The sequence below is a fragment of the Bos indicus x Bos taurus genome, chromosome 7 (genome assembly GCF_003369695.1).
Source record: "Bos indicus x Bos taurus breed Angus x Brahman F1 hybrid chromosome 7, Bos_hybrid_MaternalHap_v2.0, whole genome shotgun sequence".
NCBI lineage: Eukaryota > Metazoa > Chordata > Mammalia > Artiodactyla > Bovidae > Bos > Bos indicus x Bos taurus.
In genome coordinates, this window is record NC_040082.1 from 64,974,889 (window position 1) to 65,044,926 (window position 70,038).

General features: G+C 49.5%; 2 protein-coding genes across 7 annotated transcripts; one reads left to right on the forward strand and one right to left on the reverse strand.

Moving 5' to 3' along the window:
- Positions 1-10,373: 10,373 nt before the first annotated feature.
- Positions 10,374-23,054, forward strand: SKP1 (S-phase kinase associated protein 1). The gene is made up of 6 exons (XM_027546500.1): positions 10,374-10,626; positions 13,501-13,597; positions 17,507-17,580; positions 20,320-20,463; positions 21,410-21,550; positions 22,182-23,054. Exons 2-6 carry the CDS (start codon positions 13,501-13,503, stop codon positions 22,215-22,217), a joined length of 492 nt encoding a protein of 163 aa, XP_027402301.1. The 5' UTR covers positions 10,374-10,626; the 3' UTR covers positions 22,218-23,054.
- A 3,975-nt stretch (positions 23,055-27,029) lies between these two features.
- On the reverse strand, positions 27,030-59,076 carry TCF7 (transcription factor 7). 6 transcript variants are annotated; one of them, XM_027546493.1, is made up of 12 exons: positions 58,637-59,076; positions 58,376-58,442; positions 57,727-57,851; positions 36,580-36,691; positions 35,697-35,787; positions 34,159-34,251; positions 32,938-33,057; positions 32,315-32,477; positions 32,093-32,200; positions 31,545-31,593; positions 29,963-30,035; positions 27,030-28,683 (listed from the first exon to the last, which is right to left on the reverse strand). In XM_027546493.1, exons 1-12 carry the CDS (start codon positions 58,886-58,888, stop codon positions 28,251-28,253), a joined length of 1,686 nt encoding a protein of 561 aa, XP_027402294.1. In that variant the 5' UTR covers positions 58,889-59,076; the 3' UTR covers positions 27,030-28,250. The 6 variants fall into 6 exon arrangements, with proteins under 6 accessions (XP_027402294.1, XP_027402295.1, XP_027402297.1 ...); XM_027546497.1 differs by having other exon boundaries at positions 28,591-28,706; XM_027546494.1 differs by lacking the exon at positions 34,159-34,251.
- Between the last annotated feature and the right edge of the window lie 10,962 nt (positions 59,077-70,038).

Below are 70,038 nucleotides of genomic sequence, written 5' to 3' on the forward strand. Positions count from 1 at the left end.
AGAGGGCAGGGCAAAGAGGACAAAACTTGGAGGGGAAAGGCTCAGTAAAGATGCTCCCCTTGGACAGCCATCTGGGCCCTCAGGCACTATCTGCTGCCTAAATCTAGTCAGTGTTGGCAGTTCTTGGGGATTCAAGACCAGCCTGTTGTTGTTGTTCAGTTGCTCAGTTGTGTCCAACTCTTTGTGACACCATGGACTGCAGCACGCCAGGCTTCCCTGTCCTTCACCATCTCCCAGAACTCATGTCCACTGAGTCGCTAATGACATCCAACCATTTGGTCCTCTGGCGTCCACTTCTTCTCCTGCCTTCAATCTTTCCCGGCATCAGGTTCTTTTCTACTGTATCAGCTCTTTGCATCAGATGGTCAAAGTATCAGAGCTTCAGCTTCAGCATCTGTCCTTCCAATGAGTTTTCAGGATTGATTTCCTTTAGGATTGATTGGTTTGATCTCCTTACTGTCCAAGGAACTCTCAAGAGTCTTCTCCAGCACTACAGTTCAAATACATCAATTCTTCGGTGCTCAGCCTTCTTTACGGTCCAACTCTCACATCCATACATAACTACTGGTAAAATCATAGCTTTAACTATATAGACTTTTGTTGGCAAAGTAATGTCTCTGCTTTTGAACATGCTATCTAGGTTGGTCATAACTTTCCTTCCAAGGAGTAAGCGTCTTTTAATTTCATGGCTGCAGTCACCATCTGCAGTGATTTTGGAGCCCAGAAAAATAAAGTCTGACACTGTTTCCACTGTTTCCCCATCTATTTCCCATGAAGTGGTGGGACCGGATGCCATGATCTTCATTTTCTGAATGTTGAGCTTTAAGCCAACTTTTTCACTCTCCACTTTCACTTTCATCAAGAGGCTTTTGAGTTCCTCTTCACTTTCTGCCAGGGAAAACCACTAGACCATTCAGGTATGACCTAAATCAAATCCCTTATGATTATACAGTGGAAGTGAGAAATAGATTTAAGGGCCTAGATCTGATAGAGTGCCTGATGAACTATGGAATGAGGTTCGTGACACTGTACAGGAGACAGGGATCAAGACCATTCCCATGGAAAAGAAATGCAAAAAAGCAAAATGGCTGTCTGGGGAGGCCTTACAAATAGCTGTGAAAAGAAGAGAAGCAAAAAGCAAAGGAGAAAAGGAAAGATATAAACATCTGAATGCAGAGTTCCAAAGAATAGCAAGAAGAAATAAGAAAGCCTTCTTCAGCGATCACTGCAAAGAAATAGAGGAAAACAACAGAATGGGAAAGACTAGGGATCTCTTCAAGAAAATCAGAGATACCAAAGGAACATTTCATGCAAAGATGAGCTCGATAAAGGACAGAAATGGTATGGACCTAACAAAAGCAGAAGATATTAAGAAGAGATGGCAAGAATACAGAGAAGAACTGTACAAAAAAGATCTTCACGACCCAGACAATCACGATGATGTGATCACTGACCTACAGCCAGACATCCTGGAATGTGAAGTCAAGTGGGCCTTAGAAAGCATCACTACGAACAAAGCTAGTGGAGGTGATGGAATTCCAGTTGAGCTATTCCAAATCCTGAAAGATGATGCTGTGAAAGTGCTGCACTCAATATGCCAGCAAATTTGGAAAACTCAGCAGTGGCCACAGGACTGGAAAAGGTCAGTTTTCATTCCAATCCCAAAGAAAGGCAATGCCAAAGAATGCTCAAACTACCGCACAATTGCACTCATCTCACACGCTAGTAAAGTAACACTCAAAATTCTCCAAGCCAGGCTTCAGCAATATGTGAACTGTGAACTTCCTGATGTTCAAGCTGGTTTTAGAAAAGGCAGAGGAACCAGAGATCAAATTGCCAACATCTGCTGGATCATGGAAAAAGCAAGAGAGTTCCAGAAAAACATCTATTTCTGCTTTATTGACTATGCCAAAGCCTTTGACTGTGTGGATCACAATAAACTGTGGAAAATTCTGAGAGATGGGAATACCAGACCACCTGACCTGCCTCTTGAGAAATCTGTATGCAGGTCAGGAAGCAACAGTTAGAACTGGACATGGAATAACAGACTGGTTCCAAATAGGAAAAGGACTTCGTCAAGATTGTATATTGTCACCCTGTTTATTTAACTTATATGCAGAGTACATCATGAGAAACGCTGGACTGGAAGAAACACAAGCTGGAATCAAGATTGCCGGGAGAAATATCAATAACCTCAGATATGCAGATGACACCACCATTATGGCAGAGAGTGAAGAGGAACTCAAAAGCCTCTTGATGAAAGTGAAAGTGGAGAGTGAAAAAGTTGGCTTAAAGCTCAACATTCAGAAAATGAAGATCACGGCATCTGGTCCCACCACTTCATGGGAAATAGATGGGGAAACAGTGGAAACAGTGTCAGACTTTATTTTTCTGGGCTCCAAAATCACTGCAGATGGTGACTGCAGCCATGAAATTAAAAGACACTTACTCCTTGGAAGGAAGGTTATGACCAACCTAGATAGCATGTTCAAAAGCAGAGACATTACTTGGCCAACAAAGGTCCATCTCGTCAAGGCTATGGTTTTTCCTGTGGTCATGTATGGATGTGAGAGTTGGACTGTGAAGAAGGCTGAGCACTGAAGAATTGATGCTTTTGAACTGTGGTGTTGGAGAAGACTCTTGAGAGTCTTGGACTGCAAGAAGATCCAACCAGTCCATTCTGAAGGAGATCAGCCCTGGGATATCTTTGGAAGAAATGATGCTAAAGCTGAAACTCCAGTACTTTGGCCACCTCATGCGAAGAGTTGACTCATTGGAAAAGACTCTGATGCTGGGAGGGATTGGGGGCAGGAGGAGAAGGGGATGACAGAGGATGAGATGGCTGGATGGCATCACTGACTCGATGGACGTGAGTCTGAGTGAACTCTGGGAGTTGGTGATGGACAGGGAGGCCTGGCGTGCTACGATTCCTGGGGTTGCAAAGAGTCGGACACGACTGAGCGACTGATCTGATCTGATCTCACTTTCTGCCATAAGGGTGGTGTCATCTGCATATCTGAGGTTGTTGATATTTCTCCCGGCAATCTTGATTCCAGCTTGTGTTTCTTCCAGTCCAGCGTTTCTCATGATGTACTCTGCATATAAGTTAAATAAACAGGGTGACAATATACAATCTTGACGAAGTCCTTTTCCTATTTGGAACCAGTCTGTTGTTCCATGTCCAGTTCTAACTGTTGCTTCCTGACCTGCATACAGATTTCTCAAGAGGCAGGTCAGGTGGTCTGGTATTCCCATCTCTCAGAATTTTCCACAGTTTATTGTGATCCACACAGTCAAAGGCTTTGGCATAGTCAATAAAGCAGAAATAGATGTTTTTCTGGAACTCTCTTGCTTTTTCCATGATCCAGCAGATGTTGGCAATTTGATCTCTGGTTCCTCTGCCTTTTCTAAAACCAGCTTGAACATCAGGAAGTTCACAGTTCACATATTGCTGAAGCCTGGCTTGGAGAATTTTGAGTGTTACTTTACTAGCGTGTGAGATGAGTGCAATTGTGCGGTAGTTTGAGCATTCTTTGGCATTGCCTTTCTTTGGGATTGGAATGAAAACTGACCTTTTCCAGTCCTGTGGCCACTGCTGAGTTTTCCAAATTTGCTGGCATATTGAGTGCAGCACTTTCACAGCATCATCTTTCAGGATTTGGAATAGCTCAACTGGAATTCCATCACCTCCACTAGCTTTGTTCGTAGTGATGCTTTCTAAGGCCCACTTGACTTCACATTCCAGGATGTCTGGCTGTAGGTCAGTGATCACACCATCGTGATTATCTGGGTCGTGATACAATGGATGTTGACAATTTGATTTCTCGTTCTTTGACCTTTTCTGAATCCAGCTTCAACATCTGGAAGTTCTCTGTTCACGTACTTTTGAAGCCTAGGTTGGAGAATTTTGAGTATTACTTTGCTAGAGTGTGAGATGAGTGCAATTGTGCGGTAGTGTGAACATTTTTTGGCATTGCCTTTCTTTGGGATTGGCATGAAAACTGACCTTTCTAGTCCTATGGCCACTGCTGAGTTTTCTGAATTTGGTGGCATACTGAATGCACCACTTTCACAGCATCATCTTTTAGGATTTGAAATAGATCAGCTGGAATTCCATCACCTCCACAAGCTTTGTTCGTAGTGATGCTTCCCAAGGACCACTTGACTTCTTGCTCCAGGATGTGTGGCTCTAGGTGAGTGATCACACTATCATTGTTATCTGGGTCATTAAGATCTTTCTTATATAGTTCTTCTGTATATTCTTGCCACCTCTTCTTAATATCTTCTGCTTCTGTTAGGTCCATACATTTTCTGTCCTTTATTGTATCCATCTTCACATGAAATGCAAGACCAGCCTGTAGGGCAACCCTCTACCTGTCCCTGCCTTCACAGGGTACAGTCTGCCCACTCTGAGCCCACAGGGGCACCTACATGTTCCCATAAACTTTCCTTCCGGGAGAGAGAGTGGAACAGAGAAGAACCTGTGTTCTTCTGGGAAACCTTGATTTTTCTGCAGTGAGTCAGCCAAACCTAGGTTCAAATCTCACCTCCCCGCTTGTCTGCTGAGTGGCTGGGACAATTTTCATAATCCATCTCAGTCTTATGGGCAGGCCCACTCTGGCTTGACAGTCCTCCAGTCGAGCCTGTGCCCACAGCTCTGTGATGGTACTTGGTACAAATATGGATCAGGACATTTTCTCCTGTACCGTTTAAGTTGGATGCCCTTCTACTGAGAGCTTCCATGGCAACTTCCAGCGGGTGGGTCCATAGCCCTCCAGGGGAGACCCAGCGCATGGATTGGCTGTAATAGAATCAAGGAAGCCGACTAGTGGCCGTTCCCATAGTGTTGCCTAAGGCCTCAGTTAGATACTTCCACCCTGGGCAGATGAGACACAGGGGCCTTGCAAAACTTCCCACTTTCCTTCCCATTGTTTTTCAGTACTTTTGCAGACTGGGTTGTGGAAGGTTGGGTACCACGTGAAGGACAGGCTGTGGGCATGTGTGCTCAGTCACTCAGTCATGTCCGACTTTTACTCCATGGACTGTAGCCCACTAGGCTCCTCTGTCCATGGAATTTTCCAGGCAGGAATACTGGAATGGGTTGCCACTTCCTCCTTCAGGCAGTCTTCCTGACCCAGGGGTGGAACCCACATCTTCTGAGTCTCCTGTACTCTTTATGCAGATTCTTTACCACTTGAGCGATCTGGGAAGCCCTGAAGGGGAGGCTACAGGGGCTTGAAGTTCCATTTGGACTTGACTCTGGATCCATGCTAAGCACACAACATCCATTTTCATATACCGCCCCCCCCCAACTTTTAAATTGTTATGACTTGTATACAATACACAAATATGATTATAGCTCAGTAAATTTTTATATGTGCATACACCTATGAAACTACCACCTGAATCAAGTTAGGTAACTGCCAGCATCCCAGAGCTTCCCTCATGAGTACCTGCTTTTCCTGGCAAAGGGAACTATTATTCTATCTTCTCTCACCAACGTTAGTGTTTGCCTGTTTTTGGTCTTAATTTCAGTGGGCTCATAAAATAAGTACTCCTGTGTCTACCTTCTTTTGGTCAACATTGTGAGATACATCCATGGTTATATAAGAGGTTTCTTTTTCATTGCTGTTTAGTGTTCCATTGTACAAAGATATAACAATTTATTTTTTCATTTAACAGTTGTTGGATTTATTATTTCTATTTTTTTCCTCTTAAAAGTTACTGGGAACATTCCTAAACATATCTTTTGATGGACATGAGGACTTACTCATGTTGCAGATTAGTCCAGAATTGGGATTACTGAGCCACTAGGTATATGCATGTTTAGTTTTAGTAGATGTTGTCAATTTTCTGAAATATAGCAATCGGTACTCCCACCAGCAATGTGTGAGAGTTCCATTTGTTCCACATCCTTGGTAATACTTGGTATTATCATTCATGCTTAGCCATTCTAGTGATTGAAATAAGTTTCATAAAAATTCTGTGAGGTAGGTATTACCAAAAGCCCCATTCTACAGACATCGAAACTGAGGCTAGAAGGGAAGCCACATAGCCCACCCAGATCACACAGAATGTGAAGAGCAAGTGGGCAGCAGCGGATCTATATGATTCCTGTGCACCCTGGCTGTATGAGATTTTGTCAGAAAATTTGGGTGTGCCAAAATGATAGGTCTCTTTTTTATATATAATTTTATTTATTTATTTATTTTTGGCTGCGCTGGGTCTTTGTTGCTGCTCTGGATTTTCTCTAGTTGTGGCGAATGGGGGCTACTCTCTAGTTTTAGTGTGTGGGTTCCTCATTGAAGTGACTTTTTTGTGGAGCATGGGCTCTAGGCCACTCTGGCTTCAGTAATTGTGGCTAATGAGCTCAGTAGTTGCGGCTCTCAGGCTCTAGAGCACAGGCCTAATAGTTGTGGTGCATGGGCTTTTTTGTTCTGCAGCATGTGGCATCTTCCTGTACCAGGGATTGAACCCACGTCTCCTGCATTGGCAAGAGAATTCTTTGCCACTGAGCCACCAGGGAAGGCTGATGGCTCTCATTACTTTCTATAGTACCTACTTCCATTTGACAGCAAAAATATAACCTGTTCATTTCAGACGGTTGTATGATCATTCAGTCATTTCAGGGGTGTGCTCAGTTAAGTTGAGGGTTTTGTCCCTCTTCTTCTATCCAGGGTCACAACTATATCCTGAACTTATGTGATCATGGCATGGAGTGGGAGTTGAGGGGGCTGGAGATTGCCTGGTCCTTGGTCAACATCCATCTTCAACTGCTCATCGAGGCAGGTAGACTTGACCTCTACTAGCTGTGAACTGTCATCCTTGATTTCTACTGTGCCCACAGATGTCTATGTTTGTCCATGGTCTCTGGCTTGGATTGTCCAGATTCTTCTAGGTTCATTTGGTTCTGTTTATTACATCCCACAACCTACTGTCTGCCTATCTAGGCCCTCTTTGAGCAACTTACAGACCAAGCACAGATTCTCTTCACTCTCAGAGCTCCCAAACCTTTTTGGGGGGTCCTATTCTCCCCTTATCCCTGGGTAGAGGGGATTGGGGGAGGAAATGAGAGAGTCTCTTCTCAGAGACCCACCCCAGTAGCTAACTGTAATGCTCTCTTTGATATAATTTTTCCCCACCCCCATTCTTTTGGAAAACTGACTCTGGTATTATCATACCTTCTTCCTGACTCTGCTATTGCTGATGTAAAATATGAGTCCTTCAGCCTCTTGGATTTTCACTGCTCTAAAAGAATTTTCTTGCTCTAAACAGCTTTGGGTTTCAAGAGTCCATTTTGCAAATCAAGATCCAAGAATTTCACTCTTTTTTTCTTTGCATTCAGCACTCTCTCCACAGGAGTAATAAGGAAGTCTTATTTTAGGTGATTTTAGATGGAAGACTTAAGAGTTTGACAACAGGGAAGAAGGAGGGGCTAAGCAGAGGAATGTGAGGCTTAGAGAGGTGAAATAACTTGCCTAAGGTTACATAACAGTCAACAGTGGCTGTGCTCACCACTCTATCAGGAGAGCAAGACTGAGCAAGTTGACACAGCAGGAGAGTACAGCCAGTGGATCTCTGACCATGAAGACTGTGTTACTTCTTAGCTTACATGCTGTCCTATGGGCTATAGGTAGTTGTCTGAGAAAGGGAATGTGATTGAATTCTGGGCAGGAAAATCTGATTTTAGATCCACTGAGAGGGCAGGTCTTCATAGGAATGCTGTCAACCCTTTTCAGCAGTGAAACTCTATTTACAAAAGGAGATCATCTCTAGAAATGAATTCACCATAAAAACCAGATTTTCCCACCTGGACTGTTTGAATCCCAGGGCTTTAGCTTCCCTGGAGGTATAATATGCTGGGTATGGTTAATCAGAAAATATTCCTGGCATTTGAGGATGGGGCTAAAATTCAATATCTGGTTACAGAAGCATAGCTGGTGCTGGAACCTCAGCCCTGCTCTGCAGTAGCTTTGTGACACTGGAAAAGTCCTTTCTCCTTCAAAGATCCTTTTTGATCACATGGTGTGTGGAGTAATTGAAGTAAGCATGAGACCTCAGCCTTCTCGATGCCACTGTGGAATCAGCAGAACTCCGCCTCACACCCCCATATTCCAAGGGGACTGTGTGGAGGCCAGTCCTTTCTGATCTGGTGATTATGTATATGTGCTAAGTTGCTTTAGTCGTGTCCGACTCTATGCAACCCTATGGACTGCAGCTCATCAGGCTTCTCTGTCCATGGGATTCTCCAGGCAAGAATACTGGAGTGGACTGTCATTTCCTTCTCCAGTGATTATGTATAAATGAGTGGAAATTCGTGTTCCCCAGCCTGTAGCTCACAGTCCTGCAACTGTCTTATCTCTCCTGAGTGGAGGGTAAGGTTGATTCAGAAAATGTGAAGCTAAATGAGTCACCCTTGACAGACACTGCTGGCCCCTTCTTAGCAGTGCTTCATCACTGAGTTCCTACCATAGTGGTTTCTCAACTTACCCTTTAAGAATCACTTGAGAGAACTTGTTCAAAGGCAGAAAAACCTGCCCCCAGGGAGTCTGATTCATTAGATCAAGACTGGACCCAGGAATCCTCATTTTTCTTGACCTGATGCCAATTTTTTTGAAGTAAAGAAAATTTTGAATATGTCATACATTTATATGGATTTATATGGATCTTCTCTCTTCACCTAGTTCCCCTCCCCTGAGGCAAACAACTACTTGTTTATCTTTCCTGAGATAATCTATGCAAGGATAGCTGTAAGAGTAATAAGATCTGCATTTAAAAAACAAGACTTTCAGGGAGTTCCCTGGTTAAGACTTCACCTTCCAATGCAAAGGGAGCGTCCCTGGTCAGGGAGCTAAAATACCACATGTCTCCGGCCAAAAAGCCAAAATAGAAACAATACTGTAACAAATTCAATAAAGACTTTAACAATGGTGTACATCACAAAAAATTAAAAAAAAAAGATTCTCTTTGTGATTCTAATGCTGAGGGAGCACAAACATACTTGGAAAAAGCATACTCTTACTTTATGCCAGGCCCTGTGTGGGATCTTCAGATTAGATGTGTGATTGGCACTGATTAGTATGCTCAACAAGACTAGCCGGTGCCACCTGGTATGCCGTAAGCAGGGGAGCAAAGGGACTCCAGTGGGCCTTGACTAGGAGACCAGAAACTGGAGCTAGTGAGGGCAGGGTTGTGCTGTGACAAAAAAAGTATGAGGCCTGCAGGTCCTTTGATCTTCCTGTCATCAGCTGTGGCACCTGGCAGACACTGGATACCACAGCTTGCAGACAAAGACCTGGTAACCCAAGGAGCTGCTTGGCCTCCCTGCCCAGTCCCATCCCACAAGAGCTGTGGGCCTCTGCTTTCTTTAGGGGCCCCTGTGTGGAAGTGTCTTTTGTCTCTTTGGCGTCAAGAATACCAGTCACGTGCTTGTTGGTTAGGTGAGCTGGCGCCTTGTCTCCTGGGGTGGGGTGGCTGTTGTTCCCTAGGCAGAGCAGGGTAGGGTCAAAGTTCCTGACTGGCGAGGGTGGGGGTGGGAATTTTCAGACTTATCCCTTTCCCTTATGGGTTCAGTTCAGTTCAGTTCAGTCGCTCAGTCGTGTCTTAAGGGTTGGGTTCATCCAAAGCAAAATTATCAGGGAGCATCCCACACAAGTGTTCAGAGCGGGTTGGACTCTGGCTGCCTAGTTTGCTGCAGAGCTCTTCCCCAGTCCTCGCCCCCACCCCCCAACTCCCGCCCCAGGCTCAATACACTTATGCAGAACGGATGTTCACCGGTTGAGACCTCCACTCTAGACTTGGGCTCTCCCTGGTTATTTTGGACTAGAGGCCTCTTCAGAAGTCCTTGGCAGGAAATACGGGTTAAGAGTATCAAAAACTCCTTGCACTGCCTCGTTCTGAACCTGTTCCCTCACAAATAAAAAAGGGAATAACGATATTTCACCATATGGATTATTGTGAAGAGTGAGGTAACTCATGTTAGGTTCAGGGGAGGGCACGGAGGCCCTAAGCAGAATCTCACAACGCTGCCTGCCAGCTCCATTCTGAGTCCCAGTTTCCCTACCCTGAAAGGGAGTCACAGCCCCTCCCAAACATCACCCACCCAAGAACACCTCTTCCTCCCTCAAACCCCCCTTCCCCACCTCTATCCCCACCCTTCTCCTCCCAGTTCACTCCCTTCCCCCTCCTTCCCCTACGCCCGTGGCTTTTAGGCTTTTCAAGACCTGGGTCTTTAATTCAGTTTAGGACACCCCCGCCTGAAGGACCCCTGCAGACCGTGATTTACCGCAGCCAGTTCGCCGTTCCTGTTTTGAGGAGAGCGAGCCGAGCTTTCGAGGAAGTGGGTGAGAATCAAGGCCCGCCGGACCTCGCCGAGCCGCGTCTCCACCTTGCCCGTCCCGTTGGCCTCCGCCTGCCGTCAGGCGATCTCGCCGGCCAGCCCCGCCGGTTCTGTGACGTCACGGGCCCCAGGGTCCTCGGCGCCTGCGCCCGCTCCTATAAAGGCCGACGCCGCGCCGCCCCGCCGCGCTGTAGTGGCCTTGTTCTCCGCTCTTCAGTGTTGCTGTTTGACGACGTTGCCCTGCTCACTTCAGCCTCCGGCCCGCCATCTCCTTGAGCCCTACCACCGTAAGTGGACGCCGACGGGGCTGGAAGGGGCGGGTTGCGAGCTGGTGGTCATACCGTTAGGGCTTTGGCCAGGAGGAGGCGGGAGGCACCTGGGCCTGGCCTCACCTCAGGCCTGGTGGAACAGTTGTCGACCCCCATTCTCCGGGAGGTGCCAGCGGGCCCAGTTCTCCCACCCCTCGGTTCGACTCGAGGAGGCGGCCTCTAGTCGCGCGTCTTCACGGCGCCCCGGTGAGTGCCCGGCGGGCGGGAGGGAGAAGGTGCGAGTCGAGCCTGGGATTGGGCCTCCTCTCCACGGGGCGACCATCAGCCGCCGCGGTGTTCGGCTGCAGGCCCAGTCTGGGGCCGGGGGCCTCCCTTGTCCGTAAACCTGCCGGCCCCAGGACCCAGGGCGAGGGTGGCGGTGGGGCTTTTAATGGAGTTCCAGGGGTTGTCGTGAGTGTGGGCGTGTGTCCATGTTTATTGTTTTGGTGTCCGGAGCGAGCGTGGCAGTGGTAGTCCGGGAACGCTGGATTCTTGGTTCACATCCTTTCTCGCCTGTGTATCTGGCGTCACTAGTCACCGGTCCTACCTAACTGCTGGGACCGAATCTTGACAGAGAGCCGCCTGCTCCTTCAGAATATTTCTGTTTTACCACAGCTAGGGATTGCTGAAACGGTTGTTGTAATAGCAGATGCCATCGTCATAGTGGTGTGGTTTTTTAGGTGCGTTAACTCCAGGTGCCTGGCTTTTTTTTGAAAGGATATTCATTCCCTGCTTTGGTTCACTTTTTAATGGAGACTTCACGCTTAGATTTGGGGTCATGAATTTTTTTCATCAGAGCCTTATTATAGTAGAAGGTTTCTGTGTTATAGAGCAATGCAGGTTTCATTCTACCCCCTAAAAGGTGTTAGAATTTCGAGTCACTTAAAACAGGCTTTTCCCTCTTTTTCCTCTATAAAACCTACCTCATAGAGGGTGATTTAATTTACAAATACCGGAGCATAAGGAATTGAAGGAATAGTCTTGAAAGCATTTCAAACAAAATTTCATCCATTATTAAATTTTGCTCTGAATTCCAGATGTTTGACCCTAAAAAAATTTATTTGAGTATCAAGTTTAGTGTTACAAAGGGCATCGAATTACAGATTAAGCGATTGCTTCCTTGCTGTTGAGTAAGATCTCAACTCCTTTAAAAGTAACCTAATACACGAATTTGACTGTGAGTAAGCAGATCTTGCTGTTTATCGAAAGTCATTTGAAATATGCTTAAACGTAATTTTATCAGCTGTTTTGCCGGACTTGGGGTTGTCTAATAATTTTCACTCCAGTACATGGAAAGTAAAAAAAAACAACAAAGAATGTTTCATAATTAGAAATTGAACTCACATTAAAATACTTCTTTTGGGGATACCTTTTGTTAGCACCTTGTTACAGAGAAGGTCCTCTGCTCTGGGTCTTTACCCATGGAACTTGACAACTGCATTATTGGCAGGTACTGAGCAACATGGAGAAAACAGACATATTTGTGAAATGAAAAATGAAATCTGATTCTCTCCAACCATGGATGAGGGAGAGCTGGGTATTTCAATGGCTTGTTTTAAAACAACTTTACCTTTTTGCTTCCTTGTGCTAATTTGTCTCTTTGGGAAATGGGGATACTTATCTGGGGAAAGCAGAATGAATATTTTAACTGTTTTAATGGGTTTTAAGTCTTGGGACCCTAACAAAGGTTCAATCGGTGTTTTCAGTGTCAAATTCTATGTTTTTAAGTTGTAATGATGTCACAGGATTGAAAAATTTATACTTGAAATTGAAAGAGGTCTTGAATTTTTAGGGTCAGGTATTGCTGCCATTACCCTCTTCCCTGAACCACTCACCCAAAAATCTGAAGATGGTAAGAAATTGCTGGCTTAGACGCTTAGAACGTTTCAATTTTAAAGAGGTTTTTTTTAAAAAAATTTTTGTCAGAATTCAGCTCTTTTGAATTGTTTAATTTTATGTAAGAGGTGTCCTTTTCCTAATGACTCATAATTAACGTTGAGTTAATAAATTTTTTTTGGAGCAAATAATAGGTTATTACTCTGAGGATTTTGGAAGATCTTAAACTGGGGATACCTGGACAGTCAGTAATAATGAAAGATAAAAAGAAAATTTAAGTTAATTATGTTTAAGTCATTAGGACAACATCTTCTCATTAAATATTATATTCACTTGTATATGGTCTTGCATTGATCCAAACATAAGTATATCCTGATCTACTCTTTAGATCTGAACTCATTTTTCACTGACAAGTCTCACTGCTGGGAAAATTACTATCTTATTTGGTAGCTTTGGGAGGGATTGGGGGCAGGAGGAGAAGGGGATGACAGAGGATGAGATGGCTGGATGGCATCACTGACTCGATGGACTTGAGTCTCAGTGAACTCCGGGAGTTGGTGATGGACAGGGAGGCCTGGCGTGCTGCGATTCATGGGGTCGCAAAGAGTCGGACATGACTGAGTGACTGATCTGATCTGATCTGATCTCAGGTGTGCAGGTGGTTAATAGTGGCAGTTAACTATTCAAATAGGGGTAGTCAGTGAGAGCAGAAAGGCAGAGTCAGTAAGTCCATTTTAGATGTATTTTGCATCAGAATTATAAATTATTTATTCTAAATCTTAAACCAGTGAGAGCAGGTGTGAAAAGCTTCTGTACCTAGGAGTTATACTTAGAAAAAAGGTTTCTACCTTTGTGTGCTAGCCTGTGAATAATCAGAGTGTTTACAGTGTTATATACTATAGGTCCTTAGGATTTTATGGTTAATGAGTTGGAAGGGCTCTAACAGGCTACAGTTGATGAAATGCCATATAGAAGTATTACCTCTTTTTCAAATTCGGTATGATACCTTTTTTTTAGATGCCTTCAATTAAGTTGCAGAGCTCTGATGGAGAGATATTCGAAGTTGATGTTGAAATTGCAAAACAATCTGTGACCATCAAGACTATGTTGGAAGGTAAGTTTATTAGAAAACCTGGGTCAGGGGAAAGGGGAAGAAATATGTAGTTTGATATAACCTGTAAACATAGTCTGGAAGTAACATTCTGTCAAAATTGCTCAAGGGTATGAAGAGGTAAAGTTTTTTCTTTAAAGTATTAACTACATCTATCTGATAGAGGTCATTTTTTCAGCATTTTCTGAGTTAGTTTTTTCTCTTATTAAGTAGATAATATTGTAGGCTATTAATAATATGGAAATGATTTCCAAGACTCAGATAATGGCTCATTTCTCTTCCAAGTAAATTTGCATTCACATTTCTAATGGCAAAAACTAAAGCCTTTGTAAAAAGATACCTTATATATGGTAGTTAAATAGAACACCTTGTTTCAACAGAGGGAGTAAACTGAGTAGATTGTAAACCAAGTAAAAAAAAACCAAGGTGTTTTTTTTAAACCAAGTTTTCCCTTTTATTTTGTCATTCCTTTGAAACTGCAGAGCATGAACACTACATAAAGAAGGCAAGAAAACAAATCCTGAAGCGTTTTAAAACTTTTACTATTAACATGGATCTCTTACTAATATCATTGGGTTGGTAGACATCAATAATATATGGAGATACACAAATCAGTTTCTAGAACTGGTGGAGAAAAATACTTAGAGTGGTAAAAATGTTCTTTAGTACAGTTGTCCCCATATCTGCAAGGGATTGGTTTCAGGACCCTCTGTGAATACCAAAATTTATGGATACTCAACGGTCACATGATATAATTAATGCATTAGTCCAAGCGGTGCTATGGAAACATCTTGGCTGCTGTTATTCTTTAGGCTTGTGGAGAGAGTATAGTGTGTAGTCCTAGTGAGGTGATACTTCAAACTAGTAAAGATGTTTTGGCAGAGCATTCTGAGGTAAACTGAGACAGGATGTGTTTAAAATTTGAGGTTTTTTTGTTGGGGTTGTGATTGTGATGCTGTACTTGATAGAGCTGAGTAACAAGTTTGAGGGGAATGGAAAGTAAATGACTTTGAGCTTGAACATGTTGTGTAAGAGATTCCCTCAAAAGATCTTTGTAATAACCTACTGGTCAATTGACTGTTGGCTCTTGGTCCCTGAGTTATAGATCACTGGAGATCGACTTACTTTGTATGGGGTGTGTGTGTGTGTGTGTGTAAGTAAATGAGATTGGCAAGTGGCCATATTGAGGCAGGGTGGGGTGTTAGGAGTGGAAAAGTCAGAAGTGGAGAACCTGGAGTAGGATTTGTGAAAGCCAAGGGAAAAGGGAGGATTATCAGATTGAAGACTGATCAGTTAGGATTTCAGAGATAATTTAGACTTCTAACAAGTCAGATACTAGGTGTGGTAGAGATGGAAGCTGAGAGGCAGAAGGTTTGTCTTCTGTTTTTTTTAAAAGAAAATAAAATCTGAACATACTTTGAGATTTTTCAGTTTTTTAGTTTGGCAATTGACGACAGTAATGTGGCACTTAACTATGTGGTTAACCAGTCCTGTACACTGGTTAACTTACATGGATTACTTCAGTTAAGTTGTAAACCCCTTGATACATCCCACAATCACTGTTCACCAAGTACGTGTTGAATGAATGAACTGTGGTATGGTCACATAGGAATGTGAAAGCTAACCAAGTATTCCTAAAGGCAGATGAGTAAGGCTTTATCTAGAAGATGGAGAAACTGATACCAGAATTACTGCCTAAATACTTGGCTTTGGCAATGAAAGTGTTCTTTACTTCATCTTAGTTGGTGCCTGGCACCCTAATCGGTCCTTTGCTGCTTCAAAGAAGTATTTGCCAGTTAGAACGAACATAGGACTTCTTGGGTTTTCCATGTCAACTTTGATCACTGAAGCAAGTGAATAGTAGACAGCAACAGTTCATTTCTTCCCATAGTCTTTGGGCTTTGGAGGTGAATGGCTTCATCTAAAGTACCAGTGGTTTATGTAGAAATCTAGTCTCTTGAGGACTGGAGTGAATTGAAATGAAATCTAATCACTGTAAAATCAGAAGTAAAAGTGTCATGTGTACACATGAATTGACTGATTTCTTCAGGTCCAGGGTGTGGTATCAGGATACAAGTGTTTTTCAGACATTCTTGAAACTAAATAGCTTAAAGGAATGACTGTTGGTACTTGAGCCTTCTGTTAGCAAAAAAACATTGCAAATTCTTGGTTTAAGTGCTAGAGAAGTGGATCATTACAACTATAAGGCCCTTATTTCTAACATGAGTTAAGGCTTCCAAATAACATTTGTATCTTCTAAACAAGCTGGTTTTCTGCATTTCCTGTAATATGTTCACTTCCAAAACCACATGTATATTACATAGTAGAACTTCTTTCTCTCGCCTCTGATTTAAAACTATTTCATACTAGTTCAAGAAAAGGGTAAGTGGTTTGATCCAAATTGAAATATTGTCATTTTGTAGTTTTACTCTCAGATGGGATCAGGGAAAGGCATTGGTGGAGAGCAGAGGGGAGATGAATGAATGCATGCATACAGGAAAATAGGATTCTTTTTGAATCTACTCTCATCTTTACCACTTGATTGGAGAAAGCTCATTGAGCTCCATGTTGTCAGGTGCATCATTTCAGTTCTCATCTATACTTACTGAGAGCTTCTGCCATTTGATCAGTCCCTTCTAGATTTGACATTCAGCATACTTACTACTTTCCTCACTCACATCCTAACTCCCCATTTTTAAAGCCTTCAGTTCTCCAGGATTTGCTTAATCATTGTACCTCTTCACTACATCAATACTCATTCATTCCTTGGTTACCTCAGCTAGTCTTATAGTGTTAAGAATGATTTACGCATCAATTCCCACCTACAGTTCTGATTTCTTTGGATATTTGTAGCTAATTCTTCACTGCCTAGGATAGCTGTAAATTAGGGACCCAGAAGTTTGAGCCGTGTCAGCATAACTGATCCTGTGAAACAACCAGTATAGCAATGCAGTAACTTTTGACTTAATCTTGGCACTGTTACACGTTTCTTTGGCAACTCTGGAAGACAGATCCATTTGGTTTGAAAAACATTCTTTCTTAGAATCTGAGTAACATAACAGACTTTAAGTTTTTTCTTTGGAGCTCAGCATCCACTTTGGTAATCTGAAAGTTATGATGACATCTGGAAGCCTGTGTCCCCAACGTGCCATATGATGTTTAGTTGATACATTCAGAGAAACTTTTCGTCCAAAGAAATACCAAACAACTATTCTACCAAGAAACTGAGACACTGCTGTTCTTTGGAATAAAGTTTCATACTGAGATAATTCTGATATAAGATGCCACAAAAGAATGCTTTAAAGCTTGGGAATAGGAATAACATAATTTGGGAAAATCATTCACTTCCTGAGTCATTCCAGAAAAACCCTATCTTTTTAAAATTTTTGCCTTACAGAAATGATGAAAGACTTTTTTGTTACAGCAACCTGTATATTACTTTAATATTGAATCATACCAGTAAGTGTGGAGCTGCCTGCATTGTTTTTGTCAGTGGCTGCATAATCTGTTGTGTGTATGTGTGTGTATGTACATATTTGGGCTTCAGATTTTAACATAACATTCTGAGAAATAAAACAATAATTCACATTGTTTTATTTTCCTAAATGATCTCCATCTAGAGAGTTTGGTATCAAGAGTAAGGGTAGGAGTCTGGCTTTTATTTTTTCCCAAGTGGTTGCCAGTTATCCCACTTATTAAATCACTTTTCCTAATTAAGAACTCTACTTATATAATATTCCTGTATTTGTTAACTCACACATTTTTATATAGTTTTGGGTAAACTTGTTTTAATAAGTAAAATACTTTTTTGAGTCTTTCAGATAAACTGGTCTTGCAAATTACTTTTTTGAAACAGCCTGATTGTTATAATGGAATTAGATAATAATGGCAACTCCCCACTTGTTTTCTTAGATTTGGGAATGGATGATGAAGGAGATGATGATCCAGTCCCCTTGCCAAATGTTAATGCAGCAATATTGAAAAAGGTAAGGAAGCAAACTATACACGTGAATACATACGTATCCTTTTTTTAATTAGCAATATCTTGGTGATCTTTTTATAGAGATATATAGTGTCCTTAAAAAAAAGCTATAGTAAGATTATGACTAAGGTATTTGTTTTGTTAACCAACCCTGTGAATATTTAAGACGTGTTTTTCATTAGCAGATTTGAATTATTGATATATGATAGTATAATGTTAGCAAAAAGGAAAATATTTTTGATTGCTTGTCTACTGAGTGGGTGTGCCTCAAAAGGAGTTTGAGAACATGATACGTGCTTTTTTTTGGTTTGTTTTTTTCTCAGTTGATCACCTTATCCTATGCATAAACATCCATCTACATATTAGTGTTTCAGGGAGTGTGGCTTCTTAATAGAGCCTGCTGTGTAATTAAATGCTCTTCTGAAGAAACGGCATCCAGTTTCCATATTAGGGGGAAAACTGGCTAGGTTTAGAGATGGGAATAGTTGGTTCCAATTGGTCCCTTCTTAAGGAGTTTTCAGAGTCATTAACCATACACAGTTGGATTTTATGTATTCTCTTGAGCTTGGCATGAGATGCAGCTATACTGCATATTTTTCCATATTCTCACTGTGATTGGCTGTTACCAGTCTTTTTAATGTCCCTAGTGTAGGTAAAAAGTGTCTTAAAATCACTATTCTGTGTTCTGTGTATGAATTTGACTGTACTGGGTATCTTTTAAAAATGGGATCATAGAATATTCTTTGTGTCTGGCTTATTTCACTTAGCATAATGTTTTCCAGGTTAATGCGTTTTATAGTCTAATAGACTTTGTAGGAGTTCTTAATGAGTTTTTTTGACCACATGCTTTTTGTTCAGTCACAAAGTCGTGTCTACTCATTGCAACCTCTTGGAGCCTCCAGGCTCCTCTGTCCTACACTGTCTCTTGGAAAGAGAAAGAGTTCGTTGCTCAGTCATGTCCAACTCTTTACAACTTTGTGAACTGTAGCCTGCCAGGCTCTTCTGTCCATGGAATTTTCCAGGCAAGAATACTGAAATGGGTTGCCATTCCCTTCTCCAGAGACCTTCCCGACTCAGGAATTGAACCCAGATCTCCTGCACTGCAAACAGATTCTTTACTGAGCCATCTGGGAAGCCCACTATCTCCTGGAGTTTGCTCAAATTCATGAGTCAGTGATACTATCTAACCATCTCATCCTCTGCCGCCCCATCCTCCTTTTGCCTCTTTAATCTTTCCCAGCATCAGGGTCTTTTCCAGTGAGTCAGCTCTTCCGCATCAGGTGGCCACAGTATTGGAGCTTCAGTTTCAGCATCAGTCCTTCTAATGAGTATTCAGGATTTATTTTCTTTAGCTAATGAATATTCAGGGTTGATTTCCTTTAGGATTGACTGGTTTGATCTCCTCTCAAGAGTCTTCTCCAGCATCACAATTCAAAAGCAGCAGTTTTGCTGGCAAAGTGATGTCTCTGATTTTTAATACGCTGTCTGGGTTTGTCATAGCTTTTCTTCCAAGGAGCAAGCATCTTTTAATTTCATGGCTGCAGTGATTTTGGAGCCCAAGAAAATAAAATCTGTCACTGCTTCCACATTTTTCCCTTTTATTTGCCACGAAGTGATGGGACCAGATGCCATGATCTTAGTTTTTTGAGTATTGAGTTTCAAGCCAGTTTTTTCACTCTCCTCTTTCACCCTCACCAAGAGACTGTCTGTCATTAGAGTGGTATCATGTGCATATCTGAGGTTGTTGATATTTCTCCCAGCAATCTTTATTCCAGATTGTGATTCATCTAGCCTGACATTTCACATGATGTTCTTTGCATATAAGTTAAATAAGCAGGGTGGCAATATACAGCCTTGTTCTACTCCTTTTCCATTTTTGAACCAGTTGCTCCATATCTGGTTCTAACTGTTGCTTCTTGACCTGCATACAGGTTTCTCAAGAGACAGGTAAGGGGATCTGGTACTCCCATCGCTCTAAGAATTTTCCAGTTTGTTACAATCCACATTCTCAAAGGCTTTAGTGTAGTTATTGAAGCAGCAGTAGATGTTTTTCTGGAATTCTCTTGCTTTCTCCATAAGGCAGCGAACGTTGGCAGTTTGGTTCTTCTGCCTTTTCTAAATTCAACTTGTATTTCTGGAAGTTCTCAGTTCACATACTGCCGAAGCCTAGCCTGAAGGATTTTGAGCACAACCTTGCTAGCCTGTGAAATGAATGCAATTGTACAGTAGTTTGAACATTTCTTTGTCATTTCCTTTCTTTGGGATTGGAATGAAAATTGACCTTTTCTGGTCCTGTGGGCTTTGCTGAGTTTTATAGATTTGCTGGTTGAGTGCAGCACTTTAACAACATCATCTTTTAGAATTTGAAATAGCTCAGCTTGAATTCAATCACCCCCACTAGCTTTGTTCATAGTAATTGTTCCTAAGGCCCACTTGACTTTCAGACTCCAGGATGTCTAACTCTAACCACACCACCGTGGTTATCTGGGTAATTAAGACCTTTTTTGTACAATTCTTCTGTGTGTTCTTGCCACCTTTTCTTAATCTCTTCTGCTTCTGTTAGGTCCTTACTGGTTTGCTGTTATATAAGATCTTCCATCCTCTAGGGTTGTGATTGTCAAGCTTGGCTACTAACTATTCAAGCTGACGTATAGCCAGTCCCTGTGTAGGAATGAACTTGCCCCAGCAGTTGGAAGTACCTTGTTATAAAATGCCACATAAGAATAAACTTTTTATGTTGTAGGTCATTCAGTGGTGCACTCACCACAAGGATGATCCTCCTCCTCCTGAGGATGATGAGAACAAAGAAAAACGAACAGATGATATACCTGTTTGGGATCAAGAATTCCTGAAAGTTGACCAAGGGACACTCTTTGAACTTATATTGGTATGTTTTTAATGCATAGTATAGGATATTTTTGGCATAACCTTTAGCACTTTTCATTTGTTACATTCATTGATACTGAATTTTAACTTTAAACTTGTGCAGTGCTATATTTAAACCTACGTATCAATAACCACGTTAAATGTAAATGGTCTATGGAGAGGGAGAATGGAGAATTAAATGTTTAATGAGGACAGAGTTTCAGTTTAGGAAAGTGAAAAATTCAGGAAATAGAAGACGGTGAGAGTTGCACAGCAGGGTGAATGTAGTTAGTGCCCTTGAACTGTGCAGTTAAATATGGTTAAAGTAATATGTTTTGTATTATGTGACTTTTTACCAGAATAAAAAGATGTAAATGGTCACCACAAGTAATTGGATAGAAAAATAAGACTTAGCTATTTTTACCAGAAAAACTCACTTTGAATATAAAGACACAATTAAGTTTATAAACGGTGGAAAAAATATGCTAACAGTAATAACCAAAAGAAAACTAGAGTGACTATATTAGATTTCAGGGTGAAGAATGAAAGGATTAAAGAGGTTCACTATATAATGATAAAGGATCTGTTCATTATTAAGAGGACATAGGAATCCTAAATGTTTTTGTACTTTTAAGAGCAGAATTTCTAGAAAGTGAAACAAAACCAGTAGAAGGATAAGTATGTAAATCCACAATCATAATTGTAATCTCAGTTGAGATCTCAACATCTGTCTCTGGTGAAACAGATAGACAGAATCCACAAGGATGTAGAAGATTAATGACAGCAGAATATGCTTTGAAGTGTATACTTCCAAGATAGACCTGTTTTGGGCTTTAAGATTTAACAAAGTCTTTAATTTCTTAAAATTGACTAGCTTTTTAAGCTGAATTAGATGTTCATTTTAGTCACTAACTTTGGATTTGATTTAAAGCATCAAGTATATAGTAAAAATGACAATTACTTTACAGGCAGCAAACTATTTAGACATCAAAGGTTTGCTTGATGTTACCTGCAAGACTGTTGCTAATATGATCAAGGGCAAAACTCCTGAGGAGATTCGAAAGACATTCAATATCAAAAATGATTTTACTGAAGAAGAGGAAGCCCAGGTAGGTAGCTAACAGCTTGTTCTTAATCAAATGCTTTTAAAGAAACTAAAAACCCATAGCATGCTAGGAATAGAGGTGTTTATATCAAGAAGTCTTTACCTTACTTGAGGGAAAATAGGTCCCTTTGGTATGCTAAAAATATACTGGTGTCTTAGCCTAAGCACTTAGATGATACTGATCTTTTATAAGCATAACAACAATTAGTTCTTATAGTGCAGTTTGATGTTTGTTCCTTAGCAGTTACTAGTTTTGGACCTGGGACCTTACATGTAAACCATCAGTATTTTACTTCAGAGGAGCAGGCCCTATGGATTGTATGCCAGGATAACTAGTGTACTGAGAAGAAATGAATAGATCAGAATGATTTTGTTGACACAGGTCATGACTAAAGCTGTAATTGCCAATTGTCTTTGCTTTTTTTGATAATTTCAGCAGGGCACAATAAAAAAACTCAGGAAGGAAAGAATGGCAACCTGAAAGTATACTCTTAATCTGTTTTTTTTTTTTTTTTTTTTTTTTTACTAGTTTTCAGTCTGTCTTTCTAACCTACCTCACAGGCTATTGATGAATCATTAGGTAGTGGTTTTAGTAAAGACTACTTAAGGTACTTCCTTATATGTGTCTCTTCTAGGTACGCAAAGAGAACCAGTGGTGTGAGGAGAAGTGAAATTTCGTGTCTAATGCTGTAACACTGTAAGGATTATTCCAAATACTAGTTGCACTGCTTTGTTTATAATTGTTAATATTAGAAAAAGAGTCAACAAATGCAGCAGCAAGTCAATTGTATCAGCAGAATGTTGTCCTCATTGCATGTGTAGTTTCAGTACAGTTCCCAAACTTAAGGCCCAGTTTCTTCTAGTGTGATTGAAAGTTTCTTTTCTTTGCTCTGAATAAAATTGAACTGTGGGTTCCCTATAGAAAGTGGCATTTTGGGCTTTCCCTTTTTGTAAAGCAATTTCTGCCTAGTTTATTGTCCAGTTAATTTTAGTTCAGTGACTTTTAAAGTTGGCGTTGTAAATAAAGCAACTTGCAAAAAACCTTCTGAAATAGAATTTAACAACGTATTATCTTTATTCAACTGGAAACTGGATAAAGGCTACTTGAGGTAAATGCTTTGAGTGGGGTTATCAGAGTGTCTTTAATCTTCCTGGAGGAGTAAGTACCCCTGGTATTCATTAGCCTGTATGTAGCAGGGCTTCCTTAATTGGGTCTGAGGGCTTATTTTTGCATTTTTAACCCTCTCAGCTTTGAAGGCTCAGTTACTACTCAGTTAGTGGTTTGGGAGGAGATATAATAATTAGTTTGCTAGCTTTTCAGTTAAAAAAGATAGCCTATATGGTGTGTCATCTTTTTATAATCAGTGATCCCATGTGGGGGAAACTATTCATACTACTTGCATGTAGAAAATAATTTAACCTTTAATGTTAAAATGTGTGGCATAACCCAGAAAGCATCCATCATGAATGCAAGATACTTTCAATAAAGTTACCTAGTAGGTAGTAAATGGTTTGCTTTTTGTGTATTTAAATGTTTCTCTTTACTTAATATTGAAAGAGTTAAATTTGTGTGTGGTTGTTTAGTTGGAAAAGACTTGGAGGCAGTTCTTGTCCTAGTTCTCTGGAGGCTGCTTACATAACTAAGGTTCTGATAGACTTCTGCCTCTTCTAATTGTCATTGATACCATTCAGGGGAACCACTGGCTCAGTTTTTTACTGGTGTACTCCAAACTGCTCTGCTCTGGTTTCCAGCCTCTCACCTACAGTTGAATTAAGTTTTTCTTGGTAGTTTGAGATAGCTCACAAATTTTTAATTTTCTTTCTTCCTTGTGCTCCCTGTTCTTCTTACTTTAGAATTATCTGTATTCACATGTAGTTTTAATGTGTTCCCTTCGTGTAGCTCTTGTGGCTCAGATCATTACTAAACAGTAGTTTGCCTTTATTTCATCTCTTATTTGTCTCATATCTACCTCTACAATAGTGTGTGTGTGCTCAGTCATATCTGACTCTTTGTGACTCTATATAGCCTGCCAGGCTCCTCCGTCCATGGGATTCTCCAGGCAAGAATACTGCAGTGGGGTGCCATTTCCTTCTCCAGAGGAATAATTGACACACCAAAGACAATACCTGACCAAAAAGCCTAAAATATTTACTCTATGGCCCTTCACAGAAAAAGAATGCCAACCCTTTGATTACTTCTGGATCCCTGATTCCCTTTACTCAGGAATTAAGCTATTTTTCCATTTGTGCTGGTTTTAGTGGGGAAGGTAGCAGCATTCAGTCTAGCTAGAGTATCTCATTTCTATTTCCCAGAAGAGAAAGGTCTTTCTGAATATGTAAGATTGAGTGGACAGACAATATGATTGTTCCCTTCCTGACTTTCTGTAGACCTTGACCACAGTCTTTAAATCATGATTAATAGAGATCTAACAGCTCATCTAAGAAAACAGGCAATTTACGGACACTATTAAGAGGCCCTTCAGTTGAAGAGGCCCTTCAACTGGCTGCAGCACTTCCCTAACCTTTTCCCTCTTTCTGCTGTATACTCATTATTTCTTGAATGTGTCTACCAGTTTTCCAGCCTCTCATTTTTATCCAAAGAAAGTGAGGGGCCCTTTCCCACAGCATAACAGCAAACCTGTCAACCTGTCTGCCTTCTCATTTCCGAGTTATTCTGAGCAAATACTGTAGTGTGAAGTCAAGCTGTGAGGCTGGAGTCCTGCCTCTTAGGACCTATATGGTTTTGGATAAGTTGAAAACAGTAGCTCCCTGCAGTGTAATGCTGTTGGTGAGTTGTTGGTTAAGGATATATGCCCTCTAAGAATTCTTAACCTCTTTTGAAGTGCTATTATTAGCTTGCCTTCATAAGTCCATCTTTAATATACAAAATAGATATTACTTAGTTTTGATATTTTTCCAAAGATTCACAGAGGGTATCCCTTATAAAAGTTAGAGATCCCAGAGTGGCATTATACTGTGATTTGTTTATTCTACAGTTGTTCCTACATACCTGCTGCTGGAATTAAGCAAAATCTATATTGTAACTTGTTGGACCGCATGATGTCATGCTAATTCTTAGTCTGGAACTAGCTGGAGAAGGATGGTGGCAGTGAGTCACTGGGCATGTGACTCAGGGCATATGAAGTTTTCTTGGTAGTTTGAGATAGCTCACAAATTTAATTTTCTCCTCCCCTTTTTTTTCTCTAATTCATGGGGACCACTAGGCATAGACTCATTCTTACCCCTTGGACAGAATTTGCCCTTTCCAGTTAACTCCATTCTATACAATCCCATACTATTCTTCAACATCTCTTTGGACCTAGGCTGGGCTTTTATTAGTGGGACTGTCCCCATCTCTGTTGTACCTCTCCCTGCTGTACTCGTTGAATATATTCAGTTATGGCTCCTCTGAGACCCCCACTGCCCATTGTGGACAAGCAGACCAATATAGAGAGCCTGAGGTCCATGGTAATTTGAGGTCTGAAATAGGTGATTAGAATAGTTGGGATTGGGGAGGTGACACAACCTAGGAACCTGTTCTGCTTTGGTGACTGGCTCTGTTTCAAGAACCCATGTGTGTGTGAGCGTGCTCAGTTTTGTCTGAGTCTTTGTGACCCCATAGACTGTAGCCCTCCAGGCTCCTCTGTCCAAAGGGTTCTCTAGGCATTTGCCGTGCCCTCAGGGGATAGGCATCAAACCCCAGTATCCTGCATAGGCAGGCGGGTTCTTTACCACTTGCACCACCTGGGAAGCCCCTATGGTGAACTCTTAAAGCTCTCTGGAGACTTGACAGTTACACTAAAACAGCTTTTCTAACCTGACAGAAAAGGCAGTTTAGCTTTTTTAATATAATGAATTAGTTTTTGGTTTCACATCTTATTGGCCTGGCAAGTCTGTGTTACCCTTGCCCACTCTTTGTGCAGTTTTTTCCCCCTAGAATTGCATGCAGGAACTAATAGCCTTTCTTTTTTAGAACAGTGTAGAGAACCATTCTGGCCTTCTTTAGCCAGGCTTACTAAACACTGAATAAGGCTGGGCAGCATAGCTTCTGGGCTGTTCAAAGTGTAGTTACAGTTCTGAAGTTAAGCCACAGGGCTTCCTATAGAGGGGGAAATGTCAATTTGGGAGACTTGGGGAGATTCTGCTAGCTTGCTGGGCGGAGCCCTCACCGAGTGTTCTAAGCCCAGGAGGGCAGGGGAGCAGCTTTAGCAGGGGATGGAACAAAGCTCTGTATTTCAAGCAAATCTGCCGGTTGTCTAGGAATCTGTAAGGGAAGTTCGGGTGTCTCAGAAATATCTCAGAAAATGACTAGTTCTTGGCTGGAAATGAGGTGGGACTGCTGTGGTATTTGAAATTGAATTTGAGGCTACACTCTCAAGTCACCCTGTGGCCTCACAAGAATGTGCTGGTATGATCTCTGAGGATTTGAGTTTCCTCTTTGAAGTCAGGTTTTTTTTTAAATTTTTATTTTTAAGGCTGGTTCAATTTTAAGAATGTTGCCAAAGCTCTCCTCTTTACCCTCACATACACAAAGAGTGCATTGTTATGTGTCCCGTGTGCTCTTAAATAAGACACCAGATCAGATGCAGCAGCCCGGTCTTGCATAAGCCTTGGTTAAAATGCAGTTTTTTGAAACAACTAGGCCAGTAGCCAGAGAGGATTTCTTTAAATGGGACAGATGTCAAGAGAATGGCTGGTCTCCTCTAGCACCCAGAAAAAAGCAAGTCTAGGATTACAACTTCCAGTGGCCTACTTCAATGATACTACCCTGGAAGATGACTTTATATTTTTAAACATAAAGTCCAAAAAATTAACTGCATTAAGTGAAAATTGTAAAACATGATGGTGGCCCAGCCGCTGGCTATTGTGATACACTTCTTGGTCAACATTTGTATCTAATGGTTGACTGACCTTTTGAGCTGGCTCTGTAACTTCAGAGGTTTTGTATAAAATGAATACTTCAGGAAATACATCACGCATCTTGTCGGTCTTTGGGAGGAAAGGGTGCTTAAAATATCCGTCTTTTGGATTTTACGAGAATACCAACTTATAAAAGATTGCTTTGTGTTCATGTTTTCCTTAGAATAGGATATGCACTTGTCTTCTCTTTGCCTTCAGAGGGAAATTAAGCCCAGTGATGTGTGCCTGTTTCTGGTTGGGTTGACTTAGGGGCTGTGGGTGGCAGTTTCCAATCCATCCCCATATAAGCAATGGATGCAGGTTGGCCTGTGCCTGCATCAGTGTGAGGTCAGAGGACTAGCGGGGTTAAGATCGCAGCTTGGAATAGGGGCTGTACACCTAGCATGAGCTCTCTAGGTTGGAGCAGGCCCCAAGTCCCTTAAGGAGAGGTGACCAGAGTAAATCCCTGGCTCAAGGTCTTGAACATGTGTAACATAATAGAGAAGAAACCCACAGTTTTGTGACTGTGGAAAAGAAACAAGTGGCATACTGTCAGTGAAACAGCTTATTGTTCAGAGGCAGGATTTGAAAAAGAAACCCAGTAAAAAGTATCTTTATTCTCATATCAAAGTTTTTCTGTGATATGCATTAACAATACAAAAATATCTTGAATATTACAGTGGTCATTTTTCTCTCAAGACTTTTTGAAGCACTACACTAGAACATACGATCTTTGGATTCTGAGAAGTCAGTGGCTAAAGTAGGAACTAGGCTTTTGTTGAGGGGTGTGTGTGGGTACAAGGATAGCCCTTTATCTTTGGATTCAGGCTACGTACAGTGAAGTGGAGGCAAGAAGAAAACAAAACTAAATTAAATTAAAACATGTTTGTTTTTTAAGGCTCAGGGTTGAAGCTTGGCTCAGAAATGGGTTAAAGTAGGCTGTGGTGAAAACCCGATGTTCACCACTAGAGGTTTTCTGGGCTCCTGCTTTAGTTATATGGTCTTCCTTCCTGCAGCCCCATAGGGAAACTGAAGCTGGCCTGCTTACAACGCTGGAAAATAGGTACTGGCTGTCCTGAGGTTTGGTTTGCCCTTTCTTACAACTGTCTAAAGAGCTGGCTAGACTGATGTGGATAAGCTGGAATTGGATCGGACAAGGCTCTCAGAAGTGGGGAAGGATGCACACTGGTTTTGAGCCACAGCTGACTTGAACCAGTGACTAGGGCATTAGGTATCAGGGCTTCTTAGGTGGTTGAATTTCTCAGGAAACGTTTCCAAGTAATTTGAACTATAGCCACAAACGCTCACCACCCACACTTGCCTGTAAGGTAGTGTCAGGTTATTCCTGTTGCCGGGCTGATAGGCCTAAATCTAACCTATTCCATTCACTTATTGAAAGCTGCTAAAAAGAATGTGGGTAGAAGCTTCCCTTGGTTCAGCTTACAGATAGCAGATGGTTTTCTGTAAACAGGGCTTCTCCAGGCCCTTAAGAGAGAAGTACTGTCATCTTGAGCTTTGTGGTTGTGACCATGCTTACATGTTGTTTGGTAAACCAGCTGGTTCTTGGTCCATGAAGTATCTGGTACAGGGAAGGTGGGGCAGTGGTGGAGGGGAGAGTACGGAAAGCAGCTGGGCTCAGTCCAGTCCACCTATGACCTATGGAGGAAAAGCAAGGGGGGCAGGGGCACCTGGCTGTCAAGACAGGGAGGGAGCCTGCCACAGGCATGGGGGATGCCCCTGACGAAATGACACAACACAGATCTGCTTCCCATCACTTGGAGCAGTTTGGATTGATGGCCCCAGGTTTAGGCAGAAGTTGTGCAGACTCTGAAATCTCCAGGGCCTGAGCTGTGAGAGGGAGCCAACAGGCCCCCTGGCCGGTTTCCACCTGCTTTGGGACTCTGTCGTCTCCTCTCAGAGGGTGAGCCCCTGGAGGAAGCCATGTGTCCTGTGCATGCTAGGATGCCTGTCTCTGAGATTCCTGTTGCTGTACCTGTGTACTCTGCTGGTCGCTCTGAGGGGGCTGAGAGGCTGAGAGTGGCTGAGAGGCCTGGTGATGTAGGCGCCGGTTCTGCAGGGCTAGCAAGCAGTTCTGTGGGGAGGTGGGGCAGCAGGAGGTACGAGGGCGAATCCTGGGGAGTTGGGGACCTGGGGCAGCCTAGAGCACTGTCATCGGAAGGAACGGGGCTGGGGCAGCGGCCTTCTCCGGGTAAGTACCGAATGCATTTCTTTTTCCTCCTAGGAATAGTGAAGAGAGTTATCTGTAAACAGAGGGTGAATTCATAGTCATACACCACAACCAAAAAATGCTGTCCTTGCACAGGCCTATTTCCCCATGACTTACATACATATGCCTATGCCTTAGGACTTAGCCTGACAACTGCTGGGCCTGGCCCAGACCATGGACAGGTGCAGTTCCCAACAGAGCCACTAGATGGCACAGGGACCTTTTGTAGCTCCGTGTGTGGGCTGCCTGCTATCTTCCAGGACAGCTGTCTCCTAATCTAGGCTGTTGCAGCTCTGCTTCACGTGTCTGTGAAGCTCAGATCTGATTAATGTGTGCTTGTGGCTTCTAGCCCTGAGCATTCCAAATACTTAGAGCTATGCTAGGAGCAGAGAAGGGGAAGAAAGGGAATTGTCTCACCCATTCCTACCATCTTATTTTCTGTTTGAGGACAGGGCTGCCTCCCATCATGTGTACATATGTACACACACTTACTCCCCCAAATTCCTCTTTGTTCTTAGACAGGGAATGTAGGGGTACCCTTCGGGGCTGAACAAGTATTCCCTAGAGTCAGTGAACTTAATGCCTGGAGCAGCCTCAGCCTTGGCCCCGGCAGGCCTGGCCTGAGCCTAATATATATAGGCCAGGCCTGAGCCATTTGGTAGGTATATTTTCTTTTCCCATATACAAATATTGTATGGTGAAACACAGGTTTAATGCCATAGGATCTGAGTATGGGTGCCAGGGGTACCTGTGTTCACCTCTCCCTACCTCTGGTCTCAGTAGGTCACATGCCTATTGGGCATTTACCTTATTCAGGTTATTCTCTACTACAGTACTACTTTGTTGTTCTTAGATGTGAGGCTCAGTGTGGTACAACAGGGATCCCAATTTGACGTGAAGGAGCTGGTGGTCCACAATGACGCTGAGGCCTGGGGACAGGGGTTTGAGCCACTTAAATGCTGTGTGTGAGATTTGTCTAATATGGACCTGCTCGGCCTGATTAGCACATCCATTACCAGGGAACCCTGGGCACCGGGCACCAGGCACCAGAGATGCCTTTTAAGCCTGCCTTTCCTTCCATCTAGGATATTCTCTATTCCTTCCACTTAGACCCAAGTGATCTTCCTCACAAGCTGTGTTCATTCTCACTCTCAGGAGGCATTGGCTTCCCAGTCTGTGGGTATGTTGGGGGGCTAGAGGCCAAAGGAGAACAGCAGGCCCAGCAGAATCTGTGCAGAGTCAGGGAAGCAGCTTGAAGCAAAGGGAGGGTGGTGGTGGGGACAAACCCACCTGCACGGACCACACCAATCCGTCTGCTGGTTGAGGCCAAAGCGAGCACGGCATTTCTTAGGCGAGCCAGGGTCTGCTCACAGCCATGCCAGAGGGGCAGAGCAGGGCAGAGGGCGGGCAGGCAGGCAGCAGGGCAGAGCAGGGCCCAGAAAGAAGAGGTAATATCAGTGTTAGCCAGTCACAGATACCCCACAGTCCCTACAGGCAAGGGCCTCTCCATGGCCTGTCCAGTCTTAGTGGGAGGCCAAGGGCCCAAAGCCAAGGTATCAGGAAAGGCTGGCACCCAGCTGGCAGTAGAGAGGCAGGGGAAGAATGGTGGGGGTGGGAGGGAGGAGACCCTATCAGGCTGGCTCCTCTCTGCCTTGTGGGGCCCCTTGCAGCAAAGGGGCTGAGAGAAGGGCCTGAGGGGCCCATGGGGATCAAGCTTCTTCTGCCTTAGGCCTTCCCATCCCCTCCCCCAAGGCCTTGCCCATTTTGTCCATCTATTTTAGCCATCAGTTTTTCTTCATCTTTGCCAGTGCCCAGTCTTGCTTGACTCATTTCCCCTTGTGTTGTCACTTAAAGCCTATGCTATACATGATTGAACATTGTCCAATCTTAGAGAAAAGACTGAGGACTCTGCTGAGCCCCAGTACTAGCCCCCTGTGTGGATATGGATATATTCATGGATATGGAGTGTGAATTACCAGACTTGGGACAGGAATTCACCCACAGGAAGATTACCTGGAGCAGGGTGTGGCTTTCCTGGGTCCTCTATACACTGCACTTGGCACCTCCATGAGAAAGAGGGGCTGGGGCGATAGAGAAACTACTAGGCACCAGCCAACAGGCTGTGTGACTATAGAGCTCGGGCCTGGAGCGTGGCTCGCACTCCACCCAGACAGCCTGATGCTCACCTCCGCAGAACTAATCTGGATGCAGTGTTTGGGTTTAGTCTTGATTCAAACACTCAGTTCCTCACTAGGTTCTCTGGCAGAGGGTGGCTGTTAGGAGGGCTTACAAAGGAGTGTATGTTTGTGGTGGGTCACAAACCATTGCTACAAGAATTGGCTTCGGGCTTCCCTCGTGGCTCAGTGATAAAGAATTCACTGGCAATGCAGGAGACACAGGTTCGGTCCCTGTCCTGGGATCCCACATGCTGCAGGGCAACTAAGCCTGTGCGCCACAACTGTTGAGCCGGTGCTCGCAAGCTGGGAGCCACAACTACTGAACCCTGCATGCCGTAGAGCCTCTGCCCCACAACTAGAGTAAGCCCTTAGGCGGAAATGAAGACCCAGCCCAGCCGAAAATAAAATTCTGCTGGTCTTCCCTGAGACTTAAAATAGTAAAGAGTCATGTCCAACTCTTTGTGTCCACTCATGATGCCAGTCTCCTCTGTCCACGGGGTTCTCCAGGCAAGAATACTGGAGTGGGTTGCTGTTCCCTTCTCCAGGGGATCGTCCCGACCCAGGGTTCAAACCTGGGTCTCCTGCATGGAAGGCAGATTCTTGACCATCTGAACTCCCTGGGATTTAGTACAGCTCTTATTCTGGTGGGGCTTTGATTTGTGAGATGCAGGCCTAGCTCTGAGGGAAGGCCTCACCTGAGTTGGATTCTTGGTGCTTTTCCCTCGACCGTCTCTTCTTCTTCCCCTGCAGGGAACAAAGTGGAAGATGCTCAGGACTCTGGGTGTGAGTGGTTGGGACACCTGCAGCCTACTGCCTAGTCAGGCTGCCCCTGGGGTTCCTGGCCCACCGTCCCCTCTGACCTGACCTGGGGCCCTGGTGTTTTCTTGACACCAGTTTTTGCTAGGTAACCACAGGGAAATTAGGGGCTCCTCCTCCCTTCCCCACACTGGCCTCCATTTTGAAGGAGGAGGTGACTTCAGGCTCATTTACTTCTTTGTGCTGACCTAATCAAATACTGCACAACGGCCCTGTGTGGAAGCACATCCTGGGGAGGGGATGGGATGCGAGCCTGCCTTCACAGCCAGCTCCCCTCATCTGAGCCTTCCTGAGCTAGCCATCAAAGGTCTTGAGCCTCTCCTCCACCCTGTCCCCTCCTCCTGTGTGCCTTCAGGACAGCAGTCCTGACTTCCTCTGGAGTATGGCATGCAGAAGGCTCCCCTACTGCGTGTGTTTGGCCACTCACATAGTTGTCCCGCGCCGACCAGCCTGGGTATAGCTGCATGTGCAGCTGCCTCTCCTTGCGGGCCAGCTCATAATACTTGGCCTGCTCTTCCCGGGACAGTGCATGCCACTGCAGTGGGGAAGGGGGGCAGATGGAGGATGCATCAGAGAGTTGGCAGGCTGCTCAGGGTGAAGGTAGTCAGGGTAGTCACCCCTACCAGCCCACTTGCCCCTGTGGCCTCACCCGACGGCCCAGGATCTGGTTGATGGCTGCACTCTCCTTGAGCGTGCACTCCGCAATGACTTTGGCTCTCATCTCCTTCATGTATAGCATGAAGGCGTTGAGTGGCTTCTTGATGGTTGGCTTCTTGGCTTCCTTCTCTGCCTTGGAGTCTGCTTGTGCTTTCCTGAGGGACAGATGAACACTCAGGAGCCCTCACGGTGTGCACCTAATGCGCCCCTCTCCCGTGTCCTGTGCGTCTGTCTGTCTCTGTGTATGTGTGGTTGGATAGATATACTAGGGTTTTGTAAATGGTATCTTATTTTAGCTGCCCCAAAGTAGGTGAGCAGAGCTCACTATTGTTCCTTATAGGAATTTTGTAGCTAAGTAAGGAAAGCCCCTCCTCTCTGGGCTCAACCTAAATCCTCGTCCCCCATTCTGTCCACCCCACTCCTGCTTCTGAGGGTCAAAAAAACTGGTCAGTGGTAGTGGTAAACTGCCACAAGATGGCTTGACAGGGGATCTCCTGGCAGTCCCTGGAGGGAGGGCTTGGCCCTGGTGAGAGGAATGTGTCCTGGGGTCTGCTTATTTTCCCTGCCCCCCCCCCCCCCCCCCCCCCCCCCCCGCCAAGTGTTTGTTCCACTCACAGGCTGCGGTCATAGGGCTGTAGCTCCTGCTTCCCTGAAGAGGGCACGATGGCTGGGTGGGGGATGGCTGCGGGGTGACCAGGGACACCAGAACCTAGCATCAGGGGTGGATGGGTGAACCTAGAGGCAAAAGAAGAGTTAACACTGAGCCAGGCATGTACGGCCCAGATCTATGGACACACAGAGGCCCCTGCACAGCACACGAGGACAGGCGAACGGTCACCCAACCCCACTGGCTGAACAAGTACACAGAAATACAGACACCTGCTCCCAACACTGCACAGACACTGCGAGAATCTACATGTGCAGCAGATTCAGGTGCTTCCTGGAGTCCTGAATAACTTCTGAATCAGTCCCCTTCTCATCTCCTGCTCTCACCAGCTCAGCCTCAACCTGTAGCTGCCCTGTGGGCTTCCTTACTTTCCTCACTGACCCCTCCAGGTCTCCCTCCATATAACAGCACTTGAGTGCTGTTCCCCCCATTGCTCATAGAATAAAACCCAGGCTGCTTCTTAGGGATTGCACACCCATTCCCCACCCCATTTCCCATCACTTCCTGCCCCTCAGCCATCTCCAGCTGGTTGCTGTTATCTTTGTCCCCCTCGCTCAAGAGCTGTCCTCACGAAGCTTGTCCTGACCCATCAGACATGGCTGGGTCTCCTTGGGGCTCCCCCTTCACCCAGATAGCTGCTGTATCTCTCCCTCCCCCGCTGGGCTGGCAGCTCCAGTAGGTCTAGAAGTGTCTGCTGACAAACCCGTTCCATACGCGGACAGGTCTGTCCCCAGGGAGGTGAGCTAAGCGAGAGGACACGCAGGGACACAGTCCCCACTTGAACAGTGTGGAGTCACTGAGCAGGTGGCCCCTGAGACGTGTAAGAGATGCTGCCTGAGTTTGGACAGAGCTCCAGGAGTGTCCAAGAGAGGTGTCCTGACTTGCCTTTTCAGGATGCACAAGAGGTGAGTGTACACACACCTGCACACGTGTGCCTGCACTCTCTGGCTGCTCTCTGGTGCTTTGCACAATACAGCTTGGGCTTAAGCCTCCTACACTCCCACTGGCTTCATTCTCAGTCACAGGGCAGCTCGGGGCTGGAGAATGACAGACGGACGGATGGACAGACGACTAACAGAGGGCAAGCACTGGCCTGGGCATAGCCTCTTGTGGGCACTGAAGCCTGGGCAACAGGAAGCAGGAGCCTGGCTGCAGGGTGGGGGACTCACCTGGGGTAGGGGGCGCCAGGGGCTGCGGTGGGGGCAGGGAAGTGCTGTCTATATCCGCAGGAAGGGGACAGGGGGTAGAGAGGAGGGCTGGGCCTGTGGTTGGGAGAGATAGCTGTTAGCAGTCTGGCTACTGGCCAAATGTTAGTCTGACTACTGGCCAGATGTGGGGAAGGACTTCCCCCCTGTGCTCAGGCCTGACCCCTAGTGTAATAAGGTAAACTGGCTTCCGTTTGGACCGCTCTAGTGTATGTTTTAAACATCTGCCACCAGAGGGCAACCTTTCTCTCTGCAGCCTAACCTCCTTTCTACTGGTGTATAAGGGCCAGAAATGGCAGCACTCTCCTGGCACTGAGCTTAGTAGATCCCTGGGTCCCCTCCAGTCTCATCTTGTGAAATCTGGGCTTATTTCCATACCTGCCATAGGACCTTTATGCCCACTGTTAACACTTGGGATTGTTCTGTCCCACTTTGCTTCAAACTCCTGGTCATCTGTCAAGGTCTTACTTGGCCAAAACAGCCTTTCTTCTGAAACGCCCGTGGGAATCCCAAACTGGATGAGGTGTCCCCCCAGGCTTCTACAGCCCTCAATCAAAGCACTGCTACCCATGCTTTGTAACTGGCCTCTTGTCTAAGTTGTACACTAGGTGGACTGAGAGATGGGAGGCAGGGACCTGAGGATCAACCCACTGGAGCAGTGCTTCTCTGGTGCCCAGAACTTGCCTGCCACACGTCAATCCTGGGGATAGTCCTGATTTGTATTCAAGGTGAACCTTTATCCAAGGTGAATCTGGACATGGAAGAGTGAGCTGAATGTGGATAAAGGACAAGTAGAAAGAGGCAGGCAGGCCCAGGGAAGCCAAGCTTTCCTACTTTTGGGTGACTGTCGCAACCTGGAGAGGCCTGAGACCTGCCTTGGTCAAACTGTGGTTGATGAGCAAAAGGTCACATACCCTGCCAAGACCCTGCTCCAGCCAGAGACAGGCCCTTTGGCTCATGGTTGGATTTGCTGCATAGGATCCAGGTTGGCTTTTCCTGGCCCAGCATTAGTGGACTCTACAAGCAGGCTGCCAGGAGTTTGGACTGAAGCGGGCACCATACGGGCAAGACAGACCCTGAACTTCGAGCAACTCTGCCAAGGAGGGGACCAGCCGGCAGTAGACACAGAGGCGAGTGGGTAGCATCCCCCTGTCCGCCAGGCCACTGAGAAACAGCGACCTCTCCTGTGTCCTGCAAGCTGCCACCTCCCTGCTCAGGCCTGCCTTTCTATCTCACACACTCATATGACCCTAAACAGCCCAGGGTTCCCCCATTCAAGTCTCCTAGACATTAAGGTGGAGCGTGACAGGGCTGGGTCTCCTGCCTTTCCAAAGGGAGTTTGTGTGGCTGGCTGAGGCAAGGCTAGAGTGGCTGGCCAGCCCATTACTTGTATAGAGCTGGCAGCAAGGTGCTCCGCACAGAAGAGTGGAGGAGGAAAGTGGAAGGGCGGGTATGGGTCCAGCCAGCACAAGGGGCCCCTTTCCCATTGAGCCCTCACTTACCAGCTCACAGTGTGGGGGAGCTGTCCCATGCTGCCTGAGGTCAGAGAGTAGAAGCCAGAGAGGTCAGGGGTCTGCAGAGGCCTGTGAACTCCTGCAGGGGAGAGGGCAGAGTAAGTGAGCTAGCCTGACCCAGAAGCTGCTCCAGCTGGTTCCTGCATCCTAGAGCCTCCTGTGGGGCCCTCAAGATCCCGTGTCCCTGTGCTAGAGGACCAGACATACTGGTCTTTTCAGGATTAGCCTGGTGTGATCAGAGTGCCCCATTTGCAGACTGTGGGCATCAAGGGCAGATGGTTGGTGTGACTTGCTTGTGGACAGTGGCTGGGTAGTGGCAGAGCTGGAGTCATGAAGGAGTGGAAGACCAAACCTTGCCGCACCCTGGCTCATTGCTGGTCTACAACTGGGGCCTCTCTGCTGGGGACTCTAGCCTGGCTTTCTGGGCAGGAGGCAGACCCCCTGGCCCAGGAGCCCAGGGATCCAGGGCTCCACCCATTCCTCTTGCCCCCTCCTCCCCTGGGTTGAGTCAGCAGGTTTCCCACAGCCGACAGTGGCTGATTTCAGAATGACTTTGCCCGAGGCTGAGGTGAATCAGCCATCACAACCACCACTTTCCATTTTCTCACTGTGGGGAGGGAAAGACTACAAGTTCTCTATCATCTTCACACAGAGGCCTACTCCCATACTGGCACTGGTTAGCCACTCAGGATTCAGTCTCCTACCTAAACCTCAAACTTTCACATTTTGACCTGGTACCACCTTGCCCACCCCTTTGGTGCCTTCAAAAACTATCTAGCCTCTTGCTCTCAGAAGGCAGGGACTTGATCCCCTTTCCCCGCCACTCCCCAGCTCTGGGTCTTGTTGGGCCCTTCCCATCCAGGATCCATACCTTGCTTCTGGCTGATGTCGGCTGGTGCAGGTGTGGGGTGTGGGCTGCTGAAATGGTCATAGAGAGGAGAAAGTTGGGGGACGCCATGGGAAGGCTGACTGGCCTTGTTGTGCTGAAAAATGAGGAGGGTGGGTGGGTGAATGTGGGGGACCTGAGGGAGGAAGGCACAGGACTGGGGTGCACATATAAGAAAAGTCGCAATTTGCTGTGTGGGGGTAGCCCAGTCATCAGAGGAAAGTGGACGTGGTCAAAACCACAGGCTTCACTGGACAGGACCCCACTCAAGCTACCCTGTGTCCAGTGGCTCTCCACCAGCCTCACCCCAGACTTTGCCCAAAGAGTCCAGTCTCCCAGAGAGTCAGTCTTTCTTTGCCCTCAGCTCTAGGAGGCATTTTCCCCCTGCCCAGGAAATTCTTCCTGTCTCTTGGTTTCAGAGATCCCCCAGTTTCTCTGAGGCCCAATGGCTTGCCTGGTGAGTTGCTCATGCCTTCAGCCTTAGGACAGCCTGGAGCTTGCTTTTCTCCTCTGGCCCCCAGACTGAGGGGCTTGTGTCTGACCCTCTGGAGCCACCGCTTAAGAGGATTTGATGACATAGTGGAGGGAGCCTTTTCTTTTTCAAGGGAGGTGGAGCAAGCTGGCTCCAGGTGTGGCTAGGCTCCCTCCAGAGCCAACCCACCCAGCCTCCACACTTCCTGTTTCCTCGGCACCACAGGACTCTTACTTTTCACACTGGTCACATGGATTTGTCATGAGATGACTCATTCAGGCTGGGACGGGGGCTCCCCATCAGAACCAGCCACAGGGAGTGTGCTGCTCAGGGCCACGGCTCAGCTCTGCATATCCTCAGTGCACACCTTTGCTGGCCGGGGCCCTGGAGACATCATCTAAAGCTCAAGGTTAGCACCACTTGTAAAAGCCCACCTATGGGGATGCTGCTGGCTGGGCTCACAGATGAGCGACCACTAACCCATGGCACAGAAGTATCTTTGGGACGTATCTGGGGCAAGACACTAATGATTATAGAGGTTGTGGTCTGGGCTTCTTCCCAGCCCATAGGTGAAATTTCTCACTGGATGAATGTAGCCAGTATAATGGCTGGGGCTCATGACCCTTCATCACCAGCTTTGGGGAAGGTTAGGGTCGCTCTTGGTGAGAAGACTTGGCTTAGGTCCTTTGGCACTGGCTCTTGGCAGTCCAGGTGAGGCTAAGGGACAGGCAGGTATGAATCACACTAGCCGTGGCAGGAGGCTCCCAGGTGGGCACAGGATCCCATGCGTGTCTGCAGCAGTCCTGGCCACCATCTCCCCCACATTCCTGCCTCCAGGGAAGCTTCAGGCTGGGCTACAAGCTGCACCCTTCCCCCCAGATGTTGGTAAGTTGCCGACATGACCACCTGTCAGCCTCCCTCTCATCCCTCTGCCGTCCACCAGGAGGAGTCTTAGATCCCAGGGCTAATCAGTGTCTCAGGAAGACAGGAGTTACTGTTAATAGTGCTGGCTCCTTTGTGACTGGCATGGATTTGACACTACACCTACTTCCTGAGGCCAATGCCTCACCTCCGACCAGAGCCTGCTCCTGACCGCAGGCAGGAGAGCTTCCTGAGGGCTCTCCACTTGAAGCCTGAGAGTCTGCCAACCAGGTTCAGTTCCTGGAGCTAACTTTATTACCATACCCGCGCACCCGTTGCCTTGTCGGAAATGGCTGTCATGACGACATGTAAGAAGCCCCTCATTCACCCTGAAGGGTAAGGATGAAACACTACTCATAGTGCCTCCCTTTCCCTGTGGTGCCTGGTTCCACAGGGGCCAGACCCTTTGGTCTTATTATGCCAAAGGAGGCCTGCCTGGAGATGGCAGACATGCCTGGCAGCATCGCCTGGGGAGACTGATGACAGGGCCATGTCATTTCCAGGTTTTGGTTGCTGTGACCTTCCTGTTGCTATTTGAAGGCCAGGCTTTCTGAGCAAGCTGGGGAAAGGAAGGTCCTGTCACTCTCAGCTCCTCTTTTATTCCCAGCACAGACCCAAACGACAGTAACAGGTTGGGATTGTGTAGGGGAGTGGAAGGTAGGTTTCTTAGGCCCGCAGGTGTCTGGCAGGAGAGAGAGGAGACTGGGACAGATATGGGATATGTGGGGAATGTGATTTCTTCATGTACTGAGTTTTAGCCCTGTGCTAGACCACTCTTTATTCCCACTCAGGGGACCAGCAGATTGCCATGTCTCCAAGCTGTCAATGTTCCGGGTGTCACCTCTTTTCTTGCTTCCCTTTATTGCACATCTCAGCAGAGCAGTCCTTGTCCTCTACCTCCAGTCCTCAGCCCTTGTTATCCCTTCATCCAAGCCAGCCTCTTGCCCCCATCACTTCACCAGATGACTTGTCAAGGTCCCCAGGGACTTGCACGTTGCCGAACTCAAAAGTCAGTTCTCAGTCTTCATTGTACTTGGCTTCTCGGCACATTGAACACAACTAACTTCTCCCTCCTCCTCGCAATAGGTTCTTCACTTTGATTCCAGAATGCCACACTTCCCGATTTTCCTCTAACCTCTGAGGCCACTCCTCCTTGGCCTTGTTTCTGGCTCTTCATCGTTTTCCTGCCCTGACCCAAGTCTGGCCCTCAGTTCTTCTGTATCAATCCTCACCTCCCAAGGGTGCTCTCATCCAGGCTCACAGCTTTAAACGTCTTCATCTGATGACTGCTACATCTGTATCTCCGCAGCCTCTACCTCTCCCCGGAACGCTACTCTCCAAATGCTCCCAAATGCAACATGTCCAAAGTAGAACCTTTGACTTTTTGCCCCAAACATTCCTCTCCATCTTCCTCAGTTAATATCAACTCCCTCCTTCCGGTTGCTGAGACCAAACAGCTTGGAGTCATCTCTGATGCTCCTTTTTCTCACACTCCACCTCTAGTGTGTCAGCAAATCCTAATGGCTCTACTTTCAAAATATATCAGAACCCAACCATTTCTTCCTTTCTCCCTGTCCCCACCCAGTCTAAGCCACAGTCACTTCCCACCTGGCAGACACAACAGTCTCCTGCTCTTCCATCCAGCAGCCATATAAACCAGATCATGTCAGCCTGGAGCCTGCACCAAACTTCCCCAGGCATATACAGCCCTAGGATCAGACCCTAATCACCTCTCTAACCCCATTACCTTCCTCTCTCCTTGCTCATTATGCCCAGGACTTAACCTCGTTGCTTTAGCCTTCAGCCACCTCTTCCATTTACTCCAGTGGTCATCTCTTAAGTGTGCCTAGGATATGAAGTGGGCTGGGAAGCACAGCTACTAGGCTTGCTGACCTTTTCGGTAACCTTACCTCTGTAGGATCCCAGGCCAGTTTGCTCCTTGTAAAATAAGCATGAGCCTATTCAACCCTGCTACCTAATTGGTCACAGATGCAAAAATCCTGTTATACCCTAGAATTTTGGAGGCAGGAGCCCAGGGCCTATGAAGGTAGAAAGCTTTCTGGAAACCTCAGGGGCCTCCTTAACCTGATAAATTCCTAGGACAGGGATTAGCCAGATCCGAGGCCTCGTGGCACACAGGGAAGACTAGCCTCAGGGACTCCCTCAAGAAGCTGGGACCTTAGTGGGGGCATCCCACCACTTGCCGTCTTAAGGGCACAAATGCCTGGAGCCCAGCGCAGGTGGTGGAGTGAACAGGTCCCTCCAGGCCATAGGGCTTTCAAGTTTAAACCGCTTCAGAGAAGGCCCTGCCATCCCACCTTGGCGCTGGCTTTTCAGCCCTCAGGGGTAAAAGCCTGGCTGGTGGAGTGGGCAGCTCTGAGCTTGGGAAATCTTAGGAGCAGAGCCTGGGGTCCAAGGTGCCAGCTCTAGGAGGACAGTCCCAGAGTCCCACCCTTCCCGGAGTGGGAGGTTGAGAGGGGGTATCTGCTCCAAGGAAAGGAGAGGATGGCTCCACAGTGGATTTCTCAGCAAACCACCTTCCCTGTAGACGGCTAGCATGGGCCAGAAGTCCTAGAGAGCTCTCTCACCTGACAGATAGCTAGAGCCAACCCTCCTTGGCCAGGCTAGTTAAGCTCCACGTTGTATGTAGCACAGCTCACTCTAAGCCGAGGAACCCTCAGAATCTAGCTCAGCCTCAAGCCCGGTATGTACGTGTGCAACAGCGGCAGGTGCACTGAGGCCTCATCCTGTCCACCAGCCTTCCCTGGGAACTGGGGAAAAGCCTCATTAAACAGGAGTCTACTGCCAAACCACAGGAGAGGTGCCAGGTGGGCAGAGGGGGCACTGAGAACCTGCTGGCAGCTGGAGGACCCGAGGTGCCAGGGCTCCAGGGCAGAGCACCGAGGGCCTGGCCGGTCCTTCCCACGTTCATGCAGGCTGCCTCTGAGTTCACTCCCCAGCCCCCTCCACGCCTGGTGGTGGTAGCTGGGGTGGGGGGTGGGGAACTGTCTGGCGCGGGACCTGGTGCCCCATGCCCCCCTCAGCCAACAGAACGTCCCGCTCCACGGCCTCAGCACAAGGCTGTCCCAGGGCTAGGCTGCCCAGACAGCAGGGTGGAGTTGCCTGGGGCCTGCCTGCGTCTGGGGAACTTAGTGACTGGAGCTTCTCTCCTCCCCTGATGGTGACTGTCCCGTTCCTAGGGAAGGAGGCAGGCCTTGATGGATTGTCTGCCACCCCTCATCCCCGAATATCTGGACGGCACAGCCTCTTCTAACCTCTGCAAGCAGAGAGCTGGGCACTCATGGTGGGATGTATAAGCCAATGACAGACGGGACAGCAGACTGTATTCCTTGACCAGCACACTCCCACACCCTTGTTTTGACCTCTGCATACAGCCCTTTCCCGTTTCCCTCCAGACTGCAGCACTCAGGACGAGTCCAGGACTCTGAGACCCCTGGGCTGGGAGGCCATGCCTGCTGAGGCCTTAGCACAGGCGGACCTTCCTGCCTTGGCATTGCTCTTACTGTTCGTCCCACGCCACTTCAAAATCCATCATCCCAAAGCGGGTCCTCATCCTTCTGGGCTTAGCCCATGTCTGGAGATTCCTCACTCTGGTGCCCCCACATGCCCTCCTCTTGTTGAGCAGGCTGGAGCCAGGAAGAGGCCCTAGGGCAGGGCCAGGCAGGAGGAGGTGGAAATAAGGGACTCCTGAGGTCGGTCTCCCCTGCTCTGAAGGCGAGCTTGGGCCTGGCTGCTCCCGCCTCCCTCTCCCCACCCCCACTTCCTGCAGGCTCAGGTGAAAAATAAACACAGTCGGCATTTTCCCTGCAGACCGCAGAGGTCCGCTTACAGGCTGTGTGCACCCTGAGAGCCCTTGCCACCGCCAGCAGAGAAACTCCCTCGCCTCTGACGGTTGACTCTGAAAACCCCCAAACGCTTGAGCCCCACAACACTTTCCCAGCGAAGAAAGTTGCTGCTTCCTCTGGTCTCAAGCCTGGGGGGGTGGGGAGCGTGTCAAGCCTGACAAGGTCCTCCCAAGAAGGCCTCCCCTTGGCAGGGGACTGTGCCAGGAGAAGCACCCCCACCCTCCCTGCCCCCACCCAAACACACACATAAACACACTGTACCAGAATTCACAGTTGATCATTATCAGCAGAGACATTCAGTCAGGGTGTATTTACTATGCTCCTACTATGTATCAGGCAAAAGAACTTTCTCGGCTAGAAGAAAGCATCTGCTAATGGCAGATGATTATGAGAGGCACAGCTGTACCCTGTGCCAGGCATAGTTCTGAGCGCCTTGCAGATTTTAACTCACAGACTCCTAAAACAAACCTGTGATACAGGTGTAATTATTATCCCCATTTGATAGATGAGGAAATTTGAGGCAGAGACATCACATAGCTTGCCCAAGGTCACACAGCTTGTAAGCGGCAAAGCTGAGCTTCCTTCCACCCATGGTGCTGCAGAGGCCCTCTGGTCGTGGACCAACAAGGGGGAGCAGGGGAAGGAGCCCTAGTCCTCAAATGTCTCCCTGCTTCAGCCTAGTTGGTCAGTCACCTAAGTCAGTGCTTCCCTGACCCTAAAAAATGCTCCTGTAAGTTCTGAGACCCCACGCTGGGAGCTTCCGTGACGGCAGTATTTAGACACGACCCCCAGGTCCCCAGCTCACATCACTCCTCACCCTCTCACAGCCACACCCCAGCCTTGTCCAGCCTCACAGGCCTGCTTTTCTCTTACCCAGGCACCCAGCTCAACTTCACCTCAACACCTTGCCTACCCCTTGCGCGCTGCGCTCTCCTGCTAGCTTTCCATATTTCCTTCTCCTCTTTGCCAGATTCCTTCTCATCCTGACCTCAGTCTAAGGGCCACTTCCTTAGAAAGGGCTGTAACCTGGGAGGGGCTCCAGCAGCCCAGCAGGTGGAGGTGCCTACTTGCTGCAGGAGTGGCTGGGGGTCCCGGAGGGCAGAAGGGGCTTGTTGGTCCTCTCTGCCTCTCCAGGGTCTGTACTTGGCTTACTCACTAAGACTTTTAAACAAAGGCCTCTAGAAGTTCTGGTGCCCCAGAACTTCTGCACGCCCATCCACTCATCCACCATGGACCTGACTCCAGTCTCTTGGCTCCTAGAAGGCAGGGGAGGGTATTCCTGATGCCTGCTTTGAAGCTGGGGAAAGGCCTTTGGGGACAAGTCCACAGCAGGAGTCGGATCCACACCTTGAACACAAGGCGGCCTACTGAGAGTGACGGCTCTCTGGGCCAAGGGCACACACATGAAGTTGAGGACTGTAAACGCCACACTTGACAGCTCATTTGAGGCCAGCATTATCCTTCCCATTTTACACATGAGGGAAGTGAGGCTCAGGGACACTGAGAAAGTTGCTCAAACATACTCCCTCGAGTCAGTGCTGGGGACCCCTTTAGAACTCTCGGGGTCTTCGGCGATGTCAAACAGTCACAGTCTCATCTCTCCCCTCCTCTCCCTCTGCTCCAGCCACTGAGGGCTGCTGGCTCAAGGGCAAGGCTGTTCCCTCTGCCTGGGGAGCCATCGTCCACAACTTGCTGGGTCCTCTGGCAGTGTATGCGGGCAGGGCCCAATACAAGTCAGTGTTTGGGGAGAATGCGGCAGCACTGGACAAAGCACCCTGGCTGGACACAGCAGCACACAGGAGGCTGGGAGGAGCTGGGCGACTGCTGGGACTTCGGGACATCTTGCCTGGCACCTGGGAACCCATGCCGCCTTCCATCGCATCTCCTCCTTTCTCCAGACGGTCAAAGCCAGGGTTGCCAACTTCATACGGTACCTTTGTGCTAATTGGAAAAAGTACCCCCTCTGGAGAGACACCTGGGTCCATACCAGGGCACACGGCTTGGGGAGCATAGTGCAGGCTGGATCTCAACTCCTTGGCCCAGATCCCCTGCGTAATCCCACAGAGTGGCCCTGCTCATAAGGCCCTCTCCAGTTCTCACTTCTCTTCCCTGCATTGCCAGAAACTACGCGTGTCAACTCTGAGAGTGCTCCTGAGCATCCACTCTGGTCTTGATCAGTTCCTCTGGATGCCTCCCAACTCCAGGGTCCCTTAGTGCCTACCACAGCTCCCCCAGACCTCTCTATCACCGATGGTGTGTAAATGCCAAGGAGTCTGGCCAGTTGCTGAGTGGGAACCCCCCCTACCCCTACACACACACATAAGGCCTGGGACAATGAGAATGAACTTCCCAGAAGGAAGCAGGTCCCCTTTCCAAAGGGGAATTCACCTGCGTATCAGCCAAGCCTTGAAGTGTGGGCTCCCACAGATCCCACCTCTGCAGATACACCCTAGCTGGGCTCATGCCCCTTTATCCCCACCCCTACTCTGGGCCCTTCTGCCCAGGACATGGCGCTCTCCAGGGGATGGCCCTCCAGCTCCCCGCCCCTCACAAAGCATGGAGCGGTGGCACTGTGGCCCGCCGAGCTGGGGGACTGGGGGATGGCTGGGCCACCCGCTACTAGACCAGGAGGCTTCAGTCCTCCCGCCAGCACGGGACTGTTGCCAGGGATGCACAGAGCCCCACCAGGCCCCTGTGGCCAGTCCACCAGCTGCCTGGTCCTGACATCAGATAGTGGGGCCCTGCCACAGCAGAGGTGAGGACCAGAGAGCCACAGGCAGCCTTGGCAAACCACAGGCCTGCTCTAGACCCAGCCCAGCCCTGAGGCGCCCTCAGAGCTAGCGGAACCTCACTGAGTTGAGTGGCCTGGCCCACAGCCTCCAGCGGTTTCTATGCATTCGTTTACTTTTGTTTTCCTTCTTCCTCTTTGAGGTAAACGCCCCTCAGGACAGGATGTTTTTAGAGGAAAATATAAGCTTCCGGGAGCTGCTGCAGCGGAGCTGCTAGTTGATACACCGACACATTTTTGAGGACTCTGCAGCAGCCCTGGGGCTGGGCATCCCCCGGTCCAGGGAGTCACTCTCCCAGCTCCTCGATCTCAGTGCCCAGCCACCTGGGACCCCGCGTGGACTGAGGCAGGCCAGGGGCACAGCATCAGCTCAGGCTGTCTGAGGCAGTAGGGAAAGCTGGGCTCTGGGAGGACAGCATCTGAGGAAGTCAGAGGTTTTGTTACCCTAGGAGTGAAACCAAGAGGCTTTGTGGAAAAGTCCTGAAGAAGGTGAACATGCAGGTTTAGAGATGGCAGCCCCTACTAGTGACAGCCTCCTGTATGCCGGGCACCCCGCAGAGTCCCACCCTGCAGAGTCTTCCCAGCCACTGCGTGATCTGTGTGTACAGACGAGGAACGGAAGACAGGAGAGGGAAAATGACTTGCCCAAGGTCTCAGAACAAGTAGTGATAGATCTGGATTTGAATCCAGCCTCTTGGGTTCCCGGCCAGAGATCTTTACCACTCAGTGACAGGCCCCACAGGCCAGCTGGTGGTAGCCAGCGAGGACACCACACGTGTTAGGCCCAGGGGCCGAGTGGTTGCCAGATTCTCCCTTGCCCACACCGGGTCTCCTCACTGAGACCTCCACCCACCCAGGACCCCAGGGATCACCGACTTCGCCAGCAACACCCTGCCAGTAATCTCTCTTGGAAAAAACTGACCAGCTGTGTGACTCTGACCCCCATCTCGTTCTGTGTGAAGGGCGTTTTCACCCTGCCCTCTAGGTGGTGATTTTGGTCCTCAATTATAAATGACTAAAGGAACCATGAGAAATTCTTCCTATGGGGTCTGGCCTCTGTTTTCCAGTCCGCGTGCAGCATTTGCGGGGGTGGGGATGGCAGGCAGGGATGGCCACTGGCAGAAGAGTGAGTGTTCTGCATAGGAGCAGGAGCCAGGCAGGCCCTGGAGAGGTGGGGGCTGATGGTTAGCAATGGCTTGAGGCTGGGAGGTGGAGACTTGGAGATCTCATCCCCAACCTTGGCACTGCACTCCTGCCCCAGTTGATTCCAGCCAGCTTCTGAGGACCAAAGATGAGAGAGGGGTCTGTGAACCCCTCGGTCTGTTCAGCTGCCTGTACCAGCCCCGGTAGGACAATTCTGCCGTGGGGCCACAGTCAGGAAGCTCACTTGGGTCTGACCCTGGCAGCTAAGGCCCTTGGGGCTCTGCCTAGACTCGGTCCAGCTAAAGGTTTATCCCCTGTGAACAAGGAGTGAAAAGGAGTGGCTGGAGGCTTCGGGGCCCAGGATGCTCCCCTCCCCAAACCCTCACACCCAGTGTAAGCTGACAGAGGAGGGCAGGGCTGCTCCAACTGCCACAGAGGCCCTCGTGAGGTGGAGCACTCTAAAGAGGTTGAGTCAGGGGGTTCTGAAAAAAGCCACACCAAACAGCTTTTACAGACACGCACCTGCGTCTAACAGTATAAAAACAGAGGAGAGGGTGAAATACTACATTCTTGGGGGGTGGGGAGCCAAGGGGACCCAACTGTAGCTAAAAAACCCAATTTTTAAAAGAATGAGTGGATAGCTATGTTGCCTAAGAGGCAGAGTGGCATGTGCTAAGGGCAGGGAACAGAGAGGTAGATGTTGGAGATCATGTTTCTCCTCCAACACGGGCAAGGTACATGTCTCCATGCTTTGGCTTCCCCGTCTGTACCATGTCCATATCTCATAGGGATGAAATGAAGTAATATTTGTGTCTGGTAATTATTTTTTTAATTAATGAAGAAGAAAACAGAGGACAAAGGAGAGCATGTTCCCAGACCAAGGCTTTTCAGGAAAGCTGGCCTTTGTATCAGGCTGGGGCTGCTGGCCCTTGATCTCCTTTGGACTGCTGCCAGATTGCTGTTGGGCCAGACTGCTGAGCTCCTGCCTAGCCTTCAGTGACAAGAGCCGGGGTGGAACTAGGGTGGGAGGTGCAGAGGAGGGCAGCAGTAGAAGCAGAAACTCTCAAAATGTCCTAGCAAGGTTGGCAGGTGGATCTGGTTCCCAAGCAACTTTCCCAAGGGGTTTGGCAAGGGGACACCCACGCCCAGGGATGCCCTCAGATTCCTCAGTCCAGCCAGTCCCACTGTCTTAGAACCGAGGATACCCTCTAGTCCATTCCTGGACCACACAGAGGAGGGCCCCTGGGCCAGAGAAGTCTAGCAATGAGCTTCCAGCTGAGCCCAGACCAAAGTTAGAAAGAGGGAATCCACTGATACATAATCCTAAACTGTCCTTGCATCATGCATCAGAACCTGATGCAATCTTGTTTTTTATTTGGCCCGCTTAGTGGCTTGAGGAACCTTAGTTCTCTGACTAGGGATTGAACCCGTGCCATTGGCAGTGAAAGTGCAAAATCCTAGCCACTGGACCGCCAGGGAATTCCCAAACCTAATGTAATCTTGAATGTCATTTATAAACACTTTTCCAGGTAAAACACTTTTCCAGGTAATATTTATTCTGGAAGCCCCGAGGTCCTGCTTTCAACCAAGAAACACAGCTCTTGGCCCTGGTAGCCCTGACCTTGCCAGGCATTGGTCCAGCCCTGACCCAAGTCCAGAACTTTGAGGTCATGCCCAAGGGGGGCAGGAAAGCACCAAATCTTTCCTTGAGGCCAGAGGAATCCAGCTCATAAACTCAGCGGGAGTGGGGGTAACATTCAGCTTTGCAGCCTACAGTGACCCCAACTAACTGCACAGATTTGAGAGCAGAGGGACAGAGCAGAGTCTGGGCTCTGGGGGAAAAGAGTCCACGTCCTGACGCTGCCAGGTACTAGCACATTCTTAACCTCTCTGAGCCTGAGTTTCCCCATCTGTAAAATGAGAGCTATATAGCGACTACTTTCTTGGCTTCTGGTAAGGATCTTGATATCGGGATTAAAGGTCCCTGGCACAGGTCTGGCACTTGGGAGGCTCTTGACACATGCACTATTACCGTGGCTGTTGTTACTCTCTCAACAGCTGTTTACGAGCACCTACTATGTGTCATGCTCTCTGCTGGCCACTGAGAGAGTCTAGCAGTGAAGAGGACAGATGTGGTCCTGGCCCTGTAGATCCTCTCTCGCCCTTTTGATCCAAACCACCATCCCTAAACCCCTATCCCAACATGGTCATCAATCCCTACGGCCTCTGCAGTCCCAGCTTCATCTGTCCCACACCCTTTGGTCTATGTTCATGCCCCAGCCCCACCCAGGGGATTGCCCACCACAGCTGGGAGGTTCCTGGGCTGCAGACTGCTTCAGAGCCTGCCTTCGAGCTCTGGGCTGGCTGCTGCAGCACAGCATATACTCAGGGCTGCCCTGCCTGGACCCCAGCTACAGCCAGCAGAGACCTCACTGTAAAACTCTCCAGAGGCTGCTGCTCAGCGTCCCTAAGGGCCCACCCACCCTCTGCCTGCCTGGCCACCGGGCCAGCCACAGAGCCATCTGATTTGAATGAAACTTAAAACTTAATGACTTTCATGCTGGTTATTTAAAACGCAATGTAATTTTCTTAAACACCCTATTATTTCCTTTGATAGCTACAAAGCTTCCCCCAATCCCATAAGCATGTTTATTTTTAGGGAAAAGAGTGGTTTTGCAGTTGGTCATAGAGACCAGAGGGAAAGGAGCCCACAGAAAGTAGGGCAAAGAGTCAACCTTGGCAGCCTGGAGACCCACAGCTGCCCTGCCTTTGTGCTGGGACAGATTCCCCACTGACACCATGGGGTCCAGGGCAGGACCCTGCCCTTCTCATACCAGCACATCCACCAGTGGCCCTCCTGTCCACCATCTGACGGCAGTCAAGTCCCCCTTCCCATGCTTCACCTCCACAGGGCCCCAGTGTCCCTCCTGTGAGACAGTTCCACTGGCTTCCACAGACATGCCAGCCATATACAGGTCTGGGGAAGGGGGCCTGCGGTTACTGACACACTCTGGGCAGCCTCCTCCTGGCTCCTCCAGACATTGTGCCCTAGGTAAGGCCTTGAGGCCTGAAGCATTGACCAGCTGGATGAGATCTGTGCTCAGATAAAGTGGCCTCAGGCAGTGGCTGCCCACACTGGGAGGGTGGGTGGGTGTGGCCCTGCCAGTCGGGGCTCCCTGGCAAAAGGGACAGCCTAGTGGTGGGTGTGCGTGCGGAGGTCAGCTGAGCCCCGCCAATGCGGGGCGTCCTCTGGGAGTGGCTATTTTTAGATCCCAAGCTTTCATGTGGCCGAGTGATGTGCAGTTTACAAAGCATTGGTAATGTGTTTCAGATGGCGGCCCAGCAGACCGGGAGGCTGGGCCTGCTGCCACCAGAGCCAGGTCAGAGTTAGTCAGAATACCCTCAGCTGGACTCCTGTCACCTGTCCCTCCCGCCCTCCAATTCCTTCTTGCCTGATGGGGAGGCTGGGTCAGGAGCAGTTCTTGCAGTGCCCAGCAAAAAGCCCCAGCTGAGGCCCACCAGAGCAGCAGGCCTCTCCCACTAATGCTTATCTGACCTTCAGGAATCCTCATGGCCAGGGCTCCCACCCCCGTTTACAGAGGGAAACTGAGACCTAGAGAGGTTGACAGATTTACTTGAGGTTACACGCCAGGGAGGAGGTGGCCTTGGCTCCTGGCTTCCTTGCCCATCAGAGCCTCCTCCCATCATGGGCAAATTGGGCTCCCTGGGAGGGGGTGATCTGCCCTCCCTGGCCAGGCTGCCCTGGTGGTGGGCTAGGGCAGCTCTAACCACGTGAACCCCCAGAACCCACTGTTCCCTGGGGCCACATCCTGCCTATCCATGCCTGCAGCCCTAGCCACACATTCGTCGTTATTTGCAAGCAGACAGTGTGGGGCCCAGACAGCCTCGTGTCCTTGGAGAGAAGAGATGGTTGTTTCAGTGGGAGGGGTAAAGGGGTTGGCAAAGCATCTGCTTTCTCTGATCTCCAAGGAGCTCTGGCTGTGTAGTTGGCTGTGACATGAAGGCCGTGTGTCACCATCTCCCTCTACACTCTAAAGCCATATCTGCTGGTACAGCCCAGGCAGGCAGGCTCCATGGGTGGGACAGGCTACAAGGCAGCCTCCCCCAAGAGAGGGCCACACTCAGGCCCACCTTGGCCAGGGACCCTATCCAGTAAGGGACAGTCCCTTTTCCCCCCAGGGAATGGGAGCCCCATGTCCTACAGGACCCTCTGACCAAGACAAACCCTCCAGGCTGCAGCTTAGAGACTACATGTGCCAAGGCTGATGAGGACCACTCCTCTTTAAGGGGAGGGAGGTGGCACCCACGTCCAAACCCCAAGTATCACAGGTCTGTGAGCTGAGGCAGCAGACTACCTGAAGGAAGGAGATAATAATGTCCTGGGTTCTCAGAGACCTTCCACAGACTCCTGGGGCCTTGGAGTCCTGCTAGAGACAGAGCTGATGAGGGGGGCTCTCCAAACCCTGGCCGGGGTTCAGTCCCCTCAGGGACAGGAGGCGAGGCCCTGGCCTCGTGATCCTGGAGACAGACTGAGAGTCCAATGAAGTAACACGAAACTTCCACCTCTGAGGCACTCCTTCCTGGCATGTGCCAGCTTGCTCGGGTCTCCCCTGCCCAAAGCCCACCCCCTCCCTGGCCCTGCCCGCCTCCTCCAGTCATCCTGTGCCTCCCAGCATCCGCCTGCCAGCCTTACCCTCTCTGTCCAAGTCAGACCATTTCCCGTGGGCACCATGCTGCCCTTCATGCTGCCAACTCCTGGGCTGTGGCACCAGCACCGCCTGGGCACATGCTAGGCCTTCCATGCTGGCCCTTCTCCAGCCTCACAGATCCTGGGCTTTGGCGGGCCCTTCCAGTGGCCAAGAACGTACTCATTTCTGCCCCTCCTCCTCTGTTCCAGCTGTCCCCCAACCTAGAGCGTTCCCCCACTCCCGCCTTCACAGGTTCTGGGCCTGTCAGAACAGCCCCCTGCCAGGAAACCTTCCTAGCTGCCCCACCAGCCCCTCTCCTCAGCGTGCTTTATCCAACACGGCCGGCACTGAGCCCCCAGGAAAGTCTCTCGGCCTTGCCAGAACTGAGCCCTGGAGCGGGCAGAGGCAGCCGTCCCCTCTGTGCTGAGCCAAGGCCAAGTACCCGGGGCGGGGGGGTGGGGCTCAGTGAATACCAGTTAGGGGTCTGGACCAGGATTCTAGATATAGCGGGCACCACGTCGTTGACCAGCTGAGAGCCCTCGGGTTGGCCAGGTGGACAGCTGTCCTCTTTGCTCTGCCCCAGGGGAGCCGGCTGAGGGGCTGAGGATGGAGAGCGTCAGGGGCTTCAGTCCAGCCCCCTTCAGGGGTAGTTACTGCACCTCCTGGCATGGCGTCCTTTACAAAGGCCATTCCCCACAGTGTTAACAACCCCTCCCAGGCTGGCACCGACTGTGTGGCAAGAACTCCACATACATGAGCTCGTTCCATTCCACAGCAACCCAGGGAGCTAGGAACCTTCACTATCCTTGTTTTTAGGTGAGACAATAAAGCCCAGAAGAGTTAACTTACCCAGAGCCACTCAGCCAAGGAGTGGAAGGTAAGGCGTCTGAGGGTAGAGCTTCCCAACTCAGGCCTTCCACCTCCACTCCTCTAAGGGGCCATGGATAAGTCCCTTCCCTGACACGACCTGCTGTCCCCACCTGCAGAGGAGGGCTGGCACCCCAGGACCCATGCACTGTACCATGGGGGAGGGGGAGCCCTGTGACCTGATAAAACACCTGTTTCCTCCACCGGAGTCTTGTTTGTCCACAGTGGCAGGAAGCAGCCAGTCACAAGGCATGAGGGAGCGTGACTGTATGGCTTCGGGACCGCAGCTGCTCCCCCTGCCCCTCCACGCGGCTCTGTGCCCACCCTGCTCCACCCGGACCTCAGCTGTTGTGTGACTTGAAACCACTGCCCCCAGAGCTCATTCTCACAGCTCAGCTAAACCTCCCTTCATGCGGGGACAGGGGGTGGGAAGTGATCTCAAGAGGACCCAGGAGGGCATGGGCTGCCAACTGCCCATGAGAAGGGACCACCAAGACCCCGCCTCCCACTCCAACCCCACTCATATCTAAGTCTCAGGGCACCTGGGGAGGTGGGCAGAGCTGGTATGGACAGCCCTGTTTACTGCCTGTGACAGCTGGTTCGGGAAACCCTGTTCAGGCCCGGGGAGGAACACCTGGGTGCTAGCAGCCAACACAGGGCTCGCCATCAGCCCCTCCCTCTGCTCCTGAGCTGGAGGCACGGATGGGCAGTCCTAAGCTGCGGCCGAGGTGGCAGGTGGGGCAGGTCTGCAGGACGGGCGGGCCTCCTTCAGGGTGACTTCCTAGGCCTGAAAGGCATCACGGAGGCCCCCCTGAAAGTTTCCACCCTGGGGGTATGCGGGTGTGGGGGCTGCAGATTTTCCAAATACCACACAGCCCTCCAAGTCAGGAAGGAATCCAAGTCAAAATTACTTTTAAGTCTCACTGCCCAGCTCGAACCTATAAAATGAACAACAAAAGAGGGGAAACGCCATGTGGGCTGGGCTTGGGCTCTGCCAGGAACCCTCTGTGAACTGGGGCCATGGGGAAGCAAAGCTGCGATTCCTTCCTACCTCTTGAGCCCACAGTTCTCACACTTTGCTCCAGGAAAACAATCAGTGAGCATCATTCCCACTGGTAAAGAAGGCAACCCGTGTGAAAACTAGAAGTCACATGAGGGAGAAGCGAATAATAAACATGAGGGGAGACAAGCAAAGAAGCCACACGTGGGCACTGCCCGGGGGGCACCCCACACCCTGGAAGCACTGGGACGAGACACAGGAGGTTGTGCACAGGGGGACCGTGTGAGAAGAGCTCGGAATGGTTCAGAGGCTAATGGCCACAAGGGTCTTTCCCCTTTTTTCCCTTACAAAATAGCTTCAGCCCCTAACATATGTAAAGGGCTTCTGTATGGCTAGGGAAGGAGGGGCCTCTTTCAGACAAATCTCTAGGGTGGTAGGAGAGGATTCTCAGGACAGAATGAGTGGCTGTGGCTGTGGCTCCCAGCCTGGTCCCAGGATTCACACTTTTCCTCCCAAGAATCCCTGGGTGAGGAAGGCATCGAGGAGGGGCCCATATACCCAAGTCCCCACTCCAGCGTTCAGACCCCAAACTCTGTGGCCCAAAGTAGAGTTAGTACCACTGAGCCACCACTGGTCCCAGAGGGGCCAGGGCAGCAAAGGAAAAGGGATCAGTTGTGGCCAAATCCTGACCCCCAAGCCCACGCACACTGGCACCTTCCTGGGCACGTCCCTGATACCCCTGCCTCTAGTCCTCACTCCAACTCTGGGAGGAGAGCTTACTACTCTCGTTGTGCTGAGGAGGAAACTAAGGCTCAAAGATATTTCTGACACATGGGCCGCCTCTGGCCTGAGCATGGCAACTGCATCATAAACCAGTGCCAACCTCCTTGGCCTGAAATGCTGCTAGGGTGGGCAAGGCAGCTGAGGCCTGGGGCGGGGTGTGATGGAGGGCCCCACTTGGATGGTCAGAGCCAAGTATCTCTGAAGAGGTAACATCTGAATACGCCCTGGGTGAGGAATGAGAAAGTGGCAGTGAGGTGAAGAGCTGAAGAGAATGCCAAGCTGAAGGAATGAGTGTGAAGGTTTTGAGGTACAAAGAACTCAGTGTCCTGTCAGGGCACTGGGGGGCTGCTTTTTAGGGAGAGAGGAAGAGTGTGGTGCAGATGAGGAGGGGCGGTCAGCAGGGGCTGGCCACCTAGGCACTAAGGCTGTGCTGAGTGGCTCAGATTTTACTCCAAGACCAATGGGAGCCTCTACAGGGTTTAATACGGCAAGAGGTGCGATCTGACTTTTGTTCAGCTCCTTGGGGATCCTGGATTGAGGGTGAGGGTTAGGGTGGGGACCCAGGTCTGTCAGAGGGACTATAGAGGCGGCTGCCCTCCTAGGGGAGGGATGGTGATGGTTTGGGCTTGGGGGTGGCAAATTCAATAGAGAAGTAGATGATCTGGGATGTCTGGAGAGAAGCCCAGATGCCTGCCAGTCCCCGGTGTCTTTATTTGGCAGACTACTCCTTCAAGGAGCTGCTCAGCAGACCCTCTCCCACAGCCCAGGAGGGGCCAGGTATGCCCAGGACACTGCCAGCTGGCCCTTTTGTAACAGGACTCTTCTGGCCAGGGATCTAAGTCTATTCATCTGTCTACTCCGCTCAGCTGGGCACTCTCAGAGAGGCTGCTTCTGGTCCATCTGGTACCCAGCCTGGTGCCAAACTCATTCACCCCAACCAGGGCTAGTGACCAACCATCACTAACCCTCCCCCGCAAGGCCTCAATGCTTGTCTTCTGAGGGGTGTGGAGGGCTGGGTGGGTGCATCTCTGCAGAGCTCCCCAGGACAGGCTGGCCATGCGTCAGCAGCACTTCCTTCCTCTGCTCAAGTCTTGCTATTACCCTCACCTCCTGCTCCCCCAGGCTCGCTTGCACGATCCTCACTTGGACTTCAGACCTTGGAGTCAGAGAATGTGAGCCCAATGGCCAGGAGCCCAAGCATGAATCCACTGCTTCAAGTGGGCACCTCCACCTCAGAGGTCTCGGGGCATGCCCAGACACCAGGATGGCACAGGGAAACAGCCCCAAGTCCCTGCAAGAGCCAAAAGGCTCAGCTCAACTATTTTTTTTGGGAATTGAGATGTAATTTACATACCTTGAAATTGACCATTTTAAAGTACACAATTCAGTGGCTTTTAATATGCTCACAAGGTTGTGCAACCATCCCCATGATCTAATTCCAGAACATATTCATCACCCCAAAAAGAAATCCCATACCCATTAGCAGTCACTCCCTATTCTCTTCTTCCCTGAGCCCCAGCAAACATTCCCCTACTTTCTGTCTCTGGATTAGCCTATTCTGGGCATTTCATCTAAATGGTGAAAGGCCCACCAGCCTTCTGGGCCACAGACAGCAAGCGGAGCCCCTGGAAGGGGCCAGAAGAGTGACGAGGCCTCATATCCTTTCTGAGATGAGAATTTGCACCAAACTGTCAGTTCTGCACATCCTGGAGTCTGAGTTTCCCTAAGGAGTGATGCCTCACTCATCCCAGAAATCCCTCAAAGTCTGGCTCAGGACCAGGTCATTGCTCTCCCCACTACAATCCCAGAGCGGAGCAAACAAAACAAAACAAGCAGTGGCTACGGGGCTAGGTTTGTCTGCAAACCTACATGAGGCTCCTGAAAGACATTAGCTGTGAAATTAACTTTGACCTAATTTCCACTTCCAAAAACAGAGTTTGCGAGGAGCCAAGTACCAAAAAGAAGAAAAATCTCCCTCTACACCCCTCTGGTAGCTCCTGACAAGATTCCAGTCTGCCTACTTTGAGGTATCCAGCGTAGTAGCCACATGGGCGTTCCATCCAGACAAGGGCAGAGGAGGTCCCTGGCATGGGTTTTCCCTACTGTCAGGGAAGGTCAAGCGATCGGCCTTAAGCTCCCCAGCACAATTGTTGACCAGTTGATTCTCTCAGAGAGGGCAAAGAGCAAGAGGGGCCTAGTTCCAAAGCCCATGGGCAGGGGCTGGGCAGCGTGTCCTCTGTTCCCTGAAGATGGCCTCAGGAAAACACAGCACTGGGGGAAAAAACCTCCAAAGGCAATCCTTCCTGAGGACCTCACAAGGGGCTCCTAACCCACTGTAAGAGTATCTTTCCTCATTCTAGACACAGGAACCTTGAATCACATGATAAATGGGTTCCCAAAACACAGGGTCAATTAATTTTGCCTTTTAAAAGCTAACCATATTTTAAATGTCCACATAACTCTTCTAGTAACACAAACACCTACTACTCTTCTAGCTGTTCCTTTGTAACAGGTTTGCTTAAAGGAGGGCCCCCCATATTCACGTACATCTTCCTCACCCAGCGTCTCCCCAGTGCAGGCCCTCCTGTGCCTCTGTTCTTGTCTCCGGCCCTACGGAGCAGCCAATGCCAGGGCACAGAAAGTCAGCTCCAGAGCCTGCCCTCTTCCTGTGAGCCCAGAAGCCAGGCTGTGGGAGGCAACGGCAGGCTGGGGAGGAGGACAAAAGGATTCGCCCCTATAAGAGAGAGTGTGACGCACAGAAACGCATCTGCTGCAGCTTGAGAAGGATCTCAAAGTTTAAAAGATAGCTGATCCAGGCAAGGGGAGTGGTGGTGTGCCTGTTCCAGCCCCCGCTCCCCCCTGAGTCCTGACTGCTGGAGGCAGCCGGCCATCTGTGACACTCTGACCAGTATAAGCTAAAGGACACCAAATGGTTCCATCACCACACCCTTGTGGAGAACAAGGCACTCCCACTCTGGGCGCTCCCCTACCACTTGCCCAGACTGTGAAAGGAACTCAGAAACACCGCCTTTTCCCTGCACCTCTGTGGCATCACAAGACGCTGGAGGGAACCTGCCTGCAAGGTCTGTTTTGAGCCTTTTCTTTAGTTTTGATTATCAGCAACCCCAGCCTCCCGTCAGCAACTCAGCTACTGGTGTTTAGGCAGTGGTGGGTTATGTCCCACCACCTGGGCCCAAGTCTAAGAGTTTATACCTTGTAGGGAGCCCCCAAAGTATATTTGTTAATAGCAGGCTCATGGAAGGTAGAGGTCTCTGGGGAGAGAGCTACTGTGTCAGGTGGCAAGGTCGGAAGGCAAGCAAGCCCCTTCCCCCACAGACTTGGAAGGAAGCAAATACCTCACAGACAGGAGCCAGAAAGCGACAGACCACTCAACCAACCAACGTGTTCCTTTACAGATGAAGGAACGGGGGTCCAAAGGGCAAGGAGCTTATTTCCAGTCAGCTGTTTACCAGGTTTTCCATCTTGGGTTTCTGGAGAGAAGCCCCAGTCTACTTTTTCACGCCCCACCAGCTTCAGCATGAAACTGCTTTCAGAACCTACCCTCCTCGCTCTTGATCGGAAAGAGCCTGGCAGTCACTCTCCACCCTCTGGGTGACGGGTGACCCCCCACCACTAGCATATGAGCTTCCCCCTGCTGGCCTGACCTGCACGAGGGTCTATGTTTGCACCCAACACCCACCCACCACAGACCCCAGGGCCCTTTCAATGTACTCTCGAAGCTCTAATCTCACCCCTGACTTGGGCCAGCTGAGCAGTCTGGAACTCTAATCTGAGTTTATCGTTAAGCACAGCTTTACTGCTGCCCCGAAGCACTCAGAAAAGGCTCTTCACACTTTAGGTCATCTGCACCAATGGGCAGAAAAGCACGGTTTGTAATGATCTTGCAGTCTTCTCAAAGCACTGAGTTCTTAGTTCAATTTGCAGATTGATTAAACAGGCCCCTAACTGACACTACTGATTTGAAACACCTTTGCAAGCCCTTCCTGGTGCATTTTGAGACCAAGCCAGCTTCTTAAAAACCTTATTTCCCCACATTGTGGTCGGGTTCTTTCTCTGGGAAGGCCACATTCATGCCCACAAGGACAGAACGAGTAGGAGATGTTTCTCCTGTACAACCAGAAGACCTGAAGCAGCCCAGCTTTTCTACCCATTCCCCCCACCTTGGGACTTAGTGGGAGAAGGCTAACAGCAAAACTCAAAACTCCATGCCACTTACACCACCCTGAGGAGGGGTGGGTGATCTCAGCTTAAAAGTTCTTCAAGAAGATGCCACCCCAGCATCACCAAGCTCCAAGACAGAGCCAGCACCTGCTAGTGACCAAGCTGGGAAGACAAAAGCCAACCGCTGGAGGTAAGTGGGGGTGCTTGCGGCTGTCCTCTTTCCTTCAGGAACGATCTCTTTCTGGTTCAGATCCCACTGGGTGTGTATGGGGAAAAGGACGAGAACAGCGTTCTCCTGTATCTATTTTGTTCTAGGTAAAAGTCACTTCTTGCCCATGCCTCACATACCTGATGAAGGAGGTAGCAGGCACAAGGCGGGATGGGCTGCTGGGGCCACTTACCAGCGGGGGCTGCGGCTGGGGGTGCTGCCCTGCTCCCGAGGGGGGCGGGTAGTGCATGAGCAGATTGAAGGCGGAGTAGACGGTGTCTTTGTACATGCCGCTGGTGCACTCCGGGGCCTTCAGGCCTGGAAAAACCACAGCTGGTCAGAAGCGCCAGCCCGGGGCGGCTGGGGCTGAAGGCTGTCTGCTCGATGGAGAGAAGATCAGAATTGCCAAGGGGTCCCCTTCAAGTTCCTGACTTGAAGGGCTGGGGCGGGGGGGTCCCCGCAGTGCCAAGGTTTGACGAAGGACCCCGAGTTCGGGCCTCCCTTCCTCGACCCCAACTCTGCCCTCCGGCCAAGGAACCTTGGCCAGCGCTTCCTCCTCAAGACGGGGGATTAGTCAAGTCACCTGGACAGGAGGGGAGGCGGAGATGGCGGGGGTCTGTTTACTCCTATAAAGGTCAGGGCACCGGAAGTGACTCGAGCCTGGCGGCGCCCGGGAAACCCGCCCCCCACTCCCCCACCCCCTCGGTTTTACCGCCTCCTCGAGCTGCCGTGGGGGCGGAGGGAGGCACCCCCTCGGCTCCCTCCCGTACTCGGCGGCCCGGCTCTCCCACCGAGGCCGGGCCTTAGCGGGAGGAGGGGAGCTGGGCCGGGCAGAAACTCACCGTCTTCCAGAGACTCTGGAAGTTTGTCGGGGAAAAGTCTCTGCGAAGTGTGTTCCCGCCCGAGAGCCTGCGGGGAGATCCAAAGGGGCCTTGAGAGGGCTGGGAAAGCTCGGGGCTCGGGGCCCGGGGCCCGGGAGGGGTCTGAGGGATGGGGACCCCTGAGAGCCGCGGGAGGGAGGGGCGGGGCAGCGCGAGCCGAGCGCCAGGGGCGATGGAGCGACGCGGCTTCTTAGGAGCAACGGGGCGCGGGCCAGCGCTCACCTCCGCCCCGACCTCGGCCTCGCCACGGGCACCGGCGCCCGCCCCCGGGACCCCCGCGTCGCCGGCCGCGCCCTCGGACTCATTGACGAGCGACGACTTGAGCTCAGCCAGGTCGCGCTCGGGGCCCGCGGCGCTGTCGCGGCTCTTGTCGTCCTGCTCCTCGCCCTCGTCCTGGAAGGCCAGCAGCTCATCCGGCGCGCCGAGGTCGTCGCCGCCGCCCGCGCCACCCCCGCCCGAGTCCAGCTGCGGCATGGTGCGCTCAGCCTGCGGGGGCGCGGGGCTCGGGGGTGCGGGGCGCGGAGCCGGCCCGGGAGGCGGCGAGCCCGGAGACCGGACCTCCGAGCCCGGATCGCAGCGGGCGGAGCGCGGGCTGACTCCGCCTGGGCGGGCTGCGGGCGCGGGGCGCGGGGCGCGGGCGCGGGGTTGAGAGGCTCCGGGAGCTGGCGGGTCAGAACATCAAAGGCGCCGCCGGCGGAGTGCCGGGGGCGGGGCGGGGACGCCGGGGGGCGGGCCCGGTCGGGGGCGGGACCAAAGTGCCCCCGCCCCTCCTCTCCTGGGAGAGGCCAGGACGCGCCCAGTGGGCGTAGTCTTAAAGGGCTAGCTCTCCCATGAGTAAATCGAATGGTGCGTCGGAGGAGCCTGAAAAGCATCACCCGTCTCCTGAAATGCGGGGAATCTAAAGGGGGTTCTTAACCCCGATTCCTCACCTACAACCAGGGATTCCCTTCCTGCGCCCAGGTTTCTTCCTCAGCTGTGTAGTGCTCTGGTCCCCCAGGCCTTTGGGGTTTGGGAGTGCCTTGGATAGGGAGCCAAGTTGTAAACAGTGTCTGTACCTGGGCTCAGTATAGTGTGTCCTGGGCTTGGAACTGGGGTCTTCCTTGAGCTTAGGGGCTGCTCGAGGCTATGCTCGAACACCGGGCCGGCAGAGTTAGGACTCCTCAAAACTCCATTCTCTGGGTGCATCTTCCAGCCCTCTGCCAATCTGGGACCTCCTTCCAGGTTGCCCTCACACAGCGCCAGCGCAGGCAGTATACTCTCTCACATATTTATTGAGTGCCTCTTATATGAGGGACTCATACATCGCATAACTGTGACGGGCCTCTCAGCCACGTGGCGGCTCAGAGGCGCGAACGCAGCCAAGAGGGCAAGAAAGAAGTATCCCTCCAGGGCCCATGCCAATCCTCCAGACCCGACCCACCCCCCACCCCCCACCCCCCACCCCCTACAACAACTCGTCCAACTGAGTTCCATGTCCGGAACCTGTGGCCCGGCCCGGAAGGCGAGGCTTTGGGCAGCTCCGTGGGCTGCCGGATTGTGATGAGGGGTTGGCGGTCCCAAGCAACTTAACCGGGAAGTGTCATTCGCGGAGAGTCCATTGACTCCGAGACTGGCGCAGGCCGGCCCTCAAAAGATCTAGGCTTCAGGGTCTATACGCAGAGGAGCGCCGGAACGTGAGCCAACTTCCATCTGAACTACCAGGCCCCTTGGGTCATGTCCATGCGGGCCTCCTCAGCACACTTGACTTCAGCTCAGCCACTGTATCTAGGCAAGATACAGGCCCTTTAGAATCGCGGTGCAGTAAACCGCAGACCCGGCAGGTTTCCGTGCGGGATTCAGTGTTGACCTTACCACGTCTCCCGAAAACAACCGGTGCAGAGGGTATTTGGGAGGAGAGAGCGTCTTAGACGCTTGTCCGGTTCAGAGTCCCAGAGGACTCCTGCAGCGGCGCAAAGCCTGGCCGGAAGAGGGCCGAGCCGCCCCTGCGTGTTCAGGCCCAGCCGGGCTGGCTGCGGATCAAAGAGCCGCCCTTCTCTGCGTTCAGATCCTATCTGCACCCGCCCAGCGGGGCGCCTCGGCCCCTCACTTCGGGGCTAGAGTGCCCATTTTTCCTCCCTTCCTGTTGCTGCGGGTGGAGTGGGGGGGGGGTGGCTTTTGGGCACTAGTACTCAGTTTGGTGATGGAGATGTGGGAAGACCCTGCCCATTAGGTTTCCCCAGACTCCTATTTTGGGTGTGAGCTGTCTGCTCAATCTCACTCATCCCCTCTAGAGAGAGAGAGAGAGAGCGCGAGAGCGAGAGACAGTGTGTGTGTGTGTGTGTGTGTGTGTGTGTGTGTGTGTGAGCTCACTCATCCCCTCTAGAGTGTGTGTTGGGGGCGGGGGTTGCTTCAGCCTAACTCAGCCCAGTTGGGAGGGGAGAAGGTACTGGAGGAGGGGCTCGCAGCTTCCCCCACCTCCCCTGCCCCTGAGGTCGCTGGGTCTGGCCTTTGACTGAGCTTCCTCTGGGAAGCTGAATGGGAGTATAAATCTGCCCAACCCAAAATCTTTGGAGGTCCTCCTCCGTTTTCGGGTGGCCCCAGCTTGGCAGGAGCCTCCTCTGGCACAAAGGTCTGCAAACCCATGCGGTCTCAGCGGACGTAGACCAGTGGGGATTGAAGATTTCTCCATGGAGAAAGGAGAGAAGTCAGGGCAACAGTGAAGTGGCTGGTTTGTTTTTCCCAATAAGGGTAAATTTTTTTTCAGCTTAAAGTATTAGCCTTTAGTCAGAGCTTATGAGCTTTCTATTCTATTGGTGTGAAAACAGCCTTTCTTTACTAAAATGATGGTAAGAATTGATTTTTAAAATATTTTTATTTATCAAAAGAAAAACTTGGCCACTTTCTATTCCCTGTCCCACCCCAAATTTCTTTGGACATTTTACAGGGCTGTGAAATCCCACCATCTGGGAACTGCTGTGCTGTGGGGTGATGGCCCCAACCTCTTGCTCTGTTGGGTGGAACAAGGGAGCGGGTAGGTGAGTAGGGAGAAAAAGGTGTGAGATAGGGTAAGGTAGGGAGAGAGAGATTGAGGCTCAGACTTCCACAGCCACACTGGAATCAGCCTGAAGGTGTACTGAGGGAGCATCTATCCTGTACCTAACCCTGGACTCAGGCTGTGGCGAAGGGAGGGGCCAAGGAGGGGACCTGCCCTCCAGGAGGCATTGACTGCTAGAGAAGCTGAAAAATTACTAGAGCTGAGTTTGTTACTTCATTAATCTATTCTGATGATGGGCAGAAGGAGCGCAGATATGGGGAGATCAATGTGGCTGGACTGGTCAGGCTGGCTTCCTGAAGGAGATGGACATACTTCATCTGGGCCTGGAAAGCTCTGTAAGGCTTAGGGAAGGAGAGAGGAAAAGATATTCGGGCTTGTCCCCATAAGACAGACCACCTGTGCAGCAGCCCCTTGTCTGGTCAGCACTGATTCCAGCAGCATCATCCACACAGAGATGTCATAGTACTGCCTGATTACTATGTGCCAGGCATCAGGTCAAGAGCTCCACACACATTATCTCTTTTAATCACCATACCAATTCTATAACATAGGGACAGTTATCCCCATTTATGGATGAGGAAACTAAGCCTCAGAGAGTTTAAGTAAGTTATCCCAGGTCTCACAGCTTAGAAGTAAGAGTATTAGTATTCTGAACCCTGGCAGTCTAACTTCTGAGCTCCCCTAACTACCGCATTCTAGTGTTTCATTATGACTTCTAAAATTCCAGAGGGTTCTTATCTGCTTTGTGATCTTTGAAGATAAATGGGGATGAATGAGCTGTCACTGGGGACTTCCCCAGTGGCTAAGACTCCACGCTCCCAATGTGGGGGCCTGGGTTCGATTCCTGATTAGGGAACTAGATCCCACATGCTACAAGTAGGGGTTTGCATGCCTCAGCTAAAGATGGAAGATTTTATGCTACGACTGACTTGGCCCAGCCAAATACATTTTTTTCTAAAAAAGAAAGAACTGTCATTAATAGAACCTCAGCTTTCTGGGTGGCTCACGTTGCATACAGGGGCCACCCGAAGGATTGGGGACACTTCCTGACCGGTCTGTATAAAGTAGTTCAAGCCATTTGCTGGCTGAGAGGGCCCAACCAGTCTCATCTCCCTTGAGTCAGATGGACCTTTGCCTGTACCATCTCTCCCATGATGTGCCATCTCTCATCCCACTCTAGACACCTGCTCTGGGCACTGATTCAGATCCCAAACAGAGATGGTAGGCTCTGGGGTATTTCTAAGGGGTGGTGAGTAGAATCTGTGGCTGCTCCCCTGAAGGTAACCAGGGAGTTTGGGGACCAAGGTCAGCTGCAGGGAGGCCCCAGAATCTTCTGGGTTCCTGCAGCCCAGGATTTTAATGAGGCTTCATCTTCACGCTAATGAACATGGTGGACTGTGCTGTCATCAGAATCTGAATGCAGGACAAAGTCAGAGCTCTTAAGAGTTGAGGGATGGAACAAGAGCTCTGGGTTTGAATTTAGACAGACCTGGTTTCTATCCCTGCCCTGTCATTTGTTAGCTGGGGGACCCCAGACAAATCACTGACCCTCTCTGAGCCTCAGCTTCCTCCTGGGTAAAATGGGTATCACCCTGAGCCTGCCTTGCTCTGTGGGAGCGAGGTTGAGATGACTCATGTTTCCTAGGAAAAAGCTTAGCATGACACCCAGCACATTCCAAGCGCTCTAATAAATGGCTGCTCTTGAGCTAGATATTTTTCGGAAGTTGTTAGGCTAATTGGCTCTTCATGTAACGTCATGTAAATCATCTAAATGTTCTCATAGCCCAAGCCCACTTAATCACAACTATAAGGCTGAAAATATACATTTCCTTTCCTTTTCTTTCAAGTTGCTTAAACATGAAAGGATCACATGAACTCTCTGACCTTTTCTAACAGGGAGACCCTTGAGATGTGGCGTTTCCAGAAAAAAGCTCAAAGGAGCCCCAGATGGATTTGGTAAATTACAATGAGGAGAGGTTCAGAGTGGGTCTCTTCCTGCCCGCCAGCCGCCTGGCATCCTGTTAGGGCTTGCTGAATACTGCCTGGAGGCTGGGCTGTTGGCTCTAGGCAGGAACGCTTCCCGTGGAGCTTTCTTTCTCAGGGCAAAGCCTGGTCACACATCCTAGAGGCAGACTGTGGTTTGTTACTAGAAACACAGTTTGCTCTCTGAAAACTCTGTGTAGTTTCACTGCATGTCTGTGCATGTGTGTCTGTGTGTGTACATGTGGGAGGTTGTGGCCTGCAGAATGGTAAAGATACACGGTTGCTGGAGGCAACAGCTCTGGCAGCTGCCTTTAAAATAAAGCAAGAGGGGACTTCCCTGGTGATCCAGTGGCTAAGACTCCTTGCTCCCAATGCAGGGGCTCTGGGTTCAATTTCCTGGTCAAGGAACTAGATCTGGCCTGTCACAACTAAAAGATGCTGTGTGCCGCAACTAAGACCCGGTACAGTCAAATAAAAAAATAAAAATAAGTAAATGTTTAGAAAATAATAATAAAATGAAGCAAGAGGGTTTGCTTTATAATCTTCTGTGTGTTCTCCCCTAAACTGCACCCCCCCATGAATAGAATAACCAAGAATTACTTAAAAAAATATTTTATTTATTTGGCTGTGCGGGGTCTTAGTTGCAGCATGTGGGATCTAGTTCCCTGACCAGAGATCAAACCCAAGACTCCTGCACTGGGAGCTCAGAGTCTTAGCCACTGGACCACCAGGGCCAAGAATTACTTTTAAAGTAGAAATTTAATAATGAAGCTCCATGTTAACTTTCCCTGATGATAACCCAAGGAAGTTTGACCAAATTGGCTTGAGGGGCTGTGGTGGTGAGAGTATAAAGAGAGCTGCCCCACAAGTTTCGAGGGCTCCTAGGACAATTTCCCAGGACTAATTTACCATATATGGGCCAGCTATTGTTCTCAGTCAATGCGGCTGGAATCCACTCACCCACCCACCTGCAGGAATAAATAGCCCTGGGTTTCCACTTGAAGGGGTCTGCAGTCACAGGCGCTAGGGTGTCAGCAGCAAAGGCAAGCTGGGAGTGGCTGCTGTGTGCCAAGCACGGTGTGCCAAGCACCCTGTGTGCCACCAGGATGCACTGATCTCCGAAGAGCTCAGTGGCAGGTGGCTGGGTCCCAAACCCTGCTCCACCACTGGACTGCTGGGTGAACTGCCTTCTCCAGGCCCAGGACTCCTTACCTAGTTTCAGGGATGCAGTGAGGAGCCTCCGGCAATGAGTCCAGAGGTGAGAGACAAGAGGCACCAGAAATGCCACAGGAAGTGGGCCCAGGGTCCATGGAAGACACACCTTCAGCTTCACAGAGGGTGTGTCCACATTCGCTTCTGTCTGGGGTGTGGGAACAACCCTGGACATACTGACATATGAATGTGTTACTAGGGCAGTACCATTCGATGTCTCTTTTTGAGACAGGGATGTCAAGGCTTTGCTGCTTATCGCTAGGGTCTGACACAGAGCTGGCCAACTGCAATGCTCAGAAATTTGTAGATGGATGACTTACTTGCTGGATGGATGTGTGACTAGATGGATAGATGGATGGGTGAATCATTCACAGTGGTGATCACTTAGAATTCAGGGAGAAAGTAGCAAGCCCAATACCTGCTTTCAAGGAACTTGTCATCTTGTGGGGGACATCAGGGCACTAGAGTTCCCAGGAGTCAGGCGTTTGGAAACATGACTGTTATATGCGTGGTATGGTAGACGGGAAGGGCTTCCTGGAGGAAGAAGGTCAGTCCAGGAGGCAAGTAGAATTTAGGAGGTAGGGCAGTAGCCCACACTCTGGGTTGTGATGAAGTTTGACCCCATAGGGTCTCTGGGGCCTAGGTGAGCCAGGATCTTGGGGGAGAGTTTGGTTATCTGTTGAGCCTTGCTCAGCATGGTACATCTTCGTAGCCTAGTTCCTACAGTCCTCTCTAGAGTCTCCTCATCCCTCCCCTCTACCAACTGGGACAATTTCTCCCAAGAACCCCCTCTCCAGACACTGGCTTTCCCTGTTTGCCCACATCCTAGGACAGACTACCTCCTGGGTGCACAATCCACCATCTTGTACTGGGCCTCAAGGCTTTCCTGGCTCCGTGCCCCATGTGGAATACCCCCTCTTTTCCAGCAGCTAGAGGTAGGGGTGGAGAAACAGGACGTGGAAGGCAGGGGGGATTAAAGCAGATCTTTATCGGATCCTGGAGTCACTGCCAGTCCCAATGTACATGGCCAGTAAAGATTCTGAGAAGTCCTGCACCAGAGAGCTCCTGTCTAGCCCCCTTTGGTTAAGTGCCTTCCAAGTTTATTTGACCATAAAACTATTTTTCCACATATGTATGATTTTCCAAAGAACATGGCTCCCCTGAAAGTCTTTTGGGGAATGCTCTTATCTCCGGTTTTAGGAGGCAGGGATGGGCACTCCTTATCCAACACACATTCCAATTTTGTCCCTGATGTGGAGGAAATTAGCAACACTTGCACTTCAAATTGGTCTTCACAGCTTTAACCAGGCTTCACTTGAGCCCTACTGGGTTCTTGGCTTCTTGGGATCATAGAACTTTCATCTGTGTCCTTGCTGAGCACTAACGTGACCAAGCATACTGTGGCATCTAATAAATGCCTGCTGACCATAGGATGGGGCTGTTGTGTAAAAGTCCAACCCAACTCGGTTGCTCAAACTCCCGGGGCTGTTTCCATTGGTTTGTTAGCATCTGAGAGGCTGTGCTTTTACAAGGTTCATCTCTCGTCTCTCTCTCATCCAGGAAGCCTTCTTGGCTACTTGGCTCCACAGGGATCTCTCTCCTATCCAAAAGCAAGATTCTCATTGCTTTTAGAATTGGAGCCCCTCAACTGCTCCTGAGCTGTTCGGTCTCTGTTTCCTGTGAATGAGTCCTCCTGATCTTTGACTACAGCCTGCGTTGTCTGGTGGTCAAGAGCAGGGCTTGGAGCTCACAGCCTGTGTGTGAACTAGGGCTTCTCCACCTATGCACTGTGGGAGGGACCTTGGGCGAGTCACCTCCTTATAGGAGCCTTTGGTTCCTCATCTGTTAAGAGGGAGCTTTAATAGTATAGTCTAGGACTTCCCTGGTGGTCCAGTGGCTAAGACTCTGTGCTTCCAGTGCAGGGGCCTAGGGTTTCGATCCCTGGTCGGGCAGGGACCTGGATCCCACCTGTTGCAAGTAAGAGTTTGCAAGCTGCAACTAAGACCCTGTGCAGCTAAATAAATACATAAAAATTTAAAAATATTTAAAATAATAATATTGTCTCAAGAGCTGGGAAGATGAGTTCTTGCTTGTAAAGTCCTTGGCACAGTGTCAAGTGTGGAGTAGGTTCTTGCTAAGTGGCGACCAGTTTCAATTATTATTGTTGCTCCTAGCCAGCAGGGCTGCGCTCAGGCCCAGCTCTTTGAAGTGCTTCACAGAGACTATCCTGGCCAGCCTGCAGTCCTGCTAGTCACGGGTGGGGAGTGGGGACCAGAGTGGGGAAGGCACCAGGAACCCTATCTTCTGAGACCAGGTCGAGGCCACCGAGTGTTCAGCCTGAGTGGGAACTCCTCATGCCAAGAGATGGCCATTTCCAGATGTCTGCAGGCCGGAGGGAGCCAGCTGGCCTGTGGGGCCCGAGGGCAGAGACTGGACTAATGGGAGGAAATTACACGGAGAGATTTCATCTCGGCTTGAGGAAGCACATCTACCAGGCAGAGCTGGCCAACCATGGCCTGCCCAGGCCACCAACAAGAGGCAGCGAGCTCCCTGTCACCAGAGGTGTGTGAGCAGAGGCTGGGGGCTTCCAAGGGAGGGGAGCCACTGAGCAAGTTTCTACCCCTGAGGCCCCTCCAAAGCTGTGGACAGTCTCTTGTACTTCCTGAGTGGGTCTGTCCTTTGCTGGCTCATCTGAGTCCACAGCAGGTGTCTAAGAGTGAGGGCAAAAGCGTGGATACCTCTGACTCTAACCTGGGCCTGGAGGCTGGAGAGGAAAGGGTACTGTTCTAAAAGGCTGATCTCAAGGGGGTTAATAACCACAATGTCACCTTCCAGAGGTAGCGACTCAGTGTAGCTGCTGACATAATGTATCCTTTCTGTGCCTAGGCACCCACCTTAGGCCTGCTGGGGTCAGGGGGGACAGAGATTGGTGGTGGGAGGGGGCTTATTCTTAAATCAGCCTCCCCCAGCTTGCTTCAACTTCTAAAACTAGGGGCTAAGGAGAAAGATGGGAAAGAGCAGGAGAGCAGAGAGCCTGAGTTTCAATATCAGTTCTGCCACTTGGTAGCTGTATGACTTTGGACCAGTCACTTAACCGCTCTGTGCTTCAGTTTTCTCTGTAAGACAAAAAGACAATAACACTTACTTCACTGGGTTCTTGTGATGATTAAGTGAGTGTTTATTTGTGGTCCATAGTAAGTACCATGCAAATATTTGTTAAATAGATAAAAATTATTCGATAAACTCATCTATGCCTAGCCTATTACCATGCAAGTTTTTTTTTTTTTTTAAGGTATCAGTGACTTCTGATTTTCTTTACTTGGCCACACCCTGCACCATGCAGGATCTTAGTTCCCCAACCAGGGATTGAACCTATGCCCCCTGCACTTGTGGAGTCTTAACCACTGGACCGCCAGGGAAGTCCCCAAGGGTATTTATATCGTTCACTTTGTTTAGTCTCCACAACAACCTAATGAGGTTGAAACTACTATTAGTAGTACTATTAGTAGAAAGTGAATCTGAGAAAGTCAAGTTCCTTGCTCAAGGTCCCACTGCTGGTGGGAGGCACAGTGAAGGTTTAAATTTAGGAGGGTCTGACTCTCAGTCTGGAGAAGGCAATGGCAACCCACTCCAGTACTCTTGCCTGGAGAATCCCATGGACAGAGGAGCCTGGTGGGCTGCAGTCCATGGGTCTCGGAGAGTCGGACACGACTGAGCGACTTCACTTTTCACTTTCATGCCTTGGGGAAGGAAATGGCAACCCACCCCAGTGTTCTTGCCTGGAGAATCCCAGGGACAGGGGAGCCTGGTGGGCTGCCGTCTATGGGGTCACACAGAGTCGGACACGACTGAAGCGACTTAGCAGCAGCAGCAGATTCTCAGTCCCCCACAGGTCTGCAGCCCCTCTAGGGAGGTAGAGTGCCAACGAGAACAGGGTAACAACAGATGAGTTGGCAGGAAGGGGTCAGAGGTGTCCCCCCACCCCCATCCACCTTGCTCAGGCAGGAAGCCCCCTCTCGTGGCTGCTGCCTGGGAGAGATTTATCTGACTAATTTGTGGAAACATTGCTGGGTGACTTTGATGACAAATTACAGCCTTGCTTCCTTCAGCCGAGTAATCTCCATGGTGGGTGGAGGGGATGGTCTTGGAAGTAGCTGGAGTTTGGGCTGGCAGTGTTTGCCTTGGGGATAACAATGCCAAGGGAGCCATGCCACACCAGACAAGCTCCAGGGACAAGGGACAGGAGCTGGGCAAGAACACAGCCTCTCTGGGTGGTGCAGGGCTATGGGCCCAAGGTGTCCTGCTCACTCCTACTTTCTCTTGTCCCAGCTGGACTCCTCTCTCTTGCTCATGACTGTGTGCCCTGGACTGAGCCAGGGCCTAGCAGAGAGCTGAAGTCCAATAAATATGTGTTAGATTCCAGAATATCTCCAGACATGGTACTTCACTGTTTACAAAACTCTTTCCCCTCTATTATCTCATCTGATCCTTACAACAACCCTGAGAGGTAGCTCTTTTAACCCCATTTTACAGATGAGGAAACTGTGGCCCAGAGAGAGGAAGTGACTCGCCCAAGGTCACACAGCTCAAACCCCATCTCTGAGGCTCTTAAATTAACTGTAGCTCCATAGTCCACAGAGATGTCTCCCCTGTCCTTGTGTGAGAATGGTGGGAGGGCAGAGGGAACCCCTTGTGGATGGAGGCCCCCCATGGCCTCCTTCGGCACAGAAGTACTGCTCAGAAATGGTCAGGGAAGCTGTTCTTATTTGTCTACTGCGGCACGGAGCCCCTCTGGGGCTTTAGACTGGGGAGTGGGGGCTCTAGCATGCCAAGTTCTTTCCCAGCCTCTCTTGGATGTCAGATGGACAGGTCCAGGCCCTCAGAAGCTGCGGGAGTTTTGTCCTAGCCCCCGGCCCAGAGGCCAGCCTCCATGCTGCAGCGGTGAAAGTACATCGCTTCACCTCCGGGTCACAGGTGGGCCTCTGCTGACAACTGCGGTTTTCTTTATCAGCTCTGCTGTTTTTACTTTTTGTTCACTGCTCTATTATTACTGATATTTTAAAGGGTTTCCCCTTCTGGTCAAGCTTTGTCTTTTGTTTTTATAATTTGGGAGCTACTCTCCTCTTTTCTTTCTCCTCTCAGCCTGGTTTTGGAAGATGCTGAAGCAGGAGGTGGGTGGGAGGCAGTTTAAAAGCATCATCCTCCTGCATCCTTCCTCTCCATGTCCCTGGCCCCCAGCAGGCCTGAGGAGCCTCCCTGGTGGACCCAGCTTTGAGGGCAGCACTCAGGGTAGAAGGCACCCCTTTGAACTAGGAATTATTTTTCTTATTCTAAGTGGGGCTTTGGTTCTTTGAGCCCTGCACATACAAGCCCCCTTGGTGCCATGAACCCACCC

Coding starts and splice junctions, on each gene's coding strand:
- TCF7 (XM_027546493.1), bottom strand. CDS start 58,888: ATGCCGCAGCTGGACTCGGGCGGGGGTGGCGCGGGCGGCGGCGACGAC. Junction 57,852..58,375: donor TCCAGAGTCTCTGGAAGACG/GTGAGTTTCTGC, acceptor TGGTTTTTCCAG/GCCTGAAGGCCCCGGAGTGC. Junction 31,594..32,092: donor GGTCGGCGCGGGACAACTAT/GTGAGTGGCCAA, acceptor TGTTCCCTGCAG/GGGAAGAAGAAGAGACGGTC.
- SKP1 (XM_027546500.1), top strand. CDS start 13,501: ATGCCTTCAATTAAGTTGCAGAGCTCTGATGGAGAGATATTCGAAGTT. Junction 17,581..20,319: donor ATGCAGCAATATTGAAAAAG/GTAAGGAAGCAA, acceptor TTTATGTTGTAG/GTCATTCAGTGGTGCACTCA. Junction 20,464..21,409: donor CACTCTTTGAACTTATATTG/GTATGTTTTTAA, acceptor ATTACTTTACAG/GCAGCAAACTATTTAGACAT.